This window comes from Phocoena phocoena, chromosome X (genome assembly GCF_963924675.1).
Source record: "Phocoena phocoena chromosome X, mPhoPho1.1, whole genome shotgun sequence".
NCBI lineage: Eukaryota > Metazoa > Chordata > Mammalia > Artiodactyla > Phocoenidae > Phocoena > Phocoena phocoena.
This window is the reverse complement of record NC_089240.1, coordinates 85279446-85351534: the sequence shown is the minus strand read 5'-3', so window position 1 is coordinate 85351534 and position 72089 is coordinate 85279446. Positions and strand designations below refer to the sequence as shown.

Sequence of the window (72089 nt, the reverse complement as noted above, 5' to 3'; positions counted from 1 at the left end):
TGATCGAATGCTCCTAATGGTGTCCAAACGAATGGGTTTAAATGAATGGAGTTGGCCTTTCAAGATGAGAATGAAACAGTTACCACTTCATTCACTTTAGTTCACAACCATGACCAAGAAACTCAGCTACTTTTGATGGAATGACATAAACTAGAAAAAAAGAGCTCCATATATTCTGCCTTCTTTGCTGTGGGAAGTTACTAATTGTGTACACAATTCTGGCATTGTGAGAAATAGTAAGTTTCAATGAAAGACTCCTCTGTCCCCCATAAGTCTTCATTATTCAAACCCCAGGAGTCTTGAGAGTACATTGGGAAGATGTCAGCTTTAATCTTTTCTACTTCTGTTCAGCTGATGGACGTCATGCAGTTGTTGGGGTTGAAGATGTCTCACTATCTGCTAAGCTGGTTGATTTGCCTCGTGTTGTTGAAAGCCTGAAAACTCTGGATAAAGCAACTTTTTATAAAACGGCAGATATTTCCCAGGTATGGACAAGTTTTCTTAATCTACTCGCCCACACATCCTTCAAGGATTTACTTTCTCCCTCCTTTTCTTCCTTTCAATTCTCTTTTCACCTGCTTGTCATTTCTAATTTCCAGCTCAATTGCACAGGGAATACAATGTCATGTTCTGGTTTGGTGTTTGATCCATCACTTTTCACTACATTATTTTATCCAAATAGCTTTTAGAGCCTCCTGTTTGCCATTTATAGTGCCTTTCATTATTTGAAAAATATGAGCATCTGGGATCTTCGTCTGAAATTCCTGTTAAAGCAGTGTGCTGTTAACTCTGGAGGTTTACATTGGTTCTTATTCATCATCTCTACTGTTGATTTTTTGTTTCCTTTCTAAATCAAAATGCTAAGATATATCTTGTTTTCAACACATTCCTTCCGCAGTGGTAAGCACTGGAGCTAAAAAAGACAACAACAAACTCAGAGTCCATATGCTGTGCTGCCGAGATAGAGAGAGAATGCATATGAGTGTATGTAATACTTGGTTTTCTGGAAATGCCAAGTAGCATTCTCCTTACTTTTGTGCTCCAGGATTTCTGGTGGTAAGAATGATCATTATCCATTACTAACCCAAGATTTGTGGCCAGGGTCAACTTCTTTGTCTTTGTTAAATGCAGATGCTTGTGTGCACTGCTGATGGTGGTGTCCACTCTCATCCTGAAGGACTGGTTACCTCTACTGATCTTAAAGCAATCAGGAAAAGTAAAAAGGAGAGACAGAAAAAACATATCTGGAAGCATGGCAGTAAGTCATCAGTCCCTTGCTCATTCTGGCTAACTACATTTATCTGCTGGATCCTAATTACTTGTGAGCCAGGGATCTGTTACCACACTTAGGTATTTGGTTCAGTACGCATCCAGACACTCTTAAAGGAACGAGTCGTGTCATGAGCCAGTGGCTTAGAGCATAACCTTATCAAATTCAGACAGATATGTGACTACCATCAGTCATATATACATTTCACCATGTTGAATTTATTTTAGTTACTCCACCACTTAGGAATGTCAAAAAGAGAAGCTTCTGCAAAACAACAAAAGAGGTTAGTGGCATGCTATTTCTGTGTCTACTGGTTGGATTGGAAGAGGATTATGAATGGGGGGGAAGGGAGACAGTCAGTTGGATATTCATTTGTTCAGTCATTTATATGTCCAATAAACATTTGCTGAGTATGAGCAACATGCCAGGCACTGTGTGCTAACAATTGGAAACAGGTAAAGAACAAAAACAGACTTGACCCTTGAAGTTATAGGGTAGTCACTTAGGGATCTAGATGTGTCATGAGCTTGAAACTTCTGCTAACGCTTTTAAAAGTTTCCAACTGCAAAATCTTGTTTTAAAGTGAACACATCCAGAACCTGAGAATTGGGAATTGTGGTTGTATTTCTAACCTTAACTCAGACTTGTAGAACCCTGGGCAAACTATAGGAGTACTATACCTTGGCTTCTTTTTTAATTAAATTTTTTATTTTGAAATAATTGTAGATTTACATGCAGTTGTAAGCAATAGAAAAGAGATACTGTGTACCCTTTACCCAGTTCTTCCCATTGTAACATTTGCAAAACTATAGTACAGTATCACAAATAGGAAACTGACATTATTACTATTCACTAATCTTATTCACATTGCTCCAGTTTTACTTTCTCCTGTGTATGTGTGTGCATGTGTTTAGTTCTATGTAATTTTATCCCATGTGTATGTTGGTGTATCCACCCACGCAGTCAAGATACTGAACAGTATTGTCACCACCAGGATCCCTCATCTTGCCCTTTTAAAGCCACACCCATCTCCTCCTCACCCCAAACCACCAGGCTCTAACCTCTGCTAATCACTAATATGTTCTCCATCTCTATAATTTTGTCATTTCGAGAATGTCGTATAAATGGAATCATACAAAGTATAACAGTTGAGACTGGCTTTTTTTTTTTTCACTCAGATTACTTCCCTTAAGGTCCATGTGGATTGTTGCATGTATCAATAGTTCCTTCCTTTTTATTGCTGAGTGGTATGCCGTGTTATGAATGTACCACAGTTTGCTTAATTGTTCACTCATAGAAGTACATCTTGGCTGTTTCCATTTTTTGACTATTATAAATAAAGCTGCCAGCAGGTTTTTGTGTGAACATAAGTATTCATTTCTTTGGCATAAATGCCCAGGAGTGCAATTACTGGGTATGTGGCATGTTTAGTTTTATAAGAAACTACCCATAGTGTTTTCCAAGTGGCTGCACCATTTTACATTTGCCCCAGAAATGTATGTGTGATCCAATTTCTTTACATTTTCACCAGCATTAGGTGTTGTCAGTATTTTTTATTTTAGCCATTCTGATAGATGTGTAGTGATCTCATTGTGGTATTAATTTGCATTTCCCTGATGGCTAAAGATGTTGAGCATCTTCTCATGTGCTTGTTTGCTATCTATATGTCCAGTTCAGTGAAGTGTCTGTTCATGCCTTTTGCCCATTTTCTAAATGGATTGCTTTTATTGTTGAGTTTTGAGAGTTCTTTTTTATATTCCAAATACTAGTTTTCAGATACGTGGTTTGCAAACATTTTCTCCCAGTCTGTAACTTGTCTTTTTATGTTCTTCACTGGGTCTTTCAAAGAGCAAAAGTTTTTTTGTTTGATGAAGTCCAATTTATTGATTTCTCCTTTTAAGGATCATGTTTTTCATGTCAAGTATAAGAACTGTTTGCCTAGCCCAGATTCTGAAGATTTCTCCTATCTTTTTTAAGTTTTATGTTTAATTTAAGTCTACAATCCATTTTTGAGTTAATTTTTGTAAAAGGTTTGAGGGTTAGTTCAAGGTTGTTCTTTTTTTTTCCCCTTTGCATGTCCAATTGTTCCAGCACCATTTGTTAAAAAGGCTACCCTTTGTCCGTTGTATTGCTTCTGCACCTTTGTAAAAACTAAGTTGGGCATATTTGTGTGAGATTTTTTTCTGGGTTCCATTAATCTGTGTTGATCACCAATTCCACAGTGTAGCTTTGTAATAAGCCTTGAAATCAGGAAGACTGATCTCACTTTTCTTTATTCAAGATTGTTGTAGCCATTCTAGAGTCTGTAACTTTCCATATACATTTTAGAGTAAGTTTGTCTATGTCTATAGAAAACCTTGTTGGAATTTTGATAGGAATTGCATTGAACCTATAGATCAATAGCTTTACTATGTTTAATCTATGAGCATGGTTGCTTTGGTTTTATACTGTCAGTCAACAGCATTCATTGAGTGCCTACTAAATATAAAACTACATTAAGGGCTTCCCTGGTGGCGCAGTGGTTGAGAGTCCGCCTGCCGATGCAGGGGACATGGGTTCGTGCCCCGGTCCGGGAAGATCCCACATGCCGCGGAGCAGCTGGGCCCGTGAGCCATGGCCACTGAGCCTGCGCGTCCGGAGCCTGTGCTCCACAACGGGAGAGGCCACAACAGTGAGAGGCCCGCGTACCGCAAAGAAAAAAAAAAAAACTACATTAAGAATGGTTCTAGAACTCTTTAAGCTTTAGTAAAGTACAACAATTATAATATAACTTCATTGTTCATTGTGTTTTATTTCATAGGTCACTGATATCAAACAAACTGAAGAAGTCAGCTTTCCTGAGGTAGACAAATCGTAATATAACTATTGTTAACCTATGCTGTGTTTTATTTCACAGCTCTTTTATTTCAAACAAATCAAAAAAATCATAAAGATTGCTTTCAAGCCTTCCTTCTCACCTGTAACCCCCACTCCCATACACATACACTGAATTTGATTCACTGAAAAATGAATTCATTGTTCAATGTCTGACAACTCCAAAAGCAAAAGATACAATTTGATCAGTGACCCTGTGTATTTTAATCTGCTTCTTTTCTGTGATATTTATTTTTAAAAACCATTTCTTGGAAGCCAGGGTTCACTCTTACCAGCAGTTGTTTGTAATTAGTTATTCCCCCTCAAAGTTCGAATCTCTATTTGTGGCATGATGAATTGGTTGCTGTGGAGATAATTGTCTAAAACTGGATTTAAGGGAGAATATGTGGCTAAGACCCAGTTTTTATAGGAAACTGTCTAATAATAAAGATGTGGAGAAGTGGAATCTGGGATTTTGGATCTTTAAACCAAATTACTTCCAAGTAACAAAAAAATTATAGTTCTTTGCCAGTGTGGGTCAGTGCAAATAATTAACAACTGAGGCTTAAGGGTCATGCCTCTGAGGAGGTCTTTAATATAGAGTTGCAGATTGAAAAGATTAAATGTCTCAAGTAATTCGATTGGGAAAAAATAAGCTTACTGTACAAAAATATAGACCCTGATCAAAGTTTCCTTCATAAATAGCACTGTTTAAAGTAGAAATTTGATTGGATGTATCTTAAAGAGGCCTAATTATTTGAATTCATTTGTATGTAGGAAGAGGACATTTCTGCAGAACACAGGGTGTTAAGTGATGTTACTGGTATTCCTTCTTCTCCAACTTTGGTTCAGCACGTTGAACCTCCTGATGTGGAAAAGGAAGTGAAAAGACTGCTGCAATCAGATGCTGAAGCTATCAGTGTCCGTATCCTTTTATACTAAATATTTTCTGTGTAGTCTGTTCCACCCAGAATGCACTTGGTGACAAGCTCTCATTTCTGATATTGTGTGCTGATGTTAATGTACAGAACTTATGATTTTTGGAAATGTTACTTTCTAGCTAGGAACAGTACATTCATGTAATAGAAATTATTTACTTGCGTAATTCAGTATAAGGCACTTTTCTATACTAGGAATCCAGATACCAATGGCCTGAAGTTGGACTAAATTAAATAGCACTTTCAGCCAGAGAGCCTCTTCCCTTTCAAGTTTGCCTTCTGCTTTCTGCTTTTTCCTTGACTGCCTCTCCTTTCAGGATGGGAGGTCATTGCCGAAGGTGAAACCAAGGAAATAGAAAGTCAAGGCTTCATTCCAGGCTTTGAGATAGCCTCAGAAATGAGTGGCTGTAAGCAGCGTCATACCTCACCAGGTGCATTAATAAAGGCAAAGCAGGAGCTTCAGAGAGGGCAGGTGTTGACTGTAGGACCATTCTCCGTAAACTCAGGCCAATCACAGAAAAAGGGTGCCTTTGCCCTTCTCTCCTCGTATTGGTCCCACAAGTTTAGGGGTTTTAGATTGGGGTTCTAATATCCCATCCATCTCTGCTATTCTAAATTCCTGTGGGCCCTTGGATTCTCTGAATATTTTGATCATTGAATACATGAATGAATGTTACAGTGTTTTGCCTTTCCTGTCCTTGTTTTATAAAGGGAATAATCTTCCTGTGAGAAAAATTATTTTTAAAATTCATTGGTTGCCCAGTAAACTTGAGGAGGAGTATAATTGCAGCTGGAGTGGGAATTATTTGAAAAGCTTCAGATGGTTTCACCTTTCTTTTGCTTAAAACCCATAGAATATGGTGTGTTTCGGGAGATGGTCAATGACTCTAGCAGTAACAGTGAAGTTGAGGGTGATAAGGAGGAAGATGAAGAGGGAGAGGATGACTATGATGATGCGGATAAAGACAAGGAAGAGGAAGAAGATTATTATGAAATGTATATGGAAAGGGAGCTACAGGACAAGTTCACTGAATCTGGCCAGTATGAGGCAAAGGAGGGAACCAGCTCAATGGGTAAGTTAGGGAAAAACAAAGGGGTGGGACAGAGTGGGTGGCAGTACTAAAGACTGACTCTAAACACGTGTTAGTTGCAAAGTTAAGTTTGAGAAATTATTGCTCAGATGTGTAGTGGAGTTTTAGTTGATTTGGATCTTGGTCCACTAGTTTAGGCCATGTTTAGATACATGAAGTTTTTGTCTATCTCTGTTAGTCATGAAAATTCAGAAGCAGACTCATTACGTGGAGAAAAAGCTCCAAGAGATTCAGTGCAAAGCACAAAGACAGGAGAAGCTCATTATGAAAGTGGAAAACCTAAAGCTCAAGGTAAATTCTTGTTGGCTAGTATAAATATATCCTGATATCTTACTTTCAAAATCCCATCTTTCCACTCATGTCATCTCTGTGCAGCATTCTGGCTCATTCATGAACCTGAACAACCTCTTAGATACCCCTAATAAAAGATAGCCCTATTTCCTTTTACCTGAGTAATTTTGATCATCTTACATAAGCATTTTTGGGAGGGGACCAGGAGACTTGAGTTAATAATTGCCAATATTGAACATTTAACTATGTGAAAGGCATGTACAGAGCTAAGCATTTTATGTGTATTATCTCATTTCATCCTGACATCCCTGAAATATAGGTGCTGTCACTATTCCCATTTTATAGATAAGAAATTGAAATTCAAAGAGATTAAGTAACTTGCCAAGGACCACAGTAAGTGGTAGGGCATAGATTGAACCCTGTTGCTCTGTACCAAAACGTATTCATTACAATGAAAGAGAAACTAAATTAATTTAAAATTTTTATGATGCCTGCTTGAACAAAAATTAATATGCTTTATTTTTATTAATATGCATTAATACATATTTTATTAATACACATATCAGCAAAAGGAAAATGTATGTTAGGCCATGTTTTTTTTTATAGTGAGGGAAATTCTGAAGCATCTGGAGAATTCCTTGCCAGATTTCTTTTTCTGTAGAGCTGTTGTTATCAAAGGGGCGCAACTTGACACAGAACTATACTTATTTAGAGTGTTGTCCTTCAGAATAACCAAGTTAGATAATAGATGTGGACATACTTTGAAAGATACAGATATATGGTATTATGATTGTTGTGTGCAGTAGTAGTTAAGAATGGTAATATTCTGCCCTAGTGCAGGGGAATGAAGGAGTCAGCACCAGATTCCAGGCCAGCTCTTTAAGTAGGTCACCACAGTCAAAGGATTTGTGCTAAACTAGAGAAAGGTAACATGAAGGCATTCTAACTCTTTGTTTTAGGGCAAGAAACAAAAGTGCCATGTAGGGTGTATAAAATCAAATCGAATGGCCCTGCAGTTGGAGAGTGTAGTTTTTATACTCTAAATCCTTTTTAAAATGTGTTTTTATTGAAGTAGAGTTGATATACAATGTTGTGCCAATCTCTGCTGTACAAAGTGACTCAGTTATACACATAGAGACATTCTTTTCCTAATTCCTTTTTTAAAAGTACTCTTTTGTTACGACTGACAGTTTTCTTACTTATCAAATTATTTGCCAAACTCTTTGTCTCTCTTGGTTCTCTTTTCCTTTGAGACTCGGCATTCATCTTTTATATAATTCGTTTTCCAGAGTCATTTACAGTCTGTGCTGGAGCAGCTTAAGCTACAGGAAAAACAAAAAAATGAGCAGGTGAGAAGTGTGTTTTCACATCAACCAGAAAACATTTGATGCAAAGAACCCCACCCCCCCAATCTCATTTTTGGCTGTTCTTTTCACAGGAATAGTAGTGGCCAAATCTTCTAAATGAGGGTAGCATGTTGGAACAAAGTCTTTGTGAAAATTTGTTCATTCAGCAGATATTGAATGTCTATTAAGTGGAAAGCACTGGATGTACACACAGTGTTGAATAAGACACATACAATACTTTTCCTCATGGAGCTAACAGTCTAGCAGGGAAGATCAACAGCAAATAAATTATCATACAAATATAAAGGTGCAAATCATAAAGAAGGGCTGTGAAGGAGAAAGAGTCAGTAGTGCTATCTGAATAGAGTCTTGAATTAAATTGGGGAGATCATAATCAGCCTTTCTGAGGAAGTGATACTTAAGAGACCTGAAGGAAAAGTCCAGGCAAAAAGTGTATGAAGAGCTTCTTGGGTGGAGTGTATGCCAGGTCCCACATTGGAAAAGAGCTTGGCCTCTTTGAGGACCTCTGCAGTATTTAAAGCGAGGAAGAGAGTGACTTAACGTAAGGTTGGAGAAGTAGGCAGAGGCCATATTGTATGGTTCCCTTGCAGTCCATGATAAGGAGGATGGGTTTTAGTCTTAAGTGCAATGGGGAGCCCTTGGAGAGTTTTAAGCAGGAGAGTCACATTTAATTTAGAAGTTTTAAAGATCACTTTATTATCTGGAGAATGGATTGTGGGAGGGCAGGACTAGAAGCAGGGAGGCCAGTTAGGAGGCTGTGGGGTCGTCTAATAAAAGGTGATGGTAACTTGAAATAAGGAGGTGGCAATGGAGATGGAAAGAATAAATATTTTTTCTTTTTTATTGAAATGTTAATTTACAGTGTTGTGTTAGTTTCAGGTGTACAGCAAAGTGGTTCAGTTATACATATATGTATGTGTGTGATACATATATGTATGTGTGTGTGTGTGTGTGTGTGTGTGTTCTTTTTCAAATTCTTTTCCATTATAGGTTACTACAAGATATTGAGTATACTTCCCTGTGCTATACAGTTGGTCCATGTTGTTTATTTTTTTATCTATTTTATATATAGTAGTGTGTATATGTTAATCCCAAACTCCTAATTTATCTCCCCTCCCCCCTCCTGCTGTCCCCTTTGGTAACCATAAGTTTGTTTTCTACGTCTGTGAGTCTATTTCTGTTTTGTAAATAAGTTCATTTGTGTCATATTTTTAGATTCCATATGTAAGTGATGTCCTGATATTTGTTTTTCTCTGACTTACTGCACTTAATATGATAATCTCTAGGTCCATCCATGTTGCTGCAAATGGCATTATTTCATTTGGAAAGAATATATATATATATATTTAACTGCAATAAAAATGTGTTATAACAGCTTTATTGGGATATAATTCATATACCATACAATTCACCCATTTAAATTGTACAATTCAATGGCTTTTAGTGTATTCACAGAATTGTGCAACCATCACCACAATCAATTTTACATTTTTATCACCCAAAAAAGAAACCTGTACCCATTAGCAGTCATTTCCCGTTTCTTCTGACCCTCCCACTCACCACCCCCCCACACCCAGTTCTAGGCAACCACTAATCTACTTTCTACTAGCCTACTTTGCCTATTCTGGTTATTTCATATAAAAAGGAAACATATGTCCATGCCCCTCTCTCGCTTTGTCACAACTCACCCTTCCCCCTCCCCATATCCTCAAGTCCGTTCTCTAGTAGGTCTGTGGCTTTATTCCTGTCTTACCCCTAGGTTCTTCATGACATTTTTTTTCTTAAATTCCATATATATGTGTTAGCATACGGTATTTGTCTTTCTCTTTCTGACTTACTTCACTCTATATGACAGACTCTAGGTCTATCCACCTCATTACAAATAGCTCAATTTCATTTCTTTTTATGGCTGAGTAATATTCCATTGTATATATGTGCCACATCTTCTTTATCCATTCATCTGAAGATGGGCACTTAGGTTGTTTCCATCTACGGGCTATTGTAAGTAGAGCTGCAATGAACATTTTAGTACATGACTTTTTTTTTTTTTAACATCTTTATTGGATGGTGTGTAAGTTTCTGCTTTATAACAAAGTGAATCAGTTATACATATACATATATTCCCATATCTCTTCCCTCTTGCGTCTCCCTCCTTCCCACCCTCCCTATCCCACCCCTCCAGGCGGTCACAAAGCACCGAGCCGATATCCCTGTGCCATGCGGCTGCTTCCCACTAGCTGTCTGCCTTATGTTTGTTAATGTATATATGTCCAGGCCTCTCTCTCGCCGTGTCACAGCTCACCCTTCCCCCTCCCCATATCCTCAAGTCTGTTCTCCAGTAGGTCTGTGTCTTTATTCCTGTCTTACCCCTAGGTTCTTCATGACATTTTTTCCCCTAAATTCCATATATATGTGTTAGCATATGGTATTTGTCTTTCTCTTTCTGACTTACTTCACTCTGTATGACAGACTCTAGGTCTATCCACCTCATTACAAATAGCTCAATTTCGTTTCTTTTTATGGCTGAGTAATATTCCATTGTATATATGTGCCACGTCTTCTTTATCCATTCATCCGAAGATGGGCACTTAGGTTGTTTCCATCTCCGGGCTATTGTAAATAGAGCTGCAATGAACATTTTGGTACATGACTCTTTTTGAATTATGGTTTTCTCAGGGTATATGCCCAGTAGTGGGATTGCTGAGTCATATGGTAGTTCTATATATACACTACCAAATGTAAGGTAGATAGCTAGTGGGAAGCAGCTGCATAGCACAGGGAGATCAGCTCGGTGCTTTGTGACCGCCTGGAGGGGTGGGATAGGGACGGTGGGAGGGAGGGAGACGCAAGAGGGAAGAGATATGGGAACATATGTATATGTATAACTGATTCACTTTGTTATAAAGCAGAAACTAACACACCATTGTAAAGCAATTATACCCCAATAAGGATGTTAAAAAAAAGAAAAGAAAAGAAATACAGTGATGCTGAAGAAAAAAAAAAAAGGAAACATATACTACAAGGTCTGTTGTGTCTGGCTTCTTTCACTTGGCATAATGTTTTCAAGGTTAACCCATGTTGTGGAATGTATCAGTACTTTATTCCACTTCGTGGCTGAATAATATTCCATTGTACAGATATACAACATTTTGTTTATCCATTCATCCATCAGTTGACATTTGGGTTGTTTCCACTTTTTGGTTACCATGAATAATGCTGTTGTGAACATTTATATATGAGAGAATGTATTTTAAAGGTAGAATTGATGGGAATTGGGCCAATTACTGAGTGTTGAAGGGGAAAAGAGCATTAAGGATGTATGCCAGATTTCTAACTTGAAAGACTATCATTTAAAGCCACAAGAGAGTGAGCAGAATGAAAAGAAAAGAGGGCAGTGTGGGATAAGTGAGGGTCAAGTAGCTGTATAGAAATGTATGCCGGTTCCAGCCCTATACTGTTGAGGGTAGAGTAACAGTTTTAAAGAGACTGGAGGTCGTATTTTGAGGATGGACTTAGCATGGAGCTTTTTTGGTGGTGGTGTGGGGGCCCACGCCACGCATCTTGCAGGAACCCGCACCTTCAGCAGTGAAAGTGCGGAGTCCTAACCACTGGACCGCCAGGGAATTCCCGAGCATAGAGCTCTTAAGGTAGTGATGCCATCCCCCATGCTCATCCCCATACAAACAAGGCCAGGAGAATTCTTATGTTCTGTATATTCCCTTCCCCTCAGCACATCACTCATCCAAGTACTGCTTATAAACAGCCATGTGAACAGTTAATGCCAGGATTGCTTTAGCACCCACTAAACATCTTTGTTTTCCTACATGTAAGTAGTTAGTACTGGGGAGTGCTATTTTCAACATAGAACTACAGTTGTAAACTTTATTCACTCAGAACCCTTTATGTTAGCTCATTTATTCAACATAGATTTATTGGGCACCTACTTAAAGCTGGGTTCCACAGGGAACTACAAAATGCTTATGACACAGTCTCTGCCTCCAGTTGGGGAGAAATACATGAGAGGGATAGGAATTTAAAGGAATGAGAGCTCATTTTTGTCCATGGAGATTAGGGGAAGCTTCATGGAGAGATGGTGTTTGGGGCCTTAAGAGGTGGGTAAGGTTCTAATAAAGAGATAGAGAAATGAAGGCATTCTGTATAGAAAGTAGCATTCACAATGGCTCAGAGGTGGTGATGCCAGGCTTAAGAGTTTAGATTTTTGGTGTAGGTCATTATAAGCCCTAAAAGCTTTTTCACCTGGGGAGTAACTCAGGAAATTTTCTCTGCCAGCAGTATATAGGAGAAATTGGAGGGGGGAAAGACTAGAGGAAGATGCAAGTGATAGAAGGAATCAGAACTTAAAAATTGATTGGATTTCCAGGACAAAAAGGGAACAAGGAGCCTGGGTGACTGGAAAATGATGAGCCACTAACAGGATTGAAGACAACTTGAAGAGGATTCTTGGGGGGTGGAGGATGGAGAAGATGATGAGTTGAGTTGGAAGCACTTTTTAAAATGGGAGATTGGAGAGTTGCCTCATGCATAGAAATGATCATTGAGGCTGTGGGGATAGATGAGTTAGCCAGGTTGACTGTTCAGCAAGAAGTCTGAACCTAAGGAAAAACCTCCCTTTAGGAGGTGGTGGGAGGAGAAAGTGCCCGTAAGGGAGAAAGAACTGGAGAAGTCAGTGGTGGTAATCATCGTCAGCATCTGAGTGAAAAGATGCTCTCAATTACTACAGCTAGCAATTATAGCAGTTTGGTAGCTCATGTCCAGCACAGGATCATTTTGTAATGCTCCATTCCTGTCATTCCACAAAATGAAAATCCACACTGATATGGGGCGAGCTAAATTGAATAATACTCAAAAACAATCTTTGTATCAAAGACAGTATACCTGAGTGTTATTGGTCACTTTGCCATTTCAAGTAAATAAAAAAAAAATAAATCTTACATCACAAAATGTTCAGGGCTTCTGACTTTAAAAGCATCAGGGTAAGTAGAACGTCATCAGACTTGTTATTGGTTAGGACTCTGAGCCAGTTTTCAAGGGTCTCATAACATGGCAGGAAGCAGCAGCCACGACTCTGTTTAAGACACGGTGCGTTCAGTGGGGCAAGAGGCTATCACAACTGCCTTATCTTTTGAGTCTTAGACTATGGCTACAGTGATCCCATCTCCTTTGCCCCTACAGTGAGCTGTGACCTCTGTATACTCTTCCCAGAAGTACAAATTCTTAACAGCAAGCATATTTAATTTCTTTAGTATATTCAATTTTGAAGCTTCCTTTTATAAGATTGGCATGATAAAGGACAGCATCATTGTTTGTGTTCTTGACTGTGGCACTGTTCTTTGGAACATTGTAAGACTAAGATAACCTTATAAATGCCAAATTACAGTCTTTCTTTTTGGTTTACATAAGTAAATTCTAGATCAAGTAATGGAACTTAAGATTTCAGATGAATTTTTCATGTTTTTCTGCCTCTCCCTACAGCTCATTTATCTACGGAAAAGACTGAACTATTTTCTGAAGAAGTGAGAAGAGCCTTCAGCCTGGCACACAAACCTTGGCTTCACCATCCAGACTGAAGACCTAGATGAAATTGTACCTGTTTCTTCCCCTTTCATTGCCTTATGTTGCATCATTTGTATTTGTTTCTCTGAACGTTTTTTTTTTTTTTGCTAGTTATATTCAAAGTTTGTAGCCATGTAGGAAGGGACAAAGTATTAAAAAGTAGTAGACCTGAAGACCCAACTTAACTATGGGACTTTGCTTCTCTTTATCAGTTTGAGAATTAACTTAAATTGTTTCTCTTTTATGGTGTCCCAGATGATTCAGCCATGCTTGCCAAAGGCAGACAGTCTAACCGGAAGGCTATACAGCTGGTTTGCATAGATTTTTAGCTTTTTCTTCTTCTGTTTGTTTCAAATATTTCCTAAAACATAGAGTCAAACCATTTCTACCAAGGGCTAGGACCTGCCACAGTGAATAAGTGCCTATCTGGCAGCAGTTGATACTAGGTTGTATCCTGTCTCTGTTCAGGCATTAAAGGCTGCTTTCCGGCTCAGGGACGATTTCTTGCTGCTGCTATCTTTGTTCTGTTAATGGTTTTAGGATTGTGTCTGGTTGTTATTTGGCAGCTATGGCACTAGTTAGAACAGAGATGATATTCTGAGCTGTTATCCTTATTCTGAGCGTCTTCTTCCTAACCCCCATCAGAAAAGGTTAGGAAAAAAACCAGATACCTGTGGGAGCTCCCTGGTTGCCTAGTGGTTAGGATTCCAGGCTTTCACTGCCATGGCCTGGGTTCAACCCCTTGTCTGGGAACTCCCATAAGCCTCGTGGCAAAAAAAAAAAAAAAAAACCGAACAAAAAACAGATACTTGTATTGCCTGTGAAAACTTCCTTAAAAACCCTGGGCCAGTTTGGTGATTTTCAGCTATGTTAAGATTTTATAGTCTGTATTCCTTAAGCAATAAATAAATTCCTTAAGTGGATTACTGTCACTTTATTAAACAGCTCCCATGATAAGTACATTCATATCCAAAAGGAAACTGGTGAGACAAGGAATAAATTCTGCAGTTAGGAAATTAAAGAAGATGCTGTTAGCACTGGGACATCCTTCTAAAGAGCTCTTAGAATAACTCCTAATGAACTAAGCAGATCATCTCATATTCACCATAAATCATTGGGATTTTGAGAGAAGGTACAGAGAAGTAACAAAAATGGCAGCTCCAATATTTGCACTGAATTATGTTGTAGTGGAAGGAACACAAGGTTGGAATCCTGGCTCTGCTACCTACCTTGGGCAAGTCCCTACACCTCTTAGAGCCTCTATGTCCTTATCTGGAAATCAAGGGTGATAATGCTTATCACCAAGAGACATCTGAAGGTTTTCTGGAAGTAGCCCAGCTAGACCCAGGTCTGGTCCCAATTGATGAAGTTGGTACCACTCTAGGAAATGAACCCCCAAGATTTCTCTGCCACTTTTAGTTCTCTCATTCCAAGTTGAAGGTAATAAGCCAAGGGCAGAGAAGGGGAAGTCAGTATGCATGGGCAGGGCCTATGGAGAAGGGATGAAGGCAGAAGGAATGCTGGGGATAAATGCAGGGAAGAAGTGGGTCTAAGGGAGAGAGACATGGACAAACAAAATAAAGCCAAGATTAGGAGAAAAGTTAGAGGATAGCTTGAAAACCAAGATGGTTTTTTAAAGTTTTTTTTTTTTTCAGAAACCCAGAATTTAAAAGATGAGAAGAAAGAATAGGGAAAAGGACTTGTCAGAGGCAGAAGGTGGGGGAAGAGGCAGGGTTTGAAAAGAAGATAGACCTTTCCAGATGAAGGATGGCATAGGACTGGGGCAAAAACATAAAAAGTACCCTGGGGACGTGGCTGGAGAGACTGAGGCCGGAGAGAGTGGCACATAGACCACAGGTGGCATCCAGGGGTGAGAGAAGTAGAAGAGCCCTAGTCCAGCCTCTGTCCAATACTGTAGCCCAAGAGCAGCCAGAGCTCTGCTGAGAGGCAGTGGGGAAGGGAAGACAATGGGAAGGAGTAAATTTGTGTATCTGTGGTGCCCTTCTGTTCCCTGTACTACCACGTCTTGTAACCCTGGGTAACTGCTTCACCACTGCCCTCCAGTCACCCAAGGCTTGTTGCCGCCCTGACTCCCTCCCTCCCCCAACACACACACACATGTAATATATCATGAAGGTTTCCTTTTCTACAGCCCAGTGATTGTGACTTTGGCATGTTACAGAACTGCACTGTCCGATATGGTATCCACTAGCCGTGTGTGGCTTTTGAGCACTTGACGTATGGCTAGGCCAGCCTAGGCCAAATTGAGGTGTGTCTTTCCACATAGGCAAGGCTCAACTGCAGGTGGCCCCAGGCCTTGGCAGAATGCCCTGTGATCCTCCTGGAACGTGGGACGATGGGCAATCTCACGAGGATTTGAGACAAGACCATTCCTCACTCACCTCCCTGTTTTGAGGGAGGCTGTCATGGGGCAGTTTCTCATCTGCCTCCCTCATTCTGGTGAGCATGAGACTTTCTGCCTGCCTCCCCACTCCCCTGCCCTTGCCCCAGAGGGTCCAGCTGCAGGCCATAGAGCTGCTTAGCAGCGGTGTGGAGTTGGTACTCAGCAACATGGTGTCCTGCCATTCATGTTGCATGTCATCTGGCCCCTTTTGTTTCAGTGTCATCCTGTGCAACAGCGACACGGAACGGATCCCATTGCTGGTCTTGCTTTCGCTGTCTCTAAGTAATAAAGTGCCTGGATGTACGTGGGTTTCCTGTTCTTTTTTACCAGTTGAATCTGTCAGCTTACTTGACAATTTCCAAGACTTAGTAAAAAAAGAAAGAATATAAAATATCTCAATAATGGTTTTATACTGATTACATGTTGAAATGATAATACTTTGCATATATTGGGTAAAACAAAATATTAGTAAAATTAATCTCACCTGTTTTTTACCTTTTTAATATGGCCGCTAGAAAATTTAAAATTGCATATGTGATTCACATTATATTTCTGTTGGACAGTGATGTTATAGATCGGTGAAGAAAGAACAATTGGTGGTGGGGAGGAGGGACTGACAGGGTTTTATTTTGCCAGAAAATGGCATTAAAAAAAAAAAAACTATCGCCACCAATTCACAGGGACATTTTAACACACCCCCCCAAATATATAACCATAATCTCAGAATAAAGGATAGACTTTTAAATTGATTATATGTAACTTTATGGAAACTCACTGCATTGTCCAGATTTTTCTCTTAATGCTTTAGGCTGGTGAAAAATTCCTCAGATTGATGAGGATGGTGTTGAAGAACCATTGCTACAAAGAGCTCATCCCATGAGCTGATAACTAGCTAATTTGTGTGGGGCTTTGAGAGGCGACCAGTCCAGGTAACAGTGGTGGATGGGGCTAGTGGGGGTGTCTTCTTGTCCTGTAGGTGTTGGACTCTTCTGGTGGCCTATGTTTTGAAATGTTCCTGTGGCTCCTTGGCCCCACCCTCTTCTCCCACACCCAAATAAGGTAAAGATGTGGAGTGTCAGAGTCAAAGAGTGTAACCAGAGGAACCAAAGTAAACAAATACGAATTTATTCTTTTCAAAGCAGAATTTACGGGAAAGGGGAAAAGCACCACAGTGAGTGGCAAAGTTAACTAATTTGTCTCCAGCCCCGCCCCTTCATCCCAAACTTTTCTAGACTTGTGCGTGGCCCTTGCCACTTCCCCAAATCCCATCCTTGTGACCAGTCCTTGCAGCCAGCGAGCAGCATTGCAGGCTTCGGTCTGGCCTCAAGACTGCCCTGGGGACAGCAAGGACATTGAGCAGGTGCCCCTCCAAATGCAGCAGCTGTGGGAGGAGATGAAGACTGGGAGCTGAGCCCTGGCCTTGAGCCTTTCCCTCTCCCACAGTCATTGGTGTTTAAAGAACAAGAAGGAGCTGAAGTATTCCTTTGTTCTCAGGACCAGATTTTGGCAGGAAGGCCCAGAGACAGAGTTGCCCAGCTGAGCAGGTGAGTCTCCACAGCCCTAGGGCAGGGCCCCCACTTTCTCCTCCAGGACTGTTCATCTTAAGGTAGCTACTTTCTTGGTTATCTGTCACCTGTGTCAAGGGAACTTTGATGAGAGTCTTGGCCTGAAATGGTCTCAGAGGCCGTGAGTCTGCCGTTGAGAATGCCTCTTCAAGGAATGCTCTAGCCCAAAGCTGACTGTGGAGCCCAGATCCCAAACACACACCTCAAGCATCATGGGTATTCCTTAAAATTCATCGGGAAGGAAACCATCTCCCAGGATTTGCCTCTGCTTGGCCTCAGGGTTTCGCATTACCATGGCCTGCCAGCCCAGCTCCTAAAGTACAACAAACTCAAACAGGTTTCTCTACAAGGAAATATCTCCAAACTTTGGGCCTGGAAGGAAATGGACATTTGAAGGCCTTTCCATTCTGGAGGGAAGGGTGCATATCCTCCTGGGTAGGACCCTCTCTAGGGAACCATACAACAAACAGCCTGATGTCCTCCAGCCAGTCAGCCTTCCTTAATAATTTCCCAGTCAACCGGACTCCACTCTGCTCTCACTAGAAGCAGAGGCACCCTCATAATGGTTTTTTGGCCTCTACCAGATTCTGTCGAGAATACATTACCTATCAATCCTAACTGTTCCCTGATACTATTTGACAACAACCCCAGCAAACACATTCCTTATCGCTGATGCTGATCCCACAAGCCAGGGGTTTTCATTAGGTTGCCTACCCAACAACTCCCTTCACCACCCTTCCAGTATGGGGCCAAAAACTACGCAGCATCACACACAATACCTCTAGGAGACAAGATACACGACAGATGCTTAACAACATGCAACACATCTCCGTAAATCCCACCTTAATTTGAATTCACAGTGCCCAAAGACCCGTTTACCTCACTGTGGGAAAACTCTCCGCACATGCTTCAGTGACTATCACTGGACTCTCAAGCGATATACTCACCTCGGGCATCAAGGTAAACCCAGGACCACTAAGTGTCATTGACCCTGTTACTGAGAATTCAACTCTTGACTTGCTGCTTCAGTCTACCTATAGCACAAATCCTACATAACGAGATCTACGTCTTCTCTACCATAGCCCACTGCAGTTGCCACAGGCCCTCAACAGCCCAAGATCTCTCGAGTGGAGTAGCAGTTAGGAAAAGGATTTTCCAGGACTTTCCTGGTAAGATTGTTTCACAACCTCTGCCCTCTTTACCAGCTGAGCAGGTAAGTCTCCACAGCCCTAGGACAGGGCCCCCACTCTCTCTTAGGCAGGCGTATGCCTCAAAGACCCTGAACTCTGTGTCCTAGATCAAATTTTCTCTATACTATTCCTACCTACAATCTAGGCTCCTACAAATATAGCTCCCCCACGCCCGACCCCAGTAACTGATGTCCAGGCTCTGTGTTTGATGCCCACCTGCCACCTGCTCGCCATACATCACCAGTGCTCCTGCCCAGAGACCTCATGAGCTCTAAGGCAGATGTCATGATGAAGTCTGACACCCTGAACCTGTGGCTTAGTGCCCCCTGGTGATTCTAGAAGGAGGCAATCCTTGGCTTCTGGACCCAAGCCACTGCCTTCCCTGCCCAGCAGTAGATAAATCTACCTTCCCAGCAGTTCTACCCACTGGCCTACTGCTTGATTATAAGACAGCATCCCAACCGTCTCACACCCTCCTGACCTTGGTATCAACTGCTACTTTCTTTAAGGCCCTGAGCCAGACTTAGAAACTGGAAGGGGCAAGAGGATGTACTCTGTGTCTTAGCCTGGCTATTTCTTCCTCCCTTTCTGCATGGGGTGAGTAGAGCTTGGATTTGTTCTATTTTGGCCTCTGAACCATTGTTTAGAGGAGCCCAGGAAGATTCGCCCAAGGCCCACGTCTCCAGGGAACAAGGTGTGGAATGAATGAAGAGAGCAGAGTGACTCTTCCTGTTAGATTCCTCTGTGGCCACAGGCTTCTGTTGCTTTGGTCTTGAGGACAGCTCACCTCAAACATGAATGGAGAGACATCCTAGGGGAGCAGCCAGGAGGCATCTGTCTGTCCAACCAGAGGCTGGGACTAACAAAGAGCAAGGCAGAACATTAATACTTCAAGAGGTATTAGAATTTAATGTGTGAGTGAGGCCAGGGGAGTACTGATGTACAGTAGATATGTAGGATAGGTATGTATGTATATAAACTTGGGCAAATTAAGTCAATTGCAGGATTCTAAGTTATAAAGCTCCTTTTGGTAGAAAGCTGCCTAAGTGGGTTCTGACTCTGTTCAAAGTCCCCAAGCCCACCCCCCACCCCCCACCCCCACTATCTATTCTGAACAGTTTCTGGATAAAGGGATCATGGTATATGTTGCCTAGGAAAACTTAGCTCAGTTTGAGGACTGGGTTCACCTTCCAGAGTTAGAAAGAATAGTTTTATGCAAAGGAAGGCCTTGCTGTTGTCTCTGTGGAAAGTGGCCAACTTCCTGATCTGTAGCCCGTGGATACTAGAAAAGGGCCGCTATTCAGGATGGCCTGTTGCATCTGCCTTCTGACTAGCTGGGGGATATCAGCCACCTCATCTGATTCAGCCTAAGAGAAAGAAGGGTCACAGCCTGAAAGGGTGTTGGGTGGTCACGCTCCTCCAGTCTAGAGGGTGGCTTCCCCTTCCTCACCCAAGGGGAAGACCCCCTTGCTGAGCAGCTGCCGGCCCTCCCCCAGGGCTGTGAAGGCCAACTCAGAAGAGCCAAGGGTGGCTTCAGCTGGGTTTCCAGAGCAACTCAGCTGGTCTCTTGGGATGCTGAGGTTTTCAGGAAAGAGGAGGATCTGGGGAAAATATCTAAGCCCATAAGTATCTCTTTAATGTTTCCCAATATAAGGTGAAAATAGGAACCTGAATGAACTGTTTCCCCCCTTGAGAAAGGTCTGCCAGGGACTGAGGCAGAAGGAACTGAAGATATTCAAGGAGGAAACAGCATCTAGGTAGCATCGGGATGACTAGATTTTTGCCTTTGAGCTGAAGTTATATGACACACGTTGCCCAGACTTTTTCAGGGGCACTTTGTGGGGGGAGCGGGAGTGTCTTCAGTGTCACCTCCCTGTGTTGGGCCAGAGAGTAGGGCTAAGTCCTGTGTGTTCACAGTGCTGGAGCCCTCAGGTCATTAGGCTCCCCCAAATCCATCATTCCATGGAGAATGGAAAGGGGCCAATGGGCGGGCACTGCTTCACTCTGCAAGGCAGCTTCTCTGCTCCCCATCTGAATGGCCTCCAAGTGCCATTAGCCTGGGCTGCAACAGAATTGTACTTAAGGGATTGATCTCAAACTTGAAGATTAAAGGGCACATTTCTAGAGTCAGAGGAATCATGCCTCTCCCTCCCCCGGCCCTCACACACCCACCTCGCATACCATCGAATCCCTGCTGCTGCCTGGAGCCCAGATAACTCCGGCTGAGGAATGTGGGGCCAGTGGGGACTGGAAAGGTTAGGTGAAGGCTGAGGGAAGGCTTTGACCAGAACTGGGAGAGGACCGTGGACTATAGGATGGGGATCTGGTTCCATCAGGAGGCCAGCAGAGTGTTGGTAGTCACATCAGAACTTCGCACACTGGGGAAGGCATGGCGGAGCTTCTCCATAATGTCTTCCAAGCACAGGCTGACATCTTGGCTCTTTGACCCCACATCATCTGAGTTGGAGAAGAAAGATGTGGGAAGAGAACTAGAAATTCCCTTATGAGGTCAAGGGGCTGAGGTAGGATGCTGCCAGCTGAAGGTGAACCTATAGCATTTGTATCTTCCCGGCACGATGCTTAGGTACATATGAGGTACTCGACATACATTTGTGGAATAAAATGAATGAATCAGTCAATAAGCCAATCATCCCTGACCCTAAGCTCAAAGCCATGAGGAGAAACCAGTCCCAGCCCTAGAAGAACCTTAGTCAGGAGACCTGGGGCAAGACAAAGCCATGGAGGAAGGGGTTGGGAGGGGCCCGGGGAACTCACCTGCAGCTTGAGTGTCTGGAGTAGTCTGTCCCTTCTCCTGGGGGTGACTGCCTTCTGACTGCTGCGGAGAGGAAGCCAGGGACGAGCCTGCAGAGCCATTGCCATCCGATTCAGTATGTGGCTAGCAAGAGGTAAGGCATGACTTAAGTGGCTTTGCCTTCCTGACCTTACTTTGACAGACTCCCGAGCTTAGAAAGGTCCTTAGAGACATCATGCCCATCCCTTTGCCCTGGGACTTTAAGAAGCTTTTGGTGGTGCCCCAAACTGTGGTTTCCCCTTTCACGAAACTTCTTAGAATATTTAATTACTGAATACTCTCTTCCTTCAACCACATGTATCAAAGGCTCCCAGTTCTTCTAAGGATACCATTGCCCCTAAATATCTCTTGCTGTCATTTCAGCTATAATTAAGCTATCTAGAACTCAATTCCCTCTGGAAATGTAGAGTTGCACACCTGATCCTTGGTTCATGACATAATATCATACGTTAAGACCTCCAGGAATTCATCTAGAGGCCATCCCTTGGAGGATCTGGGGAAGAGGCACAGTGTGGTATTACCTGGTATGGATAATGACAATAATTATTCATAAATTATTCATTTATGAAATGTTTATTATAGTCCTGGCATCATTCCAAATTGTTTAAAGGCGTTATTTCATTTGACGTTCACCACAATTCCATGAAGTTGGTATATTTTTATCCCTGTTTTAGACATAAGGGAACTGGGGCTTAGTGAGGCTAAGTAACTTTCCTAACAAGTGATCCCTTCACAGCAAAAATCTTCCTCTTGCCAAGCATGTCCAAACTCGCTTCTTTCCAGCAAACATCAAAGTAGCAAAGTCAACGTTTTGGACGATTCTTTGAACTTCGTTCTTTCAATACCAGATTCAAATGAGTTGTGGGGAAGTGAGCCCTCAAAAGCCCTCCCTGTGCCCTAGGCCCCACGGTGGCTTGAGAGTAAACACACAAGGATGGAATGGAAGCTAGGTACGAGAGAATTGGCCAAGCGATGTGATATAGCAGCCCATTCCTCCCCCCCAAATTTCCTGATTGCTAGCCCAGTTCTCTTTAGAAAGTCTTCTAACAGCCACCTCCCAGGAGCAAGGAGCATCTCTCCCCGGCCCACCTGTGCTCGGAGGCTGCTCTGATTCTTCCCCTGGCCCCAGACTCACTTGCAGGAGCAGCTCCCTTAAGCGCTGCAGCTGGGACTCGAGTTGCTTGTTGTGGTCTTCAAGAATCTGCATGCGTGTCTCCAGGCGGCTCTTGTGCTGCCGAAGGATCCGGGCCTCAGCCAGCAGCTCCTCATTGCGGTGGTCCTGTGCCACCTCGGCAGAGCCCTCAGCCAGGGTGGGTGCCTCAGCAGCCTCCTCATGCTGCCACTTCAGGCGCCTCAGCTCCCCCTGGAGAATCCTGCCAAGGATGGAGAAGCCAAGGCCAATGACCTTCACAGGGTATCGACTGTCCAGGGCTCAGTGGCCCCTCATACCACCCCCTCCCCAGCCCCCAAGCCGTGCTTTTTTTTTTTTTTTTTGGTCGCAGCATGTGGGATCCTAGCTCCCCGACCAGGGATCGAACCCGCACCCCCTGCAGTGCTGCAGCGGAAGTGTGGAGTCCCAACCACTGGACGGCCAGGGAAGTCCATCCCAGCCATGCTCTTGCTTGAATGGCCATATCCACTTCCTCTCCAACACATATATCATTTACTTTGCCATCCTTAGGCCACAGAGCAGAGAGAGCTGACATTTCATATAACAAATGTCTCAGGGCTTTGATGTACTGCTTTGGGGATTAATTCTGACCTTAAAATCAGGCAGAAACACAGTCTGCAAATAAATGAGGCATTAGGGCCACTGACTCACCTACTCCATTTTTAGATTTTTAGATTCCAGGGGAAGACATAATATAAACAAAGGATCACCCATCTTTCCTCTTCTCTCTACTGCCCTCCTCTTTGACCCACTTTAAACACCCATGTTGAGTCATCAAGGAAACAGATTCCAAAGAGTTGGTCTCCTTTGGAGGACATTACTGTTTTTTTTCCTTTTTGCAACAGAATCACTCTCTCCCTAGTGTTTCCCAGGGCCTCCCCACCACTGCTCTAGTGCAGTGCTTCTCAAACTATCCATAGCAAAAAAACAGGGGGATTTTTCGATCCATCATGGATCAATACATGGTCTGAATGTGCATAGCTAGTACACAGCTCACACCACACATGACTTGCTGCCCAAATTCAACAACTCTCAACCTGGCCTATACCCAATTCAATGAAGACAAGTCCACTAATTATGTGCGTGGATATTGTGGCCATGTCAAATTGCTATGAAAATTTCTAAAAGTTTACTCTCTATTTATGTATTTATCTTTTCTTGAACCAGTAACAAATACTTTGCAGATAGGCCCTGTTCTAAGGACTTGCTAATCCAAATACAGTCTGTAGGCCTGAGGCATGGGCATCCTTTAGGAGCTGCTTAGAAGTACAGGAACTACGGCCCCACCCCAGACCTTCAAATCAGAATCTGCATTTCACCAAGCTTCCCAAGTGACTTGTATGCACACTAATGTTTGAGAATTACTTTTCTGGGGGTTGTTTTATTGATTCTACTACACACTCCCAAAGTGTCTTGGATGCTCCTCAGACTCCTGCTGCCCTCCATGCTTTACAGAGGTCAATGCCATCCCCATAATCTTCTTCACCTTCCCTCTTCCAGTCCTCAAATGCTCTATGCAGTATCATCCTCCTCTTATTACTTTCACTAAGTGATAAGGACCTCTTTCCATTTCCAACAACTGAAAGTTCCTTGAGAGCAGAGACATCATCTCTTCTGTATTCTTTGTGTTTGCATTCTCTCTGCCTGTATCTGTTGGGTACTTGGAGATATTTGGGTTGAGTTTAAAAAGATTCAAATAATTATTAGGATAGCTAGCTTTTATTGAACACTTCCAATAAGACAGACACTGGCTAACACATTATATGCCTGATCATTTGATCTTCACAAGTGACCTTAAGAGGTAGGTACTCTTATCATCATCCCCATTTTACAGATGAGGAAATGGAAGATCACAGAATATAAGTAACTTGTTCAAGGCCACATAGCTAGGATGTGGAAATTCGGGACTTGAATTAAGCCGTCTGACTCTAGAACCCACGCAGATCTGTGCCATTGCCACACCTACCGGTTCTCATCCTCTAAGTGGGCCAGGATCTTTTCGAGCTCTCCTTTGCTTTCAGTGGCCATGCTGCACGGAGCCTGCTGTCCAAAGGCTGGCTCCCGGTCTGTAATGGGGCTGGAGTGCCGCAGCAAGTACTGGTCCTCGTCTCTGTGTGGGGGTGGGGAGAGGAAAGAGGGGCCCAGGCATTGAACTAAGAAACAGCTCAGGGTGTGAGTTCTCAGCTCCCACCTCAAGCCCCAGGAGACACATGCTGGAGGATTCCCTCTCTAAGATACACAGAGAGGGAAAAAGCCATGTATTCAGGTTTAAGAGGGATAAAAGTGTTCAAAGGTGGCAGGGGTCATTGTTGGGGGTAGTAGGAGAGAGTGTTTTCAGGATGCCAAGACTCCTGGGTTCTACTTATAGTGACCTGGGAAACAATGAGCAGGTCACTATAACATCTGTGATGTTCCCCCACCCTACCCCCCTTCGCTTTCCCATCCCCAGGGGAATTGTGGCCTGCCTGAGTCCCAGTCCCAGGGCTGGATTTATCCGTGTAGCCAACAGTTTCTAGGTCCTCTGAGGAGGCCGGGGACCTCCCTAGAGATGAAGGGCCCCTTCTCTGGGCTATAGCACCAAGGAATCTCTCTGGCCACACTTCAGTCAAGTCCCTGGTATCTCCCCAGGGTTGATGTGGCACTAGATGGGGCATTGGCATTTTGAGCATAAGATAATGGCTCATTCCTGCAACTTTAGTTGAGGGCATATTCTTCTTCCCTCAGAGTTAGGAATAAAAGGATGGGATCTTGCAACAGAAAGGGACCTTGGCAGATGGCAGGGAGGTAGTTCATCCTTCATTACCCTGCTCAGTTGATAGAGGGCAGACTGCTTCTCTCATTAAATACTGTGCCCAGAAAGCAGACTTCCTTCCTTAGGGTGTCAGGGACCCTACCCACACACACCCCACCTCCCACTGAGGATACACCCTCCCCAAGTAGTGGTAGAAAGATCCCAAAGGAGAGCTAGTCCTGGCAAATATGTATCTGTGAAAACTCACATGCTGTCGTCTGGGGACAAGCTGTCATTAAAGAAGGAGCAATTTTGACTTTCCATCTCAGCAAGCCTAGGAAGAAAGAGCAGGAACAGAAGGGAAAACAGTATGTGAAGACTGCTTTTATCTCAAGGACTGTAATCCCACAGCAGGATAATCACGTTTGGGGGGCTGTCCCAATTCCCCCTCCCCTGCCCCAAACGTTAGGCCTCGCTGGCTGCTGCAAAGCCCACTGTGCATGTTCCCCTGGCCCTGACTTCATTGTCTTTGCCCCAACTGAAAACTCCTTTCACCCTTGGACTCCTTACAATTCCCTTCCCCAAAACCTGGTGGTACCTGCTGGCAAAATGCTCAATGCGGGAGTGTGTGTCAGCGTGTGGCAACATCGGGGAAGAAGCTGGCCTAGAAGAAAGCAGCAAAGACTCAGAAGACCAAAGACTGGGTAGCTGGGCAGCCTGTCTCCTCACCACCACCCTTCCACACCCCGCAACACCACCACCAAATTAGGGAGCTCCCAAGAGCTGATGGGAACAAGATACAGAGACTGGATTCTAGTCTGTTTCTCAGGTCAGATTCCTGGTCAGGCCCCAGCTGAACTGCCCTGTCACTAGTTGGGTTTGCCCTGGAAGACTGCCCTAGCCCATGTGAGACTCAGCCCCTTCACAGCACATCCCTAGGCTCAATGAGGATGCCTGCAGCCCCTGCTCAGCTACCGGTACTCACGTCTCACTGTAGTCAGCCTCCAGCACTGATTGCACAGGCAGATAACCTCGCTGAGGGTGTTTGCTGAAATAATGCTTTGAGCGGAATTTGTTCTTTAAGGTAGTGGCAAAGTCCCTCATGTTCTCACTGGATGTGGTCTGGGAGGAGACAAGATAGAGGGACTCACCCTAATGGGCTATTCTAGGGAGGTGTGGCCACTCCCCTGGAGCACGGACCATGACTGGTAGTCCACTCTTGTTCATATTTACCACACCTCGCTCCTAGAAAAAGATCTAGAAGGATACATGTCAAACTGTGAACACTGCTTGCCTCAGGGAAGTTAGACTTGAGGGGTGGGGAACGCACTGAGGAGAAAAAGGGACTTTGTTTTATACTTTAAACACCTCTATATAATTTAAATCTTTTACAATGATCGTATATTTGTTAACTTTTAAATATCTTTTACATAAATTCTAGGGATGTAGAAGATGAGCAGGAGCTAGACAATTATCAGTCTACCATCTCTAGCCAGTTTCCCATGTATGACGTTAATAATGTTTATTTTAAAATGATAATAAAAGAAAAATAAAGGTCAAGGTCACTGCTTCCATTGGGTCACACATGTTTCTGTGTCAACAGAACTTGGAGAAGAGATGACAGCTCAGGGAGATGGATTATGGAGATGGGGAGGTAAGATGGGAGAGAGCAGTGGGGGGAGCTGGGGATATGCTTGGGACGTTGGGAGAATGTGTGGGGAGAGAGGAATAAAGGAGTTTAGGGAGCAGAGTCAGCTCGGGAAGCTAAGCCTGGAGGTCTGAGTCCTGAACATAGCAGAGGAGAAATTCTGTGGCTGGAGTTCAGGGATGCTGGGCTCAGGAGGCTATGAAGGGCACAGTTTCCAATGAAAGCCCAGTTGATTTTGGGGATCCAGGTAAAGAGTATACCCCCTTTTCACGCAAGAGACTGAGTAATGAAGTTGAGCACAAACTTTGGTATTGATTAGAAGGGATGGAAGCAATGACAAGGTAGCAGGTGAAGACCAGGGGACAGAAACAATCCAGGAAGCTAAGCAGGAAGAAACTAAATTGAGCGATCGAAGGCTAGTCACCTGTAATTGCCTTGCTGTCTCTATTTTTTCCTGAGACTTCTCTCTGCAGGAGTATAGTGAGTGCCTTTTAGATGGCCAAGAATGTCCTGGGCTGCTACAGCCAGCTACCGCCCCGGTGAGGGTGAGGGAGAAGCTCTGCTAGAAGGACAGCCCTGGATCCCCCAAATTGGTCTATCACCAGGCCTGTTTGGAGGATGCTCCCCAACGGAGAGCAGAATACAGTGAGCTAATGCTGGACAAAATGGATCAAGCACCCAGAAGCTGAGAGTTGCCTGCCCCTCCCGCCCGGCCCAGAGGCTCCATACCGGGGTGTAATACTCCATGATGGGATAATGAAGCTTGTTGCCCTTGCTGGCCCTGCCTGTCAGGAAGCAGGTCTGGCAGATGTCCACGTTAAATTGTTTCAGACTCCGATACCTTGGGGAAAGGAGAGGTGGTAGGAAACAGGATGCAATGTACTATAATGACCTCCCCCTCCCCCAAACATCCAAATATACACATACATTAAAAGGGGGTGAGGCATGGAACCGTAACCTCCTATACGCGGAGCGCTTAACCTCCTATGCATAGCAGTGATAGAGTTCTCACTAGATAACTAGTCTTACTCCAGAGACCACAAATCTCCATGAAATCACATGCTCAGAATCCCAGGAAGTTCGGGAAGTAGCCCTGTCTCACCATCTTTTTTAAAAGGAAGGGTGGGATAAACAACAAGCTCCTACTGTATAGCAGAGAGAACTATATTCAATATCCTATGATAAACCATAATGGAAAAGAATATAAATAAATAAATAAATATATATATATATATATATATATATATATATGTATAACTGAATCAATTTTCTGTGCAGTAGAAATTAACACAACATTGTAAATCAACTATGTTGATTGGGAGGTTGGGACGGGGTAAAGAGCTCATTATATCAAATAACCTTCTAAACAAAGGTGGCCTGAAAGGGTCCAGTTTCACAGGTATGACCACCTTCCTTGGAGGAGGCACACTTTCAATATGAAAACAACTGATTCTATCAGCCGTGGGCAAGTTGGCTAAAAATTATTCCCCAAAGTTATTTATAATAATAACTCTATTATGACTGAATATAGACTAGCCCTTAAGATCCAATTCCAAAGCCTGATTGGACTGTGCAGACCTAATAGCATGGTGAAATGTCTAGACTTAGAACAGTCAGAGGATCTTATATCTTATCCTGGAGCTACACTAGCCAGAAGTGTGAACTCCACCTCTGTGCCTCATTTGCTTATAAAAAAGCAGGGTGGTTGTAAACAGAGTATGTGCTAGTGCTTTAAAGTGGTAAAAACAAGCATTTTATGATGAAAGCCAAATTCAGGGTAGCGGCTACCTTTGTGGGGACAGGAGGGAAATATAATCAAGGAAACTTCAAATATATTGTTTTATATATTATATAAAATATGTATATAATATATAAATTCATAGATATATAAATATATTATATAATATATATAAATTAAAATATTGTTTGTTTCTTCAGCTTTGTGGTGGGTGCCCACCATGGGGCACTGGAGCCTGCTCATACAAGCTCACGAGAGCTGGTTGTTAAAATTTCAGGAATTTTCCAAGCCAGTTGTTAAATATAGCCATTATTTAAAAATTAAATTGTATAAACTCACAATTAAGCAAATGGTATTAAAAACAAAGGTAATAAATACTCAAACTCATCACTTCTTATTTCACTATTACCTATGCTCTCGAGGTTGTCTACATCTGTTATACCTGGTGGTGGAAATACTATAAATGGTGTGCAACTGTGTGTCTCTTCCCGACCTCCTATGGGTAGCCTGACACTGGCCACAGTGGGAGTATTTACATCATGGAAATTAGCCAATGCTATATCACGTTTCTCTTTTGCTTTCTAGAGAGTAGCACATTTGCCAGCACACCTTTTGGTGCGTAGGTGTTCTCATATGTCAGGATGCTGGGGCTTCTGGGTTCTACTTAATGCTCCCTGGGAAACAATGAACACATTACTTCCCTTTCTGTGCTGTTCTCCCACCCCACCCCCTTTTGCTTCTCTATACATTTTTATAGGTCTGAATACTTCATAACACAACTAACAGAAAAAAATTTCATCATTTTTGAGTTTTTTAGAAGTTAAACATTCCGCAGTAGAAAGGATTATAACAGTATATAAAAACATACAATAGATTAATTGTAATTATATAATTATGTAATGCCCTGTTTTGCAATATATGGTTTATATGTAACATGGCCTATTTATTATTAGTATCACTCCAGCGGGTATTGCTTTCCCTACCTGAAACCTTTGATGGGGCACTGCCTACAGATAGAGCACTTGGTCTGATGCTTCACTTGTTCAGCAATGGTGACCCGATGCAGAACAGCCAGCCACACCATGGACTGGGGCTCCAAGTTGACCCATTCCAAGAACTGTGCAACTTCAATGACTGGCTTCCCAGTGCTCTAGAGAAACAAGAAGCCCAGTAGTGATGTCTGAGGCCCAGTGTCTTGTGCCCAGAATGGCAGCCCTCAGGGGAGGAGGAGAAACAGCAAGACCTGGTTGGACTCTGGGTTAGACTGTTCTCCAGAGGTGTCCACCTTCTACCCTGTCCTAGTTGACCTGGTGCCTTCCCCTCAGGACTCTGACCCTAAAAGCCCAGAGAACCCTCTGCCCTTTCGCTCCAGCCCAACAAACTCCCTTGCATCTGAGTACTTCAGATCAAAAGCCCAGCTCTCAGTCCTCCCTCCCTTCTTCCCACCGTCTGTCCCATCATTCCTCCTTTCCTCCCTCCCCAGTTCCATACTCACAAAACGGAAGCAACTACGGACGCTGGGCTCCACGTTGCTGCCCCCAAAGGCCGCCACTTCCCCCAGCTGACGGGGCACCTGAATGGCTTCATGAAGCAGGACACCAAGGTGGCGTTGGTCACACTGGCTGCCTGAGTTGGCCACTTGGCTGAAGAGGTCTGCTGGCCCCACCGTAAGTCATGGCCAAGCCCGATACAGGAATGGCCAGAGAATTGGTGTGAGGAGAAAGAACAGAAAAAGAAGACAGGGAAAGAGCACATTGACTTAGCTAATGACTTTTGAAATTGGAATACCTAAAGGTCCATCCCTGACCTTCTAGAAGTCCAGGTGTTCTAAAAGCAGCTCTCCTCTGGGTTCAGAGAGAAAAAAGTGAGTCAGACACAAAGACAGAGAGCGTCAGAAAGAGAAGGGGAGAGAGGGGTGAAGACAGAGAGCAAGCTGTGTGTGAGAGCGGTGCCAGACACAGATATGACACTGCTGGGAAAACAAAGTCTCAAGAAGCAAGATGAAGGGGTGTGGGATTCAAGGGTGCCTGAATATGAGTTGCAGTCAGTCTGCCCTATCCCCTCCTGTTCATGTAGCCCATGTAGTCTGATACTGCAGTAATCTCTCAGTTATCCACACAAATGAAAAGAAACACTGGCATGGATAATCCAGAAAAAGGGGATAATTCAAAACATTTGATCATCTAAGAAGTCACTCTAAATCATTGTGGAACAGACTATGGTACTTATATATTTGAGCATGGTCTATATCTGCCCTTGTGGGAACTCCCCCGTCCCACCCCAACTTTAGAAAACCTCCTCCAGAGGTTCTTGTCTGTCCATTTCATACCTCACCTAAGGCCCAGAAATGGAACAAAACCAAAAGGCAGAGGACCTGGGGTTTATTTCTGGATCCACTACTGACTAGCTTGTAAAACCTTGGGTAAGTCATGAACCACTCTATGCTGCAGTTTCCTTACTTATAAATGGAGATTAAATCATCACTGTCCATCCCGTCTCAAAGGAACATTAGGAGAAATAAATTACATCATAGATATGAACATACTTTGAAAAGTCTTCTTCCCTGTAAATCTTTCCTAGACGGCTGTCCTCACTCTTCTGTGATCTGATATAGCACATATCCTTTGCCATTCAGATTATTCTAATTAGCACTCTAAAAAATGCTTTCTGTGTACTTCTGTATCCTCTTCTGGACTGTAAACCACTTGAGGCAGGGACCGTGTCTAACCGGACCTTGTACTCACCACATGTAGCACAGTGGTCAACGCACATTAAACACTTGACACTAATGATGCTGTTGCAGAAAAATGCAAAATGCTGTACAAATGATGGAGGATGGAGGGGAAAGCAAAGGTACTGTACACCAGAGAGGTTCAAACCTACAGAATTACATGTTGTCCACTTCCCAGATAATGGGGATTACTGCACACCACCCACGTTATCACATGGGAAGTCTCCAACAGAATGTGTGACGTAGTTTTTTTTTTATTAATGTATAGCTTTTTATTTTATTTCAGATGCCTGTGTTGATGATGCAGGTACTCAGGAAACCCCCAAAACTATAAACGCCTTTCAAAGCTTTTGACAGTCAGGGTAAATTGAACAATTCTCAGTGATGTATTATATAGTAAAAACCATTCCATTTATAAAAACCAGCACACACCTGCCTCGTAAACAATAAAACTGTCCTCTTCCACATTTGTGTGATATGGTTTGAGCTTCAGATTGGGAGAGGGCTAAGCCTGATAGGCCAAAGGGAAATGGAACTAGAAAGTCCAGGTCCTGGGTATCCCAGGATCCCAACTCAGATCCCCATCAAGTAATTACACCAGATCAGAAGAAACCAATGCCCTTGGAGTAACAGTGGGAATAATAACAGGCCTTAGACCCATCTTGGCCTTTGGCTGTTGTGGATGCTTTGCAATAATTTGGACCAGGAAGCATTACAAGGTAGCCTGAGTAGCCCTTTGCTGAGTCATAAGACTCATCTTCTGCTTATCTTAGACTTTTCTTCCTCCCACCACACCTCTCCCTCCACACAACTCTACTCCAAACTTTGGAGTTGTACTCACACTGCAGTTTTTCCTTTACTTCTGTGCCACACAGGCATGCAATGCCAGTCTTAAAGGACAATGCCCGCATCTTTCCACTGCGACCACTAGGTTTAAAAGAAGAGACTGAGAATATGAATATCTGTAAAGGGTTAACATCTTGGCAGTCATGTCCCTCACAGGGTTGATCCCAGCAGGGCTCTGTGCCAGCCATGCCCCAAGCTGAGCTGAGTCCAAGTGCACCAGGGGAGCAATTCCTTCCCACCATGCCCACTCCAGATGTCCCACTGAATTTCACCATGGAGGCTGTCAGGACTGCAAGCCCTTACCTATCAAAAACATTGAGGAGCCAGTTGAGGCTCATGTCCACACAGAGTGGCACGTTGACAAGGATGCCTCTTTCCTCCTCCAGTCGTTCATATAAGGCAGTCAGGCAGTGAATGACCTCCACCACATCCATTACATGCTCACTGGCCTGCAGATCATGCTCATTGAAGATCTCCAGGGCTGTGGTTAAAGTTACCAGGTCCACTGAGAAGGAAAGGAGAGAAGGAGAAAGTATAGCCAAAAGTAGAACCCCAGGGACTAGACGGGAAGATATGGCCACCAGCATCACCAAATCTGACTCAATCTCCAGACTAACCATTTGTAAGTATGAAACAAGCTTGCCCTTTACCAAGACCCTCAACCCAAGTAAGGAGAAGGCAGCAGAAGGCCCCCTAAATTAACCCCAAATGTTTCTATACCCAGATGTTTCTTGACATCAGTTTCAAGAAGATGGTGGGATTTGGATAAACTCCCAGCGGTTGAATAACATTATTTTAAACTTTCTTTGTCTTTACATGCATTTCAACTGCAAATAAGTTGGTCTGTGAACCTCATTCTGAAAACCTAGACACTGGTTATGAAGGTTCAGGTATGCCTGGGTAAATGTGACATAACTCAGGAGGATTTTTTAACTACCTCCAATGCTGAAATCAGCCTAGCCAGATAACCTGGTCCAGGAAGACTGAATGGACAGTGTCTCAGAGAAAAGACAGAAGGCACATTATACCTGCAGCCATGTTGTCCCCTAACCACTGGCATTCGCTTCAACAGTTCTGCTGCTACATCCAATAACCCCAAGATGGTGAAAGAACAAGCCTCCAGTGGCTCCAAACCATTTGCTGGGATACTTCTTGCCATAAAACACTTGCTTGATTATCCGTTTTGGGCAGGGAAGAAGGTAAAAGGAAGAGGATAGCTGTGGGTTAATTTGGAAATAAGTCTGGGGGTTGGGGAAAATAGAAGGGCCCTGGAAAAATCAGGTGTCCACAGCCAGCATATCCCAGCCTTTGGAGAGTCCCCACAAAGCCAACCTACAACACTGGACAGGTGGGATGAAAGTGGGAAACAGTCAACAGATGAGGAAGGGTAGGAGTGGGATGAAGGCTATAAGGGAAGTGTAATAGGAGACTTACGACGCAGTGCCTTCTGGACTCTGCGTAGCTTCATGGCAGTGCGGTAAGCTGAGAACTTAATGTTGTTCAGATCAGCTGCAGAGAATGGAAAGAGACCCACTCAGATCAGGGAAATGCAAATTAAAACAACAAGATACCAAAAAAAAAAAAACAACAAGATACCATGTTACACCTACCAGATTGGCAAAAAATAAAAGTCTGACAATAGCAAGTGTCAGCAAAGATATGGATGAATGAGAATTGCTGGTGGAAGTGTAAACTGATACAATCACACTAGAAAACAACTTGGTATTACCTAGTAAAAGTGAACATTCATATATTCTATGACCCAGCCAGCTATATATCCTAGAGCAGTGATTTTCACATGTTTTGTTTGTTTGTTTGACCAAGCAGCATAGTTCTTGTTAGCTCCAAACTAGAAATGACCGAAATGTCCATCAACAGTAGAATGGTTGAGGAACCTGTGGTATATACAATGGAACACTCCATGGCAGTGAAAATGAATGAACTATAGTCATATGCATCAACATGGGTAAAATTTACAACATAATAGTGAGTCTCTCTTGGCAGTCAAAGATAAGGCACATGAGAGTCATATTCGTAGCCTGGATAGTATCTTTCAAAGAAGCTCTAGTACACGTCTATAAGCATAATTACCTAATGTGATGATAAAATCGTTCAGGGAGAGTATAGAGCTTCCAGTTGAGGGAGGTGCAGAGGGGAAAGGAAAGAAGGCTACTGGAAAAAGCACAAGCACTCACTTCCACCCTCACCTGCTTGTTGAATAGGATTCCCTTCTATTTTTTTAATTTATTTTTTATGGAGATAACATTGGTTTATAACATTTTGTAACTTTCATGTGAACATAGTTTTATTTCTACTGCTGTATACCCTACAAAGTGCTCACCACCAAGATTTAATTTCCATCTGTCACCATACAGTTGAACCCCTTTACCCATTTCAACTTCCCCCCCCTACCCTTTCCTCTCTGGTAACCACTACTCTGTTCTCGGTATTTATGTGTTTGTTTTTGTTTTGTTCATTTATTTTGATTGTCTCTTTTTATATTCCACATATAAATGGAATCATATGGTATTTGTCTTTCTACTCATGTCATTCAGCATATCCTCAAGGTCCATCCGTATTGTCACATGTGGCAAGATTTCATCTTTCTTATGGCTGAGTGTGTGTGTGTGTGTGATCCAGCTATCCCACTTCTGGGTATTTATTCAAAGAATATAAAGAATATAAAAACACTAATTCAAAAGGATATATGCACTCCTATGTTCATCACAGCACTATTTACAATAGCCAAGACATGAAAAAAACCTAAGTGCCTGTAGACAGATGAATGAATAAATAGGATATGGTGTATATATATATATATATATATATATATATATATATATATAATGTATATACACACACACACACACACACACACACACACACACACACACAATGGAATACTACTCCCTTATATTCTTATAGGACAAAGGCAACTGTATAGATCTCTACACTATACAGGAAACTTGAATTCTTACCTAGGGTTTGGTATAACTCAGTCATCTTGGGATGGTCCCAGCATGTGGTCTGAGCCTGGTGGCTACAAATAAAAGCATCAATAGTGCCAGGGTCTATACCACCCCCCAACCCCTCAAACACACATGCACACACCCCTCAGCAATAGGTTGGATGCAAGGAGCAACAGGATCTGAGGGTGAACCCTGAGGATCCCAAAGCACAAGGGTTCACCTTTACCAGGTAGAATCTTGAGCCCTTGAGATGAGTAGGAGGAAAAACTGGAGTGGATGGAGGAATCCCAACAGGTAAGGGGTGAGAGGGATAGATAGAAAAAAAGAGGAAAAGGAGGGGGTGGGCAGGTGACTGACCCATTTCCGATTCAGATGGGCACTCACTTGATATAGTAGGGAACTTTATTGGGTGAAATTGCTCTTTCCCAAGGAACCTGAACAGAGGCTGGTGAGGGAGAAGAGAAAGAGAAAGAAGCTGACCACTAATGCTCTTCAAGCCCCAGGTTACTCCCCTGCTCTATCCTCTCAAAGAAGTAATTAAGCCCAAAAGGGGATGCCTGACTCTCATTGCCAGCTCTTAACAGCCCCTGAGCATGAGGTAAACACTTTTAAGGAACACACTTCTCTCCCTGACGTTTGGGTGAGGGAAGGAGAAGAGGTTGTCACTGATACCCTCATGTGCCAGAGACATGACAAGGGCATGAACAGGTGGCCTTGGCCACCCTATCTTCTCCCTGAGCTGTCTGCCATTTTATCCATTCAGCCGAAGGCAGCTGGTGTGCTGCTGTGGATATGAAGTGGACTCTACTTTCCTCGTGGGGCTCAAAGCCCTTCCCCCAGAAGGTCAAGCTTCTCAGTCCTGTGGGACAATGGGGAATGGGACTGCTCACTCCTCTCTGGTGAGGAACTCTGGAAAAGGATGTCTCTCTCTGCTCTGTGTCTTTAACATCCAGATGCTCCAGGAGAGGCTCAGTCACCTGGCGAACCTCCTCATTGCAGTTTCCCTGGGTACAAGAGCCCTCTGCAGGTATATCTGCATGCCAGTGATTATAATTCAATAGTTCTAATCACCATTAACATTGATTAAGTTCCTACTATGTGACAGATACTCTGCTGAATGCTCTGTGTGCATATCTAATTTTCATATCTGTACATTCCCACTATCTCCACTGCTGCCACCCTGATCTGGGTCACCATCATCCCTCATCTAGATTGTTGCAATATGCATCCTAATAGGTCTCCTTCCTCCCACTCTTGCCCCCCAACACTCTGTTAAAACATAAGTCGGATCATGTCATCCCTCTGCTCAAATCCCTGCAATCGTTCTCCATTCCATTCAGAATAAAATCCTAAGTTCTTACCATAGCCCTCCAGGCCCTCCATGCTCTGGCCTCCTGCTCCCATTCTGACCTCTTGCTCTCTCCCCTCGTCACTCACTTCTACACTGGCCTCCTTGCTGTTCCTCAGGTATGCCCCTGCCTTAAGGTCCTGGAAGTTGTTGTTCCCTCTGCTCTTCCCTAAGATATCCACATGGCTCATTCCTTCACCTCCTTGAGGTTTCCACTCAGTTGCCTCCCTCATTAAGTCCAGCACTCCCTAATTCACGTCTTCCCTGCTTTACTTTTTTTCCATAGCACTTGTCACCAATTGACTTTATATATATTTTACTTATTTGTTTACGGTCTGGCTTCCTCCTGTAGAATGTAAGCTCTCCACGTCCAAGGATTTTTGTCTATTTTGTTCACTGATGTAGCCCCAGTACCTAGAACAGTACCTGGCCCACAGTAGGCCATCAGGAAATATTGTTGGAACAATAAAGTCATTTAATTCCCATAACTCTACCAGCTATGTAATATTTTTCCTCTTTTTACATATGGGAAAATTGAGGTTCAAAAAGGTTAAGCTATTTTTTTTCAAGCTTGCAAAGATATAAAGTCGAGCAGCTGTGACTCAGATCCAGGTCTCTCTGACTCAAGAGCCTGTCCTTTTAACCGCTACACTACACTGTTTTATCCTACTGCTTCTTAGATGCCAAGGTACACTCCGCTCCCACTAGGCCCCCAAGGGACAAGAGTAGACCCTCTTGGAAGGTGGCTGAGTTTCTACCAAGTGAAGCGCAGTTTGTCTCACATACAGGAGAGGAAGTGCTGTGACCCAGGCCCAAAGTCCCGGTGGGCATCCTGGAGCTGCTTAAGTCTCTCACCAACTGACACCTATGGAAAGAAGATGCAAGAAGTCAGTGGACTCATTCCAGATATCCAGGGTAGGATTTCCACATGCCTCTGGCAATCTCTGTGAATTCCCTCAGAGGCTGCCTCTTCAGTTCCAGATCCTCCCAACATTCACCCAAATCCTAGCCTTCCCATGGCACTCCCAGGGGTCAGAGAAGAGCATCCCTAATTCCAGGCCACAGACACCCTTCATCTGCCCCTGTCTACCCTGAGGGGCAGACAGGCCCCTCTCAGACCATTTTAATCACTTCCTGCAGTTTAGAGGTTGAGAAGCCTGCTTCCTAGCCCCAAATTCTCTATAACTCTTTTCCCACATAGATTCCATTTCAATGCCCCTTCACTTCCTTTGGGCCTGGGTAAGTTGCCCTCCAAGCCTAGTTATACCAAGCCTTTTCCTCATGCCTCACTCCAGGCTTCTCTTTTACCTGTAGCTGTTTCCACCGGATGTTGATCTGCTCCAGGGCCCGGGAGTTCTCCATTGACAAGTGCACATCAGAAATGGCAAGTTGATGGGCCAGATCATTCACCAACTTCACTCCATCTTTCATGGGGAAGAATTCTTCTTTGAATAGCTATAGAACCAAAACCCAAGTGCCACAGTAGGTAGAAAATAGGAAAGAGGAACCATTAGTCATTTTGTTTTAATAGCACAACCTCAGTGCTTGCCTATTAGGGCAACTAGACTAAGGTGTGTGTGTGGGGGGGCATTGTCCTTATCCTCTTCCTTTTCTACTCTCAGAAGACACCAGGGAAAGAGAAGCCAGTAGAAGGACAGAGGAGACTTCAGCTAAACCAGCCCCCAAATCTAGCACAGAAACTGGGACAGACTCTATTGAAGTTCAGGGCAACAATGGAGCCTCAGCAGCAGGAACACTGTCAGGGTCTGGGAGGAACATCTGGTCCTGGGGTGGACTGTAGCCACGGGAGGGGGCCTGCATACCTTAAGAGCCTGGATGTGCTCAGGAAGTGAATCAATGAAGAGATCCCCAATGGGCTCCCAAGTGGCTCGGACTCCCTCGGCCTGAGTCAGAGTCGCGCTTAATTCCTCCATTGCCCCTTGGATCTCCAACAGCTGCTCCAGAGTGCGCTCAATGTGGCGGTGCTGGTCCACACAGCGGGCTGTCAACTTCTCCCATAGTTCACTGGCCACCGTTGCCTGCTTCCACACAAAGCGGCTAAGATTCTGGATCCGCTGTCTGGGAGAGGTATCTGCAAGGGCAGGCACGAAGTCAAGTCAGTCCAGCCAGGCAAGGATAGCCATGTAAAGACAGAGACAGATAGCCCTTTGTAAAATGTGTGTGTGTGTGCATGTACGTGTGTATATATATTCATACATACACAAATGCATTTTTTCATATTTGAGCTCCTTTTGAAGATTCAGCTTTTTAAAAAATTAAAATTTTTATTTTGAGTTCATTGTAGATTCACATGCAATTATAAGAAATAATACAGAGGGACTTCCTTGGTGGCACAGTGGTTAAGAATCCGCCTGCCAATGCAGGGGACATGGGTTTGATCCCTGGTGCAGGAAGATCCCACATGCTGCGGAGCAACTAAGCCCGTGCACCACAACTACTGAGCCTGCACTCTAGAGCCCGCGGGACACAACTACTGAAGCCCATGTGCCTAGAGCCTGCGCACCGCAACGAAGAGTAGCCCCCGCTTGCCGCAGCTAGAAAAAGCCTGCACGCAGCAACAAAGACCCAACGCAGCCAAAAATAAATTTAAATAAATAAATAAAGCTTTCCTGTGGTCTCACATCACTTCCAGCTCCTGCCTAAATTCTTTAAAAAAGAAAGAAAGAAAGAAAGAATACAGAGATCTCATGTACCCTTTAGCAAGTTTCCCCAAATAGTAACATCTTGCAAAACTATAGTATAATATCACAACCAGGATATTGACATTGACATAATCCACCAATTTTGTTCAGAGTTCCCCACTTTTACTTGTACTCATTTCTCTGTGTGTGTGTGTGTATGTGTGTGTGTGTGTGTGTGTGTGTTTTGCTCTATGCGATTTTATCACATGTGTAGGTTCATGGACCCACCACCACAGTCAAGAGACCATACTAGTGTTTTCCACTTATTATATCATGAGGATTTCCTCATATTCTTAAAAAATGGGCAAGGTAAAGAGTGAGTAAAATATTTAAGATGTGTAGTGAGACAAATCATTGAGTCCCATTCACATGACCTTGGAATGCGATTTTGCATTAGTGTCTGCTGCCCACTTCCTTCCGAAAAAGGGAGGTATTTTATGAAGACCCAGCAAAGGAGAGGTTAGTATAATTTGCCCAGCCTTTCCACCTAGGCTCCTAAATTGTAAGTTTCCTCTTCCTCCCTCAGACCTACCCTCAGAAGTATATTCAGAGCCCCCAAACTCCAGACTAATTGGAATTGTCCTGCTCTCTTGAGCTCGTTCTATCTGAGGCCCATTGGACAGTAAATTGAGTACTAGTTAGTACTCAGTAGGAGGGGCTCGAGGTAAACTGAGAGGGTCAACAGCATTGACAAAAGGCTGCATTAACAAAGGGTCCTTTCAGGCTACACATAACCAATCTCAGAGGGTTGAAGCCTCTTTCTGGAGAAGAGGGCGTGCTGGGCCACCACTCAGACCTGAGCACCACGGATCCCACCCTGCTGCCTTATTTAAACCTAGACCTACAGTGACCGGCTCTATTGATGAAAGAGGGCCAGAACTCACCAGGGTCAGAATTAAAGAGCCACAATCATTTTTCTTTTCAAATGCAATCACCAAACCTTTTAGAATTTTTTGAAAGGTTTTTTAAATTTTCTGGTTGATTATAGCAGTGCCACATGCCTCTCTATGTTGTAATAAAGCAGTATGCTTTTAAAGGACATACTACTACTTTTACTTACTGAGTTAGTTTAATGCATTTGAGTCTTTTTTTTTCTTTTTCATGCCTTATTAAATGGCCACACATGATGCTCCAGAGAGCTACATACAGCTTTAGGCCACACGGTCATCTCCCCTGCTCCGGGCTCTGTTCTCTTTGCTTTATCTTATAGTGTGAATCTGGCTTCTTCCCAACTTTGGACTCCCAGGAGAAAATTATCCTCCTAGGTAACAGCTGAGAAAATGAGCTTGGGGAGGGCAGGAAGGTGTTTAATGGTTCACAGCTCAAGAAGAAGATGAAAGAGGGGAAGATCACCCACCTTTGCTCTCAGAGCGAGGCTCCTCTAATTCATCAAATGGGTGCTGGGACAGGAAGGCCTGAGCTGACTCCAACACAGAGTAGATATAGGGGCCCCGAGACTTGACATCTTCCATGAAGGCCTGTGAAGTTAGCAGCGTGGTCAATGGGGAAGGAAAGTCTTTCAATTGCTTTGAAATCCATCCTGCAATTGACAATCTTTCTTCTCCTCAGTGCAGCTTGATCCTTTGGCGTTATCCTGTATCTTTGGGCTACTCAGACTAAAGAAGAGCAGACTTCTCCTTAGGCAGAAGAATAACTCTGACACTGGAAGGTCTATTTACTCTGAAATGGGTCTGTCTATGCCACAAGGTAGAGTGAAATGTGGGGATTTGGTTCGGGGAATCTTGGTTTTCTGGAAGACTCAGAAAGCCCTCTGTGAGGGGCTTAGAGAAATCAAAGCCAGGATGGGCAAGATTTATATTAAAATTTTAATTAGTTTTTTTGTTGAAATATACACTAATAAGAGTATACAAATCAAAAGTGTACAGCTCAATGAATTTCCATAAAGTGATTCAATCTCTGTAACCAGTACTGGGATAAAGAAACAGAACTCCACCAGCATCCTGGAAGGCTCCCTCATGACCCCTTCTGGTCACTCTCTCATTCCCCCCTCCCCCAAGGTAACCACTATCCTGACTTGTAACACCACCGATTAATTTTGCCCATTTTTTAACTTTATATAAATGGAATCATATAATGTGTGCTCTTGTTTGTATTTGGCTCTTTTTTCACTCAGCATATTGTCTTTAAGATGTATCCACACTGTGGCACACATTTATAGTTTATTTTCTTGTTGTATGGTATTCCGTTCTGCATTCATCTTTTAAATTGAGATATAAATTATATATAACATTGCATAAGTTTAAGGTGCACAATATACTGATTTCAAACATTTATGTAATATGATTGCCATTAGCTAACACGTCTGTCACATCACATAATTATCATTCCTTCCGGTGCATTCTGGACTCATTTTAAGAAGCATGTTGTTATTTTCTGATTATAGAGGTAATATATGTCACAGAAATCTTAGAAATCTCAGAAAAGTATGAAGAAGAAAGTTAAAAAGAACTCTGATTTCGTCACTTGGATTTAACCATTGTGAAGATTTTGATACAGTTTCTTCTTCTGTTTGTATACATGTGTATACATACATACATATCTATATCGATTTTTATACAGTTGAGATCCACCTGTATATAGTTTTGTATCCTGTGTTTTTTCACTTAATATTATATTATGTTCATTTTCCCATGTCCCCATTACAAATCAGCGCAGAATTTTAAGGGAGGTCAATATTTGATGGAAAGAATAGAGGGGAAAGATTTGACTTATTCTCTGGAATACTAGCCACAGACCAGTAGGACTGTACACAGCTTCCTGTGACTTTAAGCATCGAAGCAGAGACTGGGTATCCATCAGTCAGGGTGTTGCAGAAGAGATCTCTTCCCGATGGAGAGGCTACACACCACGGCCTCTGTAACTCTAACCTACCGCGTGCGTCTCCTTCTCCTGTTGCACCAGGGCCACATCCCCTTGTAGGGGCAGCTGAGCTGACAATTCCTCATCCTTTTGGCTGAGCCAGTCAATAATCTCTTGGAGAGGGAGCTGAAGCTTTCCACTGTGATCTGAGAAGGCCTCTAGGCGGGCGCTGCACACAATGGTAAGACCAGTGATTTTCAATCCTCTTGTTAAGTTGCAAAACATTTTTCCCCAACAAATACATATGTGGAACCTTAATATATAAACAGATGAAAGAGGTGCTGCTCTGGTCGAAGTGGGAGGAGGCCCAGAGCCCTCCCTCTGACCCACCCACAAAGGCTCCCAAGGCAGCTCCAGAGGGAGTACGGTACCAAAACACTTGGCAGACGTCAGCTAATTCGGTTGAGTGTCCAGCATCACGCTGGGAAGGGTAGCGAACTGAGCAAGGCCATTAGAGGTGACAGCTGTCTGGTTGCCCTCTTGTCCTAGGGGACCTCAAGTCATGCCAAACTGCTCATCCTCAGAGGCTTCTTGGAGGCTGCCTTCTGAGCAGAAGCGGATGCAGTAGGTGGAAAGGGCGCGTCAGGTGGCTGAGTTTGGGCACGCACATGTGTGAGGCTGCATACAAATACAAGCAGCCCTGGGGTCCCAAAGGATGAGGACAACATAGGCTAGAAGTTTGACATATGGAAGGAGGAAAATGGGTACCACATAATCACCTCTGCTTGCCTTCCCCCACAAATGAGCCATGAGCTGAGGTCCAAGTGGTAGGAAGCCAGAGGCCAGCCCAGGCTGTGTGCATCCATCGAGCCCATTCCCCTCAGCCGACAGTGCTAACTAGTCATTGCGTCCCTACCACGTGGGCCAAGCCTTTTACCTGCACTTTTGCTTCCACTAATTCTCAGAGCAACCTCGTGAGGTAGGCACTGCTATTACCCAGAGAGGTTAAGTAATTTGTCCAAGGTCACACAGTTAAGTCATTGGTACAGTGATGATTTGAACTTAGGTTTGTCTGACTCCAGAGCCTGCATTCTTTCAACTTCTCCACACTCTTCATCCCCACCAGAACCCACCAGAAGCCAGGAGCTTGGTCTTTGATGATAGGAAGTAGAAAGGAAAAGTGTGGGTGGGAGGTGGGGGTGGCAGGGGTTATAGAGAAGGGTAGAGGAAAGAGGAACAACTGATACAGAAATTGCCTGCAGGCTCTTACTGATTCGCCCTTACTTTGGGGAGGCATGGGTGGGTGATAAGCAATAGACAGGAATAGAGGGATAAAAAGATGGGAAAGAGAGTAGATGAGATCTACCAAGATGGAGGACAGTTATGAGAGGAAGAGGGGGAGGCAGTAATCATATCCTCCATTTATACATCTGAACTTATACATTTAAGTTCAGAAAGCATTTTCATATCTTATTTGAGTCCTCACAACAACACTGGGAGATAGTTAGGACATCTATTATTCTTCTACTCATTTTTTTTCCTTAAAAAAATACAAACAAGTGGAAGCTAAAATTCAGAGGTTACTCAAACCAATTATGCAAGGTGACACAGCTATTCAAGACTGAGGTTCAAATCCAAGTCTCCTGACTTCTGACCCAGTGTTCTTCCCCCAGTTCCAGAGAAGGAAAAGGAGGAGAAACAGAGGGTGAGGCTGACGAGAAGGCTAAGAAGAGGATGATGAGCTACAGCAGCAAGAGGAGCCCAACACCTTCCCAGACAACTCCCTAAAGCCCCTGTTTCGAGGGGCCAGGTCTTACCGGAGGCTGTGCGACTTCTTTTTGATTTCATTCCAACACAGATTCATGGCTGGTGGTTCCAGGGGTCCAGCAGCACCAACAGACCCGTTGAATAGCTTTGGGCTTAGGTAGGGCACCCCAGCACCATCATGAGGAGGCGCAGGGGTGCTGGCAGCAGCTCTAACCTGGACAGAAACACAGGCACCTCTGTGAGCCCTGGAGTGTGCCACACCCTGGTCTGCACCAAGCCAAGCGTGGGCCAAGTGTGAACAGAGGGAGAGAAGGGCTGGTTCTGGGGTGTGTTCAGGGGTGGGGGTTGAGAGGAAAGATGACTCCATGGCTCTGTTCATGGCAAGGTCCTCTCTTGGTACAGGTCGGTCACTTTTAACTGCTGACTCCTATCATTATCACTCTTATTATTGCAAATTGTGCCAGGATTACTGCCCAGATGGGACCCTAGATGTATTTGTGTTAGATAAGAGCTGCTCAGAATTGCCCAAACATAGGCAACCATGGCATTCAAGGTGAGCTGCAACTCTTACTTCAGTGTCCCACAGTTTAGCCAACGTTCTAGAAAAGAAAGCTGAAGGGCTGTCCCACAAAGTTCCAGAGAGAGAGAAAGAGAGAGAGAGAGAGCAGCCAGAGAGAGCCATCAGTAGTAGATGATGTCCTACTTCCAAGCGAATCTAGGCCTTGGTGCTCCCTCTTCCTCTTCCCCGCTCACATTTTCCGCCACAGTCAGGAAGGCTGGAAAGAGTCCTAAAGAGCACTGTTCATCTTCCATGGGTTGAGAAAGGGCTAAAGCAGCATTTTGGGTCCTGATCTCCAAAGGACTCTGACCAGAGTCGACAGCTAAGAGGACCAGCCGTGGAGCCTGCCAAAGTCTCACCTTGGGCCGTCAAGTTCAGAGCCCGTCACTTGCTCACCCTGTAGGGTATTGTGGGGTTTGGGGGAGTGTGGGTTGTGCCAAGTAGCCCTTCAGGAGTTAGCTACCTTCAACGCAGTGCCAAACCTGCGCAGCCAGGGGCAGAAGCGGGTGGAGAGCAGGGGAGTGTGGAGAGGAAATCTCAGCCTCGGGAAACCCACCTGCCTGCCTGCCTGTCTACCTCCTCACCTCCTGTGGAAAGCACACGGTCCTGGTGGCTGAACCTCCTCTTGTCTCCCTTGCCCCCAAACCATACCTCCTCCCCACACAAGACTCTCAGGAAGTTGGAAAACCAATCATCCCATTCAAACCACGGCTCGAAGTGCTTAACATATAGTAGGTGCTTAATAAATATCTGTTGATAAAATTAATGATGCCCAATCTATAGAATAAAAAATATTCAAGATTTAAAAAAGAACCCACAGCTCGCAGCCACACACGGAAGGAGAAGCGGGAGAGCAGTCAGGCTCTGGGGCAAAGCTCTGAGTTCAGTTGCCTTGCGTCCCTGGGAGCGGACCCTACCTGTGCCGCCTGGGGACCCAGTTGCAGGATCGGACAGCTCCATGATGATCCCTCCACACAAATCTGGACCCAGTGCCTGGTGAGCTAAAGGCAGAGTCCCGACAGGCTCTGAGCAGGCTCCCTCAGGGAGGGTGGGCAAAGCGAGCCAGGCCAGGAGGCGGGATCTGTCACCCTGTTTGTTTACTGACCCCCCAGGAATCCAGAGGGGGCGGCTATGTCAGGACTCCAGACGGTGAATCAGGGCTTTGTCCCTGGGGAATTCCGGCTCACTCCCAACTGGGCCCGCCACACCGGGGCCAGGAGGGCCCTCCCAGACTGGCAAGTATGGTGAGAGTGGGACTGAGCATTCCATGGTGCTGAGGAGGGGCACGAAGAGGGGAGCTTCTGTTGATTTGTGTTCCCTTTCCCTGGAAGACACAAAGGACTCACTCTGCCTCCACCCCCACCCCCTGAGGTGAAGGAAAGGATCAGACTGCTTTGGTGACAAACCTCTGGTAAACAATTTCCCCAAGGTCTGGAAGGACAATGAGCTTGGTGATAAGCCTTGTCCTTGACTAAGTAAGCGTCCTCAGAGCCAGTGAGAGATGTGTGTGGCACACCTGGGGACAGAGCTGTGGTTGGGAAGGTGGGCAGCAGAAGACTGACCCAAGCCCACAGTGAAAATGAGAGAAGAGGGAGAGCCTTGTCCCCACAGACCTCCGCCTGCACTCTAAGGCCGGGGGAGATGGATGGTCAATGGGCAATCCCCCCTGGACTTTTGCAGGGTGGGGAGAGGGCAAGAGGGAACCCAGAAACTCCATGCAGGGATCCAGCGCCAGAGACGCTCCTGTGCCCTGCCTGTGCTGTCATAGGTCCCTGGCCTGAGGGGCAGGGCCCCTTCTGGAGGTGGCCACTCTTCTCCTTTGCCAGCAGACTTGGCTGGAGAAAGGTTAACATTCCCAAGCTGGGCCCCCACCCCTCAGCACTGAGGCAAAACACTTCATTTTGACCAAAAAAGAGTTCTGTTCCAATCCTCATTTATCTCCCACAGAGTCTTCTGGGCTTTCCACAGTTCCACATTGTTTCCATGCTGAGGCCCACCTACAGGAATAGTTAGAGCAGCTGCCTGACCCTTTCTGGGGCTACGGGGTAGAGCCTTGCGGGGTGGATGGGGGATGGCAGGGGACAGCAGGCCAAGAGCAGGGAGTGGCTCTAGCTCTGTGTCGCAGCTTGGCTTATGCTGGGATAATTGGTCCCAAGCCAGCCTCACAGAGTTCCCCAGACTGGGAATGCCCCAGAGTTAGAAATGGCCTCTTGTGATCCAGCCACAGCCTAGTTGTCTGGTTCTGATGGAAGCACCCACGATGAGCTGGGCTCCACCCATGTTAGCCTTTCATTCCCTCCAGCCTTCTTCTCAGTTTCCTATGCCCCCATTTGGCTCCTTTACTATGCTCCATCACCCTGTTTTCTCCTCCGAGTTCCCCCTAATAATCACAAGTCCCCTGGGGCAGAGCCAGGCACACAATAGGCAAATAATGAATAATCATAGTTTTCTTTCCCTATCAATAGCCTTCTACTTCTGGCTTTTGTGGCCAAAATGTTTGCTTCTCACTCCCCACTCCCCATAGGGCTCTCTCCTTATCTCTTGAAACTTTAAGACAAAGTCAGAGCCATAGAAAAGGAAGAGAAGAAACTAGACAGTGACCGAGGAGAGGGCTTGGTCTCACCATTCTCTGTCACAAAATGAAGCCCTCAGGTCCCGTTGCCAGGTGGAGAAGTTTGGAGGGGGTGGGCAATGAGCAGGGCAAGCCTTATGGAAGGACCCATGCTTCTCAATCCCTCAACCTTCTGAAAGCCCCAGTCTGGGGAAGGGGTAGGTGCACAGGGGGACTCTCAGTTGACACTGACTTTGAGAATATGTTACAAGCAGCAAATTCTCTCTGGCTAGACATGTGAAAACAGCTTGGGAGGACCTGGGTCTTATGCCTCACTGGACCTTAACTTTCCCTCATTATTCTCCCCCAGATGGGCTCCCCAGCACCTACATTCTCCATCCATGCCACCTCTCCACCCGTGTCGCTCTCTTCCTCCTCCCTGTATATTCAGCTGCTGTTTGCAGCTGAATAGTGACTCAGCGCTGCAGTCCATCTGTGAGATACTAAGAAACATAGTACTTTCACACACTTCTGTGGCCTCTGGACCCCAAAGCATCGTAGGGCAAGCCAAAGTATGCTGATACTTCTCTCTTGTCTAGTCAGCTTTCCCTTGGACCTCCCTAATTGTCAGGAAAGGGGGCTGCCCTCTTGGGATTACTGCCTCTCACACATACTCTGACCACCTAGAACATATGCAGGTGGGCACACGCAGCACCACCACTTCACTTCTACAGAAGGAGAGAGACAGGAGAGGCCAGTATGAAACTCAGGGGAGCCTTAGTGGGGTTAACCCACTGTGAGTAAGACTAGGGACTTGAGAAGAAGAGCCAATGGAAGGAGAGGGAATATTCTGCAGGTGTGGAATATGAGGAAGTCAAGACAAAGGAAGGTCCTGTCTTGTCCTTGGCTATACCCTGAAGGATCATGCTTTTCTGGGACCTCCCTTGGGAGGTTAACATAAAACCAGCCCCCTCAGCCATTGTGGGCCCTTTGGCTTGTCCAGCTCAACACACCTCCTTTGCCCCATGCCCCCCCCCCATAAAAGGCCTCATGAGTGATAAGGATGGGCCAAAGGAGACCTCGTGCTGTCCAAGAGGTTTCATGTATATGGACAGTACCCCTGAGCCTTAGGAAGCATGGATACCCACAAGATCACACACAGATCATGTGTCCACCCTGTCTCCACAGGTCTTTCTTTTGCTCTCGGCCTCTTACCTGAGGCTGGGGGCAGGTGCTTCGGAGGCTGCTGCTGTGATGGAAGTGGTCAGCTGCCCGCCACTCATGACATCGTGGGAGGGTATAAGGGCATCCCTGCATGACCATAGGTTGCATCAGAACTGAGGCTCATGGGGGGGGGTGGTGAGGATAGGCAGTGCACCAACCGCTGAGCATAAGCACCTGGAAGAGTAACAAGGAGAAATTTAGAGTCAAGATCTAGAAAAGGACTGCAAATCCACCACTTCCCTAGAGGTGCCTTGACCAGTTATGTAAATAAGTATTCAAAGCTTACTTACCTATCCAATAGTTTTTCCCAGGCTATCATGTACCATCAAAATTTGATTTAATTATTGATCAAGGAAGTATTTATTGTTTCTCTATTGTGCTTTGTGCTAGAGACACAAAGATTATATGCTGAGATTTCGCTGCCTGGGGATGGGGTGTGGGAGATGGAGGGGGGCAGTCATATAAGCTGATAATGATAATAAAACACTTATGTGGAAAATGCTATAATCGAGGTTTGACCAGAAGGCTAGGGGAGCACAGAGTGGGGAACAACTAACTCTATCTGAGATTTCAGAGAGACTGCATTTGAGATGAGTCTTGAAGGACTCAATAGATGTTTGCCTGTGCAGAGAAGGGAAGAAAGGGAGAAATGCATTCCCAGCAGAGGGACCCACCTGTGCAAAGGCGGATGTCACAAAAAAAGCACAGCATGTTCAGAGAACAGTAAGTTCAGTATGGCTGGAGTTTGGGAGGCACAGAGATGAAAAAGACATGGTGCCTGTCCCTGAGGAGTTCACATACGGAGAGAACAGACATGGGGAAAATCAAGCCATAAAGTGTTACTTGCATTAATTGTAGAAGTATTTATGGGTTGTAGTGAAGGGATGGATGAGGTGAGTTCTACCTGGTCATGTCAGGAAAAGTCTCCTTAGAGGAAATATACTTGAAGTGAGTCATAAAAGAGAAATCAGATTGCCATTAAGCAGAGAAGATAAAACAAAAAAGAACATTCCAAACAGCGCAAAAATAAAATGTATGGTGTGACCAGAGTACCAGGTAGGTGCTTTGTGGGGAGTAGCAGGTGAGGCTGTGGCCAGATTGGGTCATGCCTTGAATGATAAGCAGAGGATTCTAAGGCTTCATCTTGTAGACAATAGGAAAGCACTGAAGACTTTAAGCAGGGAAGTGACATGACTAGATTTGCATTTTAGAAAGAGCCCTCTGGCTACCTTGTGGAGAGATTCTCTTGGGCAAAAACCCATTGAGGAGCTGTCAAAATAGGCAGGCAGTTGCAGTGAGGAGGGAGCAGAGAACATGGCTTTGAGTTACATTGAAAAGGTAAAACACACTGGGCTCGGTGATCACTTGGAGGTGAAGGGTGAGAGAGGTGAAGGAGTCAAAGGTTTTTAATTTGGGAGCTGGGTGGATAATGTTGCCAACAGTAGGAAAGGAAAGACAAGAGAAGAAGCAAATTTGGTGTGGCAGGGGCAGGTGAGAACAGTATTCCGTAATAAACTATTCTTTAGACATGTTCAGCTTTTGATGTCAAGAGCTAAGCTTAGAAAAGACATGAATGAAAAAGTTAAATGTACAGACCAACTGACAGTTTAGTGAATGTACACAAGTGTGATGAGGATGGGTGGCTAAAACAATGCTTGCAGATGATAAAAGTGATATCTTTTAGGGCTGGGCAAAGATGTGCCAGCTTTGATCCAATGGGCAGGAAGTGAACATCTTTGATTCCTGATCCTGATGATTAAATAGCCACCATTTTTAGTCTCTATTTCAGTGGTTCCCAACATTTTAGGTATAAGGGCCTCTTCTTAAAATAAAAACATCTCACTTCACCCACTCACACCTACATAGTAGCTGTACTTTTAGCACTTACGGAGTGAGAAAAACACTTATACATTTAAAGATCTGTGGACTCCTCACATTAAGTACCCTTCCCTCCTCCTCATGGGTCTATGGTCCAAAGATTGGGGCTATTACAGATCATGAAGGTGCAAGAATTTATTGTCTGAAGGACATTTTACTGTAGTCAAAGTCCCTAGAGATCACACAACTACATCATTCCTCATCCCCAAAGAGACTGCCCTAAAGAATGGTTGAAAAGGTGGCTCCCCTCTGATCCAATGCCAACATAAAAGAATTAACCACTCAGATCAAAAATGAAGTACTGCTATGGACATATTGTAAGTATGATGGCTACAAAAGTCTTGCTTTCAGCCCTCTTTTTACATTAATATTTTTATACAAATAATGCATGTTTAGAGAAAAACTGGAAAATATAAAAAAACATAACTGAAACTAAAAATAACCTATAATACTAGTATCCAGAGATAACCATTACTAACAGGTATGAATCCTTATGGTAGTTTTCCTGTGAAAAATATATACTTATACTTTGGAAATAAAATTGTCATCATATTATTTATATATTCATCATATATTTATAATTTTGTATCATGCTTTTTTTATTTTCCTTTTATATCATGATCAGTTTAGAATTTCACTAACTATTCCTCTAAAAGATGATTTCTAATGGCTGCGAAGCTGTTAGAGTGCTATGGTTGAGGCCGTGGGTTTTTGCATCAGACAGACCTAGGGTCAAACCCACACTATTCAACCTAATATCAGTGTGGCCTGGGACAAGTTAACCTTTCTGAGCTTCAGTGTCCTCATCTGTAAAATGGGGATGACTGCCCTCGTAGACTACTTCTAACGATTAAAATTAATAATGTATTTAAATAACTTAGCACAGTGTCTGGCAATGGCACACTGTTCAATAAATGTTAGCTGTAATCATTGTTGTATACTATCCCACTGAATGGATATGCCATAATTTATTTTAACAATTTAACACGTCACACTGCAATGAACAGCCTTGTGCATATTTGTGATTCTTTCCGTAAGATAATTTCCTAGAAGGGAAAACTCCTGGATCAAAGGGCATGAACCATTTTCAGACTTGTAATACATACTTCTTTTTTTAAATTTACTTACTTTATTATTGGCTGTGTTGGGTCATCATTGCTGCACACAGGCTTTCTCTAGCTGCGGCAAGTGGGGGCTACTCTTTGTTACAGTGCACCAGCTTCTCATTGTGGTGGCTACTCTTGTTGTGGGGCACAGGCTCTAGGCACACGGGCTTCAGTAGGTGTGGCGCATGGGCTCTAGAGCGCAGGCTCTGTAGTTGTGGCACGCGGGCTTAGTTGCTCCGCGGCATGTGGGATCTTCCCGGACCGGGGATAGAACCCGTGTCCCCTGTGTTGGCAGGCAGATTCTTAAACACTGCGCCACCAGGGAAGCCCCAGACTTGTAATACATACTTCTAAATTGCCCTAGAATAAAGTTAGATCACTTTGTACTACCCCCAATGTATGAGAGAGCCAGTTTCCCAGCACACTTGCCGGCAGTTAGTATTCTTATTTTTAAAATATCTTTGCCAATTTTGTAAGTGAAGATGGCATCTTGAGGATTACTTTGCATCCTTAACTACTAGAAATGCTTAACTTTTTCCTTCCATTTTTAGTGGCCAGTTGTAGTTCTTCTTTCATAAACTATCCCTTTTTCTCTTTTGAGGTTCACCACTCTACAGATTAAATTCCTTCCTTCCTATTCTCCTCTACTGACCTGATGTCAGTTTGATGCTTCACAAAATAAAAATAAAACAAATCCAGGAATCAGGGAATTCAGATCTTCTAATCCCAACACAGGCCAAAAAGGGATAAACTCTTTCTAGTACTAACGTGACTACCTTCTGTTATGTTCAGACTTTGCCACTGATTGTGACAAGTCATTTCACCTCTCTAGACCTTGGTTTGCTAAAATGTTAATGTTTAACAGTTGCCACACATCAAAATGCTAGCATTTGCTATATTTGTAGGGCATGCTTTTGTAGCCTGCTGTACTGTCTTTCTTGATCCTCAATGGACCTGGTAAGGTTGGCCCAGCCAGAATTATGATCCCATCTGACAGATGAAGATGCTGAGACACAAGTGAACCTGGACCTCCTGACTCTTGGCCAGTGCTCCTTGTTCTACATAAAGATTCTTCTTTCTGCCTCTTTATTTATCTCCATCCTGTCCCAGTTACTACCTGTACATACTGATTGTTCTCTTCCTATTCCTCCTTTTAACTTGCAAAGCCTGTGAGGAATTGGAGATGAATCTGACTTGGTACCCAAAAGGTCGAGTGTGGGAAATAAGACATATAAACAAGTATCACAGGGGAGGAATGATTCATACCTTACGTGGGGCACAGAAATCATACTCTGAGAGGTCACAGAGCAGGAACTGTTCACTTCAAGCTGGAGGGATATAGGATATAATTATGGATGTTTTTGAGCTAAGGTGAGAGAGAAGCTTTGGATGCATGAAGTAGTATGGAGGATGCTTTTGCAGTGGAACCAACTCGTCTGCGCTCTCCCCTAGGTATCCTGCTAGATACCAAACTGTGGCTTTTCCCCAATAGGAATACTCTTTTCCTAGTTCTCAAAGCCATATACAGGCCCTTCTGGGAGGATTCAGGGAGGAGACATTGTTTAACTTAGGCAGAGATAAAAGCTTTAAATATATGTGGAATACCAGGATTTCAGCATGAAAGCAAGTTTGTTGGCTGGTGGAAGACAAGATTCATGCCCAATATTTATTTCTACCTCACATATTTTTAACACAGAGCCAGGCACAGAGCAGGCATTCGGTGAATGTTTTCTGACTTGATTTTCTTAATTAAATTATAGTTGATTTACAACATTATATTAGTTTCAGGTGTACAACATAGTGATTTAGTATTTTTATAGATTATACTCCATTTAAAGTTATTATAAACTAATGGCTGTATTCCCTGTGCTGTACAATATATATCCTTGTTGCTTAATTATTTTATGTGTAGACAAATACTCTATGTTATCACTTATATGTGGAATCTAAAAAATAAAACAAACAAGTGTATATAACAAAAAGAAAACAGACTCACAGATATAGAGAACAAACTAGTGGCTACCAGTGGGGAGAGGGAATCAGGAAGAGGTGAGATAGGAGTATGGGATTAAGAGACAAAAACTAAATTGATCTACTGAATTGAACTCCAAACAGGTGAGTGTACAGGTCCTCAATTTTGTAGGTACAAATTCCAAGGGGCATGAAGAGAAAGGCTCTGGATATACACATTTGTGTGAAATGATGTATACAGAACATGAGCATTTGAAGCAAGGCTTGAAATGGCAAAAAAACTGCAAACAACCTAATTGTCCATTACCAAGGACTTGTTAAATAAATAATTGTGTATCCATACAATGGAATTCTATACAGCTGTTAAAAACAGAATTAAGAACTATTTATGTGCCAATATAGAATGATCTCTTAAGATATATTTTTAAGTAAAAAGGAAAGAATAAAAAATAAAGTGGTTAGTTTACATTAGTTTAAAAAAAAAGGAAAATATGTGCTTATATATGCAATAAAATATCTTTGGAAGTATAGAAAAGAACCCGTTAACATTGATTGCCTTTGGAGAATGGCATCAAGTGGCCACTAGACAGAGGTGGGAGAATTCCTTCCATTCCTTTGGGATTTTTCCTTATTTTCTCTCTTTCTAAAACTGAGAAATACAACTTACAAAAAAGTGCATAAAACATATGTGTAAAATATATTGAATTATTACAAAGTAAATCCCCATATAATCATGGCTTGGGTTGAGAAATAGAATAATTACTCACACCCACAAAAGCCCCATGTCACCAATAGGAGATATAGTTTTTACTGAATATCTTTTTGTACCTTTTGAATTTGGAGCTGTGTGAGTATATTAGCTATTTAACGGCTATTCTCTCCCTCCCTCCCCACTCCTCACCAAAGTGCCATGGACATCTTCAACTGTTTTATGGAAAGGTAGGTGTAGCAGCTTTTCCACAGTCAAATAAATAATAACAGTTAAAATTTACTGTATTCCATGTTTTACATATATTAACTAATCAGTCTACATACATCAAGCATTGAATCCTCAGGACAATCCTATGAAGTAGTTACTACTGTTGTCTGCATTGTGCAGGTAAGAACACGGAGGCACATAGGCAGTAAGTAACTTGTTCAAAGTGATATTGTTACTGTGAGGTGAGGAACTGGGATTTACATCCAGGCTAGTGTGTCTCAGAATACAAGTTCTTCACTGCTACACTATTCTGCATCTGTAAATTCTAGAACCCAGGCTCTGAGGCACTGTGGTCACTGATACTTAGTAAGTAGGGAAGATTCTTGGCTATGGGCCACCAGGTGGGAGCCCAAGGGCTGACTCAGACATGCCACTACCCAGGCAAAGACACAAGCAATTAAGAATGGACAGGATGCAGTGGGTCTGGGGTATCAGCCAGCTGGCAAATCCTACAGAGCATTTAAATGACCTTGCAAGGACATCTGGGAAGTAAAATGCTAGTCAACTCTCCCAGTCTGACCTCAGACCTTTCCCAGTGCCTTAGAGCTCAGTAAATGTTTTTTGAACAAATGAATAAGCTCTTTCCACCTATAAACTGGAGAAGTTTAGGAACCTACCCTACAGAAGTACTTGCAGAAGTGGACGAGGGTGTCTGCTACAGTATTGTTTGCAATAGCAAAACTGCAATTGACTCAAATCACCATCAACAAGGGACTGGTTAAGTATCGGAGATGCGGCACCGCATAGCAGTGTAGAGTGTGGGCTCTGAGCCAGCACACTAGAGTTTGCATCCTGGCTCCAAGACCTAACAGCACAGGTTTGGACAAGCTCCCTGACTTCATGCTTCAGTCCCTGCATCTGTAAAAAAGGGGATAACGAAAAGACGTACTTCATAGCCTTGTTGTAAGGAGTTAATTCATAGTTTCTGACATCTAGTAAGTACTGAAATCTTTTCTATTATTGCAGCCACTCATGCCATGGAATATTATGTAGCTGTTAAAAAGAAAGAGGTAGATCTGTACTCACTGATTTGAACAGATGCTGAAGATATATATTTTAGGTTAAAAAAAAAGTGTCAGAATGAACATGTCTGGTATAACTCCAGTTTTGTAAAAAACCTTCTTTCTGTGTATGCACAGAAAGAAAACCTACAAGGATACACAAAACTGTTCAGCATGGGCTTCCCTGGTGGCGCAGTGGTTGAGAGTCCACCTGCCAATGCAGGGGACGCAGGCTTGTGCCCCAGTCCGGGAGGATCGCACATGCCGCAGAGTGGCTGCGCCCGTGAGCCATGGCCGCTGGGCCTGCGTGTCCGGAGCCTGTGCTCCACAACAGGAGAGGCCACAACAGTGAGAGGCCCGAGTACCGCAAAAAACAAAAAACAAAAAACTGTTCAGCGACACTGCTTCTGGAGAGTTGTATGAAGGGGACCCTCATTTTGACTTTATACACTTTGTGTGTGTGTACATATATTATATATATATATATATATATATATATAATTTTTACAACAATCATTTATTATTCTTGGAAGAAAATAAATAAGGAAGACTTCTAAATCATGAGAGGCTCGGGAAAGAACAGGGAAGTGAAAAGAAGACCCCTTCTTGTGAGCTACAGTTTCCTCTCTCCAGTCCAAGGTGACATTGCATGATGGCCCTCCCTCTCACAGCACTGCCTTTCTACCTGACAGCATGGCACTAAGAGACGAGACACACATTTCATTTGTACCAAACCTTGTTATGTGTTCCTAAAATAATTCCTGCAATGTAGCCAAAAACCAAGGTTCTGCTTCAGATGCTCTCACTAATGAATAACACAGGGAACACAGATTGTCAAGCTGGTAGGGACCTTAGAGCTTACTTAGGCCAACCCCTTCATTTACAAATGGAAACAATGAAATGTGTTCCTGAGAAGGTAGATGTCAAGTAATTTTGAGAAATACAATTTCTTTTCCAGTGGGAAGAAAGATCAGAGATGCATCCTCATGAGGAGAATTGTATTATAAGAACCAATTAATAAACAAACTTATGGTTACTAAAGGGGAAAGGGGGGAGGAGGGATAAACTAGGAGTTTGGGATTAACATATACACACTACTATATATAAAATAGATAAACAACAAGGACCTACCGTATAGCATAGGGAACTATACTCAACATCTTGTAATAAACCATAATGGAAAAGAATATGAAAAAGAATATGTATGTGTGTGTGTGTGTGTGTGTGTGTGTGTGTGTGTGTTTATAACATAATCACTATGCTGTACACCTGAAACTAACACAACATTATCAATCAACTATACTCCAATAAAAAAAAGAAAAAAGAAAACCAAATGAAATAAAAGATATAGGAATTGGAAAGGGAAAAAGAAAGAACCAATTAATGCAATACATCTAAAACCTTTACACACTGCTGGTGGGGGTATAAGTTAGTAAACCATTTTGGAGAGCAATCTGACAATATCTCCCCAAAGTGAAAAATTCTCATACCCTGCAATGGGACAATTCCCTCCTAGATATATACCCAATAGCAATAGTCACATAAGAATATCTACACAGGAATGATCACAGTAGCCCTAACTGTGAGCCAGAAACTGGAAACAGCCTAAATGTCCATCAACTACAGAATGGATAAATAAATCATGGCACATTCATTAAATGGAATGCTATACAATAGTGAAAAATGAATGAACTAGAGTCACATATCACAATGTGGATGAATTTCACAAATATAACATTGAATAGGAAAAAACAAATTGGAAAAGAATACATACCATTGATATACATTTTAAAAACACATAAAGCAGTGGCATACGCTACTTAAAGACCCATACATATATAGTAAAAGTATAAATAGATGCATGAGAATAATAAATGCCAAATCCAGAGAGTGGTTACTTTGTAGGGAGGAAAGGAGGAAGTTTGATCACAGAAGGATAGAGGGTTTCAAGTCTACTGGAGATGTTTTTTCTTAAGCTGGATGGTGGATATCCTGATGTTCATTATATTATTCTTTATACCTCTTTGAATGTCTAAAAATTTTCGTAGCATATTGTTTAAAAGAATGCAAAAAATCCAAGGCTGAAAGGGAAATTCAGAATTTTCGGATATAACAAAATAACTAAAGAAATGTATAAGATACAAACATCTCACTCAAAATGACAGGATTATTCCTTCAACCTGCTTCATCTTCCTGGGACTAATTTAACAGGAGGGAACCTGCTAGAGGAGCAGCAAATGGGCACAGGGGGACTAAGAATTAGGAGATAAGGGTTCCATTCTCTCAAATACTCAGAAAGAACAATTTCATTAACCTCTCATTTTTTCACACTTAAAAATGTGGTGCTGGATTACATTATTTTAAAGTTTTTTCCATATGTCAATTTCTTCCAGGATTTTATTTTGAGCAGCAATTTCTAAAACTGTGTGTGCAAGATACAAAAATTTTTTCCATGTAGAAAAGAGTTCCCTGGTCAAATCTGTTTGGGATATATTGGGTTAAACAGAATTAAACAGGGCTTCCCTGGTAGCACAGTGGTTGAGAGTCCACCAGCCGATGCAGGGGACGCGGGTTCGTGCCCCGGTCCAGGAAGATCCCACATGCCATGGAGCGGCTGGGCCCGTGAGCCACGGCCACTGAGCCTGCGTGTCCGGAGTCTGTGCTCCGCAACAGGAGAGGCCACAACAGTGAGAGGCCAGCGTACCGCAAAACAAACAAACAAACAGAATTAAACAGATTACAGCAGTACTTCTCAGAGCCTTTAACACATTTATATATATTATGACTCTTCAAGAGGATAATTCAGTTATGAAGCATTTTCAAAAAATTATTGGACCATAGAAAATGGCCCCCTGAGACAGCAGAAGTAAGAAGAACTACAATCCTGCAGCCTGTGGAACAAAAACCATGTTCACAGAAAGATAAACAAAATGAAAAGACAGAGGACTTTGTACCAGATGAAGGAACAAGATAAAACCCCAGAAAAACAACTAAATGCAGTGGAGATAGGCAACCTTCCAGAAAAAGAATTCAGGGTAATGATAGTGAAGATGATCCAGGACCTCGGAAAAAGAATGGAGGCAAAGATCGAGAAGATGCAAGAAATGTTTAAAAAAGACCTAGAAGAATTAAAGAACAAACAAACAGAGATGAACAATACAATAACTGACATGAAAAATACACTGTAAGGGGCTTCCCTGGTGGCGCAGTGGTTGAGAGTCCGCCTGCTGATGCAGGGGACACGGGTTCATGCCCTGGTCCGGGAAGATCCCACATGCCACGGAATGGCTGGGCCCGTGAGCCATGGCCGCTGAGCCTGCGCGTCTGGAGCCTGTGCTCCGTGATGGGAGAGGCCACAACAGTGAGAGGCTCGAATACCTCAAAAAAAAAAAGAAAATAAAAGAATACACTAGAAGGAATCAATAGCAGAATAACTGAGGCAGAAGAATGGATAAGTGACCTGGAAGACAGAATGGTGGCATTCACTGCCACAGAACAGAATAAAGAAAAAAGAATGAAAAGAAATGAAGACAGCCTAAGAGACCTCTGGGACTACATTAAATGCAACAACATTCGCGTTACAGGGGCCCCAGAAGGAGAAGAGAGAGAGAAAGGACCAGAGAAAATATTTGAAGAGATTATAGTCGAAAACTTCCCTAAGATGGGAAAGGAAATAGCCACTCAAGTCCAGGAAGCACAGAGAGTCCCATACAGGGTAAACCCAAGGAGAAACATGCCGAGACACATAGTAATCAAATTGATAAAAATTAAAGAAAAAGAAAAATTATTAAAAGCAGCAAAGGAAAAATGACAAATAACATACAAGGGAGCTCCCATAAGGTTAACAGCTGATTTCTCAGCAGAAACTCTACAAGCCAGAAGGGAGTGGTAGGACATATTTAAAGTGATGAAAAGGGAAAACCTGCAACCAAGATTACCCAGCAAGGATCTCATTCAGATTTGACGGAGAAATTAAAACCTTTACAGACAAGCAAAAGCTAAGAGAATTCAGCACAACTAAACCAGCTCTACAACAAAAGTTAAAGGAACTTCTCTAAGTGGGAAACACAGGAGAAGAAAAGGACCTACGAAAACAAACCCATAACAATTAAGAAACTGGTAATAGGAACATACATATTGATAATTACCTTAAACATGAATGGATTAAATGCTCCATCCAAAAGACACAGGCTCACTGAATGGATACAAAAACAAGACCCACCTATATGCTGTCTACAAGAGACCCACTTCAGACCTAGGGACACATACAGACTGAAAGTGAGGGGATGGAAAAAGATATTCCATGCAAATGGAAGTCAAAAGAAAGCTGGAGTAGCAATACTCATATCAGATAAAATAGACTTTAAAATAAAGACTATTACAAGAGACAAGGCAGAACACTATGTAATGATCAAGGGATCAATCCAAGAAGAAGATATAACAATTATAAGTATATATGCACCCAACATAAGAGCACCTCAATACATAAGGTAACTGCTAACAGCTATAAAAGAGGAAATTGACAGTAACACAGTAATAGTGGGGGACTTTAACACCTCACTTACACCAATGGACAGATCATCCAGACAGGAAATTAATACGGAAACACAAGCTTTAAATGACACAATAGACCAGATAGATTTAATTGATATTTACAGGACATTCCATCCAAAAACAGCAGATTACACTTTCTTCTCAAGTGCATACAGAACATTCTCCAGGATAGATCACAACTTGGGTCACAAATCAAGCCTCAGTAAATTTAAGAAAATTGAAATCATATCAAACATCTTTTCCGGCCACAACGCTATGAGATTAGAAATCAATTACAGGGAAAGAAACGTAAAAAACACAAACACATGGAGACTAAACAGTACGTTACTAAATAACGAAGAGATCATGAAGAAATCAAAGAGGAAATCAAAAAGTACCTAGAGACAAATGACAATGAAAACACAACGATCCAAAACCTATGGGATGCAGCAAAATCAGTTCTAAGAGGGAAGTTTATAGCAATACAAGCCTACCTCAAGAAACAAGAAAAATCTCTAACAAACTAACCTTACACCTAAAGGAACTAGAGAAAGAAGAACAAAAAAACCCAAAGTTAGTAGAAGGAAAGAAATCATAAAGATCAGATCAGAAATAAATGAAATAGAAACAAAGAAAACAATAGCAAAGATAAATAAAACTAAAAGCTGGTTCTTTGACAAGGTAAAGAAAATTGATAAACCTTTAGCCAGACTTATCAAGAAAAAAAGGGAGAAGATTCAAATCAATAAAATTAGAAATGAAGGAGAAGTTACAACAGGCACGTCAGAAATAAAAACAGTCATCAGAGATTACTACAAGCAACTCTATGCCAATAAAATGGACAACCTGAAAGAAATGGACAAATTCTTAGAAAAGCACAACCTTCCGAGGGTGAACCAGGAAGAAATGGAAAATATAAACAGATCAGGGGCTTCCCTGGTGGCACAGTGGTTAAGAATCCGCCAGCCAATGCAGGGGACACAGGTTCAAGCCCTGGTCTGGGAAGGTCCCACATGACACAGAGCAACTAAGCTCGTGTGCTACAACTAATGAACCTGTGCTCTAGAGCCCGCAAGCCACAACTACTGAGCCCACGTGCCACAACTACTGAAGCCTGTGTGCCTAGAGCCTGTCCTCCACAACAAGACAAGCCACCACAATGAGAAGCCCATGCACTGCAATGAAGACCCAATGCAGCCAAAAATAAATAAAGAAAATTTTAAATATATATATAAACACACCAATCAGAAGCACTGAAATTGAAACTGCAATTAAAAATCTTCCAACAAACAAAAGTCCAGGACCAGATGGCTTCACAGGTGAAATCTATCAAACATTCAGAGAAGAGCTAACACGTATCCCTCTCAAACTGTTCCAAACAATTGCAGTGGAAGGAACACTACCAAACTCATTCTATGAGGCCACCATCACCCTGATACCAAAACCAAAGATACTACAAAAAAAGAAAATTACAGACAAATATCACTGATGAATATTGATGTAAAAATCCTCAAAATACTAGCAAACAGAATCCAGCAACACATTAAAAGGATCATACACCATGACCAAGTGGGATTAATCGCAGGGGTGGAAGGATTCTTCAACATACACAAATCAATGTGATACACCATATTAACAAACTGAAGAATAAAAACCATATGATCATCTCAATAGATGCAGAAAAAGCTTTTGACAAAATTCAACATACATGTATGATAAAACTCTCCAGAAAGTGGGCATAGAGGGAAACTACTTCAACATAATAAAGGTCATATATGACAAACCCACAGCAAACATTATTCTCAATGGTGAAAAACTGAAAGCATTTCCTCTAAGATCAGGAACAAGATAAGGATGTCCACTCTCACCAGTATTATTCAACATAGTTTTGGAAGTCCTAGCCACAGCAATCAGAGAAGAAAAAGAAATAAAAGGAATACAAATTGGAAAAGAAGAAGTAGAAGTGTCACAGTTTGCAGATGACATGATACTCTACATAGAGAATCCTAAAGATGCCACCAGAAAACTACTAGAGCTAATCAATGAATTTGGTAAAGTTGCAGGACACAAAATTAATACACAGAAATCTCTTGCATTCCTATACACTAACAATGAAAGATCAGAAAGGGAAATTAAGGAAACAATCCCATTCACCACTGCAACAAAAAGAATAAAATATCTAGGAATAAACCTACCTAAGGAGGCAAAAGACCTGTACTCAGAAAACTATAAGACACTGATAAAAGAAATCAAAGATGACACAAACAGTTGGAGAGATATACCATGTTCTTGGATTGGAAGAATCAATATTGTGAAAATGACTATACTACCCAAAGCAATCTACAGATTCAATGCAATCCTTATCAAATTACCAGTGGCATTTTTTACAGAACTAGAGCAAAAAATCTTAAAATTTGTATGGAAACACAAACGACCCCGAATAGTCAAAGCAGTCTTGAGGGAAAAAACTGGAGCTGGAGGCATCAGACTCCCTGACTTCAGACTATACTACAAAGCTACAGTAATCAAGACAGTATGGTACTGCCACAAAAACAGAAATATAGATAAATGGAACAGGATAGAAAGCCCAGAGATAAACCAATGCACCTATGGTCAACTAATCTATGACAAAGGAGGCAAGGATATACAATGGAGAAAAGACAGCCTCTTCAATAAGTGGTGCTGGGAAAACTGGACAGCTACATGTAAAAGAATGAAATTAGAACACGCCCTAACACCATACACAAATGGATTAGAGACCTAAATGAAAGACCAGACACTATAAAACTCTTAGAGGAAAACATAGGAAGAACACTCTTTGACATAAATCACAGCAAGGTGTTTTTTGGTCCACCTCCTAGAGTAACGGAAATAAAAACAAAAGTAAACAAATGGGACCTAATGAAACTTAAAAGCTCTTACAACGCAAAGAAAGCTACAAACAAAATGAAAAGACAACCCTCAGAATGGGAGAAAATATTTGCAAATGAATCAACAGACAAATGATTAATCTCCAAAATGTGCAAGCAGCTCATGCAGCTCAATATCAAAAAAACAAACAACCTAATCCAAAAATGGGCAGAAGACCTAAATAGACATTTCTCCAAAGAAGATATACAGATTGCCAACAAACACATGAAAGGATGCTCCACATCACTAATCAGTAGAGAAATGCAAATCAAATCCACATTGAGGCATCACCTCACACCAGTCAGAATGGCCATCATCAAAAAACCTACAAACAATAAATGCTGGAGAGGGTGTGGAGAAAACGGAACCCTCTTGCCCTGTTGGTGGGAATGTAAATTGATGCAGCCACTATGGAGAACAGTATGGAGTTTCTTAAAAAACTAAAAATAGAGCTACCATATGACCCAGCAATCCCCTGCTGGGCATATACCCTGAGAAAACCATAATTCAAAAAGACACATGCACCCCAATGTTCATTGTAGCACTATTTACAATCGCCAGGTCATGGAAGCAACCTAAATGCCCATAGACAGATGAGTGGATAATGAAGATGTGGCACATATATACAATGGAATATTACTCGGCCATAAAAAGGAACGAAATTGGGTCATTTGTAGAGATGTGGATGGATCTAGAGACTGTCATACAGAGTGAAGTAAGTCAGAAAGAGAAAAATAAATATCGTATATTAACGCATATATGTGGAACCTAGAAAAATGGTACAGATGAACCGGTTTGCGGGGCAGAAATTGAGACACAGATGTAGAGAACAAACGGATGGACACCAAGAGGGGAAAGTGGGGTGGGGGGGGTGATGGTGGCGTGATGAATTGGGAGATTGGGATTAACATGTATACACTAATATGTATAAAATAGATAACTAATAAGAACCTGCTGTATAAAAGATAAAATAGAATTTAAAAAATAAAGAAAGAAAACGTCCCCCGCCATGTGCAACACACCACCACCACTCCTTATTTTAAAACAGAATCTATTAACATTCTTTCCTAACAGTGTTCTGTGGAATATCGGTTTGGTAAATGTCATCCTAGAAGGATTTACCTCACTTGCTCTTTCAGTTGCTGATGGATGTTTAGAATCTTTTTAAAGAGTGGAATATAGTTTCCTAGTTTAACTTCCACAGAGTGGGTTTCCTTTGAGTGAGTGCTCCTGGCCAGTGTAGAAGGCTATCTTCTTAGGCTTCATTAGTGAGAGCCCATCCTATCTCACATTTTGGCAGATTTAACATGAGAAACTTCTGAGCAGCTTTGGTTAGCAGTGCTGCATCCCAGATGTGCCCTCTGTACCTGGCTCTTGGGCCTTTGCTAAGTTTGCTGCTTCAAGCTGTGCTCCCTTCCTTTGGGTGATTGCAGAGCTGAGGAGTGCTCTGGCCCGGAGCTCAGGGCCGAATTCCTGTGGGACAAGCCTCAGGGGAAGAGGAGCCCTAAGTGCCTTCATCTCCCAGCACTGGTTTGCAGTAGACAGGCCTGCAGAGCCAAGGCCAGTCCACCCAGGAAAAGAGGGGATCCGACTTCTTTCAGGGACAGGACACTTATCAGTTCCACTGGCAGCACTGCCTTTTGGGGGGAGGGGTTCCTTAGAAGATCCCAGGGTTCTCTGGAACTATCTCCCCATCCAAATCCCAGAGGGGAAATCTCCTGAGGTTTGTGGCTCCCACAGGGCCTTTTAAAAGGTGATTTACCTGAGGGCCTTTAATCTAGAAACAAGGATTCCTTTGGAAAAGTCAGATGCTAAGGTGAATGAGGCAGAGAGATTTTTTTTAAAGGCTTTTGTTCTTTTGAACAATCAAAAAGAAAACATGAGAAAAGTATGTTCTTTTCCAGGCAGCTGCTGCTGCTGCCCTTCCTCCTTCTCTACCCCACTCCACCCCAGCCCGGCCCTGCCCAGCTACCTGCTTGGACCCAACACCTCTGAGGCCTGGCTCTCCCTGCCTACCAAAGGCAAGATAAGCCTTAACTACCCACACAGTGTCAGGCCCACTTACCAGGCTGGGGCATTGGGCCTGATGCTGGGGAAAGATGAAGAGAGAAAAAGGAACAGGGTGTTTGATGCCAGAAGAGGTGATCCCCATTTGAAAGCTCTCCAAGCTCTGCTCTCAAGAATGGAGAGGAGCCTCCTGGTTACAGGGGGTAGAAAGGAAATCAAGGGAAGCAATCAGAGGAAAACTGCAACGGGGGAAGCCGGATTGAGCCAGGAAGTAAATGCAGAGATTAGGATGCACCTTCAACCCCAGGCTCCTAGGTCAGAGCCCGGTTTGCTCCAAGGAAGTGCTCCTGTGTCCTGTCTGCTGGCCAGACACTCATTTGTTCAGGAAACCTGCTCCGAGGTCCCGCGTTTCCTCTCTCCTCCCTTTTCAGCTAATGCTTTCCACACCCCTTCCCTTCCCTCCCTCCAGGAAATCCATCCATTGACAAAAAGCCTGTCATTGAGAACAGACATAAATAAATAAACAAACATGTAAATAAATAAATACCCCTCTACTCTCAAAGCAGCAAACTGTGGACCTTCCTCTTATTCATTTTTAGACCATAGTTGCTCAAATTGGATGGAGTTTCTATTCCTGGGCATCTTTTTTTTTTCCTTCTGTAAATCCAAGCGGTGGCTACTTCATTGTGGGCATTTTTTTAAATGCAAGTTTTCCCCTAAAAGCACAAGCAGGCGGCAGGCAGGCAGGCAGGTGCATACACACACACACACACACACACACGCACACATGGGCGCACACAGAGTACCTCTGGAGCTTCCCCTCCCTCAGTCATTTCCCCTCAGTGGGCTGAAAAAGGGTGAGGCTTGGAAATCATGTCTCTGTGGCCTACCTTCTGATTCCAGCAGGTCTGAGGAGCAGGCGACAACCGGGAGCTGGGCGGCCAGGGCTGGGTTGCCTGTGTGAATCAGCAAAGAAGTCCCTGAGACAGGGATGCTGACAGCTGCTGTATGCACACTCTCCCTCTGTCTCTCCCACCTCCCTGCCCTCCTTCTCCTGCTCCTCCTCCCCTCTCGGAACCGCTCTGTGTTGCTATGCAATCATATCACAGGACTAACAGCATCACTCCCACCTCAGGCAAAGATACCCTTGACTGGGCAAATGCAGGAAGAGGAAGGACAGTTTTGTAGAACTACCGGAGCCTTGGCAGCTCTCTCGGAGATTTCAATTTATTAGAAGCAGAGAAGGAAAGCGGAAGACGCTGAGAGGCAGAGGGGGAGAGGGGGAGAGGCTTCCACTGGGGAGGAGGAGACAAAAGAGGCTGAGAGATCAATACAAGCTGCTGAGAGAGGAGCCTGGGCCTCAACTTCCACAGATCTAGCTCAGAGCCAAAGCCAACTTCAGAGCCAGCAGCTGGCAGGGCCCCTCATTAGCCAGTCCAGGATTCAGTTTCTGTGTTAGAGGTTGAAACACTCTGCGCTAGAATCATCACTTGTACCCAAGGTAGAGTCTTGGGCCCAGGGCAGTCTGCCAGTCACCCGTAAGTTCCATCCTTACCTCCTCTTAGATCTAAATGTAGAGAAAGCCTTGACAATAGAGCAACAAAATGCACCTTGAATGATTTAAGAAAATACAGCTCCTCCGTGCCTCCCCTCACCCACTACCCCAGTCACTCTCCTTCCTTCTGTCCATACCAGCCCTTACAACTTTAACTGTCACCCCTGCTAAAGAGAAGAGGGTATGAATGCCAAACACACTGAGAGACCTGGGAGAAGCCACTAAAGGGATGGAGGGGATTATACCCCTTTACAGATTGCCCAGCACACAGTACGTTAACTCAATAAATATTTGTTGAATGAGTAAATTGAAATGATGGATGGATGGATGGATGGATGGATGGATGGGTGGATAGCAGTTAGAAGGCCCCCATTCCCATCCTCCTACACAGACATACTCATATTTAAAGCCCCAGCAGCTCCAGCCTGGGGCAAAGGATAAGAGAAGCATTCTTCTTTCCTCTCTCCATTTCTGAGAACAGGGTGTGTATGAGAAGGAGACACGCGTTGGTTTGGGGGTGGATTGCTTAACTTTACTGATTTGCTCTAAGAGCTCTATAAGCTCTGATGGCAATGGAATTTAGAAGACAAAATACTTCCTGGCCCAAAGGACTTGGGACTAGTGTTTACAAAGTTTCTACAAAGACTGAGAATTATTATTATTATTATTATCTTTATGGAAAACCCTCAGGTAGGAAATAACTAGTGTGTATGTGTTTTCTTTTGAGATAAAAATGTTAAAAACTTAAACTGCTGGTTTCAGTAAAAGATTAGCCATAAAGGCCTGATCTCCTCTTTAAAACGAGCAAAGAAAATGGGAACCAACTGCTCCCTCCCCCAAACGAGGCTTTTAGAGCTGTGTGAGTGGCCCCCCCTGCCCAACCCCCATGCAGGCGCAGAAAGGGCCTTTGATTTCTGAAGGGGTTTGGAAGTACAACCGGCTTCTCAGTCTACACACCCCCGACAGAGCAGTTCTGAGCTCCCCAGCCTCACCCGGCCTGGCCCCAGTCTTAGTCCTGGCAGCGTGCAGGGTTTCTCAGTACCATCCAGATCCAGGGCCCCAGGAGTCCTTTACTACTGACTCAGAATGACTTGGAGGGGGCAGTTGGCTAGAAGAAAGACCAGAGGAACACTCTGAGAAACTATTTGGGCTGGCACAGCACAGGACACACACCGAACACATGGGGACCTGACTCCATGCTCACCCCTGGCACCAGTGCACTGGCACACCAAGTCAAAGCCGAACCTGAGTTTCGAAGGAGGAAGGAGAGTGAGCCGGATGGGTTACTTGCTGCCCACTTGTTTTTTTAATTAATTTATTTATTTTCGGTTACATTGGGTCTTCGTTGCTGCGGGCAGGCTTTCTCTCTAGTTGTGGCAAATGGGGGCTACTTTTTGTGCGGTGCACAGGCTTCTCATTGCAGTGGCCTCTCTTGTTGCGGAGCACAGGCTCTAGACATGTGAGCTTCAGCAGTTGTAGCATGCGGGCTCAGTAGTTGTGGCTCGTGGGCTTAGTTGCTCCGTGGCATGTGGGATCTTCCCGGACCAGGGCTCGAACCCGTGTGCCCTGCATTGGCAGGTAGATTCTTAACCACTGCACCACCAGGGAAGCCCTTGCTACCCACGTTGACTGCACCTGGACTGACCCAGATCACCATGAGCAGTCAGAATCCTCCTTAATTTTTCTATCTCTAGAGAAAGCATTCAGGCTGCTGTTACAAAAAGACAATACCAACCTCCAGGAAAATAAACCCACAGAGTTTGTTTTGAGGGATACAACAAAATCTTTCCCTAAATCTCTCCCCCGTTGACTCAATTATGATGGAAAAGACCTCCCCTCCTTGTTCCTTTGCTTTAGGCACTCAGAGCTCTTGTGTAAAATGAGGGTATTACCAGTGAGACAAAAAACGTTATGCTATTATCAGCTAGCAACACTTAAGATTTAATTATTAGATTATAATTATGGCTAACATTATTGAGCATTTACTCCAGGCTAGGCACTGTTTGAAGTACTTTGAACATGTTATTAGCTCATTTCATTCTCATAGCAGATTAAAAATAGCTTCTATTATCCCCCCACACACTTTATAGATAAAGCAGTATAACACAGTGAGGTTACATGACTTGCCCAAGGTCACACAGCTATGCATTATGGAGCTAAGACTTATCCTAGATCTCTCTGGGCAATGCCCACATGATTAACCATGATGCTATACTGTCTCCATCTATCTTGTAGTGGCCTGATCAGATGTCAAGCCTAGGTAGGTCATTGAGACAAATGTGACTAGGGCAGAAGTCCCTGGATAGTTTTTCTAATCTTTTGTGTCTTTTCTCAGGCTATTTCCTCTACTCAAAATGTCTCCCTTCCCTTTAGAGGTCAGAAACACAAGGGACCTTAGACGTAAGATTTCTCTCTCTGAGAAGTCCCAAGTGAGCAGACTCCACACAAATTTTGGTTAAGACTATGAATGGAGTATGAAAGGGAAAAGACAAATCACCTTGAGATGAGGTGGAGTGCTCCAGTTTGCTATGGTTCCCACACTGCCCACTGTACTCTAGTCATTTATATTACCTGTTCAGCTCCTGTGGCTTTTCAGTGGGTGCCGTCTCATAGGCTACCAAAGGTACATTCCTTACTGTCATTGGTCTTCAGGTGTATTTAGAAGAGGATTGTTTGGTTTTTGCTTCCTGGAGAGTGTCAGGATGGGTAGAGTCTCTAGCTGTGTTTCAGGAAAGGTAATATCTTGGCCTGAACATCGCAACTGGATAGAAAAGTTCACTCTGACATTTAAATCCCAGGGAGAGGCATTTTTACCCAGGAGACATCTCAACAAACCAGAGCAAGCACATAGGCTAGCTTCAACTAGTTTTCTGATGAGGACAAAGAAAGATGAAAGGGGATCAGGCCACAAGCTTTGATTGTATCTCCACCCTGGTAACCTACAGGAGGATGTTTGAGACCCATCCTAGCATCACTGAGCAGGACTTTGCTCAGTGGACAAGGATAGGTGGGGCATTTCAGGCAGAGAGAAAGCATGTGAAAAGGCACAAAGCTGAGAGAACACAGCTTGCTAAGGGACTGTAAGTACTAACTCATTTTGATTAAGCTAAGATGGGGTTACAGGTGGGAAATGGCAGGATGTGGCAGGAGGTGAAGCTTTGGAAGCACACACAGAGGCACTAGGGTCATTTATGTTTTTGTTGTTTTTGTTTCAAGCAGGGAAGTGGCATGGTCAGATTTATGTTTTAGAAGTATCATTCTAATGGATTTCATTGAAGGAACAATTTTTTTAAATTGAAGTATAGTTAATTTACAATATTAGTTTCAGGTATACAACATAGTGATTCAATTTCTTTTATAGATTATTACTCCATTTAGAGTTATTACAAAATAATGGCTATATTTCCCTGGGCTGTAAAAGATATCCTTGTTGTTTATTTATTTTATACATAGTAGTTTGTGTCTCCTAATCCCCTCCCCCATCTCACCCCTCCCACCTCCCCACTGGTAAACACTAGCTTGTTCTTTGTATCTGTGAGTCTGCTTCTTTTTTGTTACAGTCACTAGTTTGTTGTATATTTTAGATTCCACATATAGGTGACATCATACAGTATTTGTCTTTCCCTCCCTGACTTGTTTCACTTAGTATAATACCCTCCAGGTCCACTCATGTTGTTGTAAATGGCAAAATTTCATAAGCACTTAGGTTGCTTCCATATCTTGGCTATTATAAATAGTGCTGCTATGAACATAGGGGTGTATGTATCTTTCCTAATTAGTTTTTTTTCTTTTAATATATACTCAGAAGTGGATTGCTGGATCATATGGTAGTTCTATTTATAGGTTTTTGGGGACCCTCCATACTGTTCTCCATAGTGGCTGCACCAATTTAGAATCCCACCAAAAATGTCCTAGGGTTCCCTTTTCTCCATATCCTCACCAACATTTGTGAAGAACAATTATTTATTGCCCGCTACATGCTAGGTCTGTGCTAGACCCCAAGAGCACAGAGAAAACTTGAAAACTACCTTCAAGTTGCTCACAGTCTAATGGGTGAGACAACTAATGAAACATAAATATAATCGAGTGCAATGAAGGATGAATTGGAGGGGAGGAAGGCTGGAAGCTTGGACACCTAGTAGGAGGTGGTTGTAGCACTCATCTGATGAGGGCCTGAAGCAGAGCAGTTGGTAGTGAGGGTGGGACAGTGCCCCCATCCTTAATGGATCTTCCTCATATTCTCCTTTCCTTTTATCATTTCTTCCTAGCCTAGCTTTACTACTTGCCAAGTTGCTAAAAGAAAAATAAACTGTGAATAGCTTTTTTGTCCTTGGTGGGTGGGGAAGAGGTAGTATAGGTAATTCCCATTGTCATTCCACAACCTTATTCATTGCCCAACGCCCCCCCCCCCCAACCATGTTTACCAAAAGTATTACTTCAAATCATTTCTACTCTTCTCAAACACCCAACCCATGCCCACCTACCTCAGCAAATAACCTCCATTCTTGTTTTGCTGAGAAGGTGAAAGCTATCCCTGCAAAAGTCTTCTCTGCCTCAGAACTTCTTTCTATCTTCTTCCCCTTCCATTATCCCCAGACAAAGGACTTCCCCCTGCTTTTTCCTCACCAAGGTCAATATCTCTGCTCATGACCTCACACCATTCTCTTCCTATCTTCTCTGGGAACTTCATAAATTTTTGTCTCTCTCTGGCTTTCATCTTCAACCTAATCCTTGCTTTTGACACTTTTCCCTGCTTTCTAAAAACATGTGAGGAGAAGGAAGTTTGCTGACTCCAGTGAGCTGGGAAGTGGGAAGAATGTTCCCCCACTAGAGAGAGCCCTCCCCTCTGCCCTGTAGGAACCCACCACACACACAACCAGGTCAAAACTGTCTTACCAACAAGTTTGGAGGGAAGAAACATCATCAGGGCAAAGAATTCCCAGGTTTCAGGTAAGGCTAGGACATAAAAAGTAGAACTAAGAAAATGTAGAGAATAAGAATAATAAACATTTTTACCAAAAGGGAAAGGGGGGAGGGATAAATTGGGAATTTGAAATGAACATATACACACTATTATACATAAAGTAGGTAAACAACAAGGACCTACTCTATAGCACAGAGAACTGTATTCAATATCTTGTAATAACATATAATGGAAAAGAACCTCAAAAAGTTATATATATATATATATGTATAATTGAATCACTTTGCTGTATACTGGAAACATTGTAAATCAACTATACTTCAATAAAAAAATTTAAAAGTAAAGAATAATAAACCTTTGCCAGTTATTTGCAGAGTGCTTTTTGCCACATTGTTTTTTATTTTGTTTTTAAATAAATTTATTTATCTTTGGCTGTGTTGCTGCATGCGGGCTTTCTCTAGTTGCGGAGAGTGGGGGCTACTGTTCGTTGTGGTGCGCGGGCTTCTCATTGCGGTGGCTTCTCTTGTTGCAGAGCACAGGCTCGAGGTGCGTGGGCTCAGTAGTTGCCACATTGTTTTATTTATCTAGCAGAGATTGCTTCCAACGAATGGGAATTTCATGTAGCAAAACAGAAAGGATTAAGTAGAGGGGCAGACAGAGGTGAAATGCCTGAGAAGTTGGGATTGTGAGAATGAGTCAGAGAGTAGAGGGGAGGGAGTTTCCCCAAGTGTGTATGACATAGACAACGGAGCAGGAAATTGGGTGATAAGTTGGAGGAACATGTTAGGAATGTAGGGGCGCACTGCTGAAAAGGCTGAATTTTGTCATTGAAGTTGGTAAGGAATAAGGCGAAGCCACAACAGAGAAGGGCTGAAGAATCAGTGTTGTCCCAGTCAATGTCCTGAGCACCCTCTGCTGTTTCTGCTGAACATCTCAAAATGTGGAACTCATCTTACACACTTGGTTACCTCCCACCCTCTTCTCCTGCTTTTCAAGCTTCTGCGGCACCAGACCCAGCAGCTGGGATGTTATATAACCAAATATTATGTTCTATTTATGTTTTTA

General features: G+C 43.3%; 2 protein-coding genes across 3 annotated transcripts in view; one reads left to right on the top strand and one right to left on the bottom strand.

The window, feature by feature from the left end:
- The window catches only part of TAF7L (TATA-box binding protein associated factor 7 like), a 15322-nt gene extending 1974 nt beyond the window's left edge, over positions 1 to 13348 (top strand). The window contains exons 3-12 of one of the 2 annotated variants that reach the window (XM_065901019.1): positions 352 to 485; positions 1132 to 1258; positions 1498 to 1553; positions 4071 to 4112; positions 4976 to 5048; positions 5379 to 5492; positions 5916 to 6134; positions 6331 to 6443; positions 7733 to 7792; positions 13304 to 13348. In XM_065901019.1, the coding sequence (XP_065757091.1) occupies positions 352 to 485; positions 1132 to 1258; positions 1498 to 1553; positions 4071 to 4112; positions 4976 to 5048; positions 5379 to 5492; positions 5916 to 6134; positions 6331 to 6443; positions 7733 to 7792; positions 13304 to 13348 (983 nt within the window). The remainder of the gene's footprint in view (positions 1 to 351; positions 486 to 1131; positions 1259 to 1497; positions 1554 to 4070; positions 4113 to 4975; positions 5049 to 5378; positions 5493 to 5915; positions 6135 to 6330; positions 6444 to 7732; positions 7793 to 13303) is intronic. The other variant, XM_065901020.1, reaches the window with a different exon arrangement.
- A 7336-nt stretch (positions 13349 to 20684) lies between these two features.
- Positions 20685 to 48268, bottom strand: DRP2 (dystrophin related protein 2). Its single transcript, XM_065901332.1, has 22 exons — positions 48152 to 48268; positions 43877 to 44040; positions 42132 to 42288; positions 40597 to 40717; positions 38361 to 38629; positions 37846 to 37992; positions 37324 to 37402; positions 35574 to 35634; positions 35199 to 35260; positions 33655 to 33729; positions 32524 to 32725; positions 32216 to 32301; positions 30139 to 30296; positions 29627 to 29793; positions 27635 to 27746; positions 26243 to 26379; positions 25856 to 25921; positions 25526 to 25591; positions 24493 to 24636; positions 22491 to 22728; positions 21319 to 21439; positions 20685 to 21000 (listed from the first exon to the last, which is right to left on the bottom strand). The coding sequence occupies exons 1-22, from the start codon at positions 48266 to 48268 to the stop codon at positions 20876 to 20878; spliced, it is 2874 nt and encodes a 957-aa protein (XP_065757404.1). The 3' UTR covers positions 20685 to 20875.
- Between the last annotated feature and the right edge of the window lie 23821 nt (positions 48269 to 72089).

What these genes read in the sequence shown, in the direction of transcription:
- DRP2 (XM_065901332.1), bottom strand. Translation starts at nt 48,268, where the DNA reads ATGCAACCTATGGTCATGCAGGGATGCCCTTATACCCTCCCACGATGT. An exon ending in GCCTCGCTCTGAGAGCAAAG is followed by an intron (nt 38,630 to 40,596) that starts GTGGGTGATCTT and finishes CTGCCCTTGCAG; the next exon opens with ATACCTCTCCCAGACAGCGG. An exon ending in TCCAGACACTCAAGCTGCAG is followed by an intron (nt 21,001 to 21,318) that starts GTGAGTTCCCCG and finishes TCTCCAACTCAG; the next exon opens with ATGATGTGGGGTCAAAGAGC.